Genomic DNA, 72,089 nt, shown 5'->3' on the forward strand with positions numbered 1-72,089 from the left:
TTTCCTCTTTTTTCCTGAGGAAATTTTTCTCAAAGTATATATATCCTGTATTCATATGACTATGTGCTGCATTTTGTAATCTATTACTACTTCATGTCGCCACCTGTCGTGGCCCTTTTTATATTTGATATCTAATAAAGCTATACTGTTTTTATGCCCATATGTACTCTGTTTCTCCTATTATTATATTTAATGCTGAGTAGGCTTGTGGTAATTACTAGCCATGCATCTTTAATTGGCGTTTTTGCCACGATCATTTAAAATGAAGGCCCCCTTATGTATATTAATTAATGTGTGGTTGACTGGCCTGATATTGATGTGAATGGTCCCTGTTCCTCCTGCTCTTTCTCCTTTGCCACCACCTCATCCATCATTTATCACCTGAAGCTTTGTTTTAACGGGAGTCACAGAACTGGGATAGTAGCAGGAAAACATCCAGCAATCCTCGGAGGAGGTAGGATATGCACCAAAACGTTGACCACCTCAGGCCTAGCCACTACTACATACATGCGCTTGCATTCCAAGATAACAAAGAGAATGCTAACTTCTATCATCATCATCATGCTCCTCACCTTGGCACTCTCAACTCCCCTGATGGAGAAGCCAGGGCCCACCGGAGGAGTCTGGTTCTTTGGTGGGCTTGTCCAGTGCTGCCCTATAGCAGGCCAGGCTAAGAAAAGTGTGTGAGAAGGTGACAGGAGAAATAGGGGCGGCCGGGGACCGTTTATGGACACCCGGCCGCCGGGCAGCAGGGGACTGAGTATGTATACCAGGCCGCCGAAGCAGCCATGAGGTAGTGGCCAGCTTCGGCCTCCTCCAAACTAAAAGGCCCCATTTCAATTGCAAGCTAGCAGTATGGCATTGCAGCCTGGGGGTGGGTGGGTGGCAGGCTGCACACTTACGCTTGCATTAAAAGAAAACAAAGCAGATGCTAACTTCTATCATCATCATCATGCTCCTCACCTTTGCACTCTCAACTCCCCTGATGGAGAAACCAGGGCCCACCGGAGGAGTCTGGTTCTCTGGTGGGCTCGTCCAATGCTTCCCTAAAGCAGGCCAGGCTAAGAAAAGTGTGTGGGAAGGTGACAGGAGAAATAAGGGCGGCTGGTGACCACTTATGGACACCCGGCCGCCCCCAGGAGGCTGGGGACCGTGTGTGGACACCCGGCTGCGGGGCGGCTGGGGACCGAGTATGGACACCCGGCCACCCCCTGGCAGCTGGGGACCGAGTCTGGACACCCAGCCGCCGGGCGGCTGTGGACTGAGTATGGATACCAGGCCGCCGAAGCAGCCATGAGGTAGTGGCCAGCTTCGGCCTACTCCAAATTAAAAGGCCCCATTTCAAGTGCAAGCTAGCAGTATGGCATTGCAGCCTGGGGGTGGGTGGTATTATGATCTTCAACAAGAAGTAAGGAAAGATAGGGGAAAGCTGTCCCTACAGTAAAGAGACAAGAGACAAGATACTGTAATCTCCCTCTATGCCATCTAGAATTTAAGATACGCGAAATGTCATATTCCCCGTCTTCCACAACAGGAGGAACTGTGACAGTGACGACCCTATCAGATATGTCAGCCTTTTTCAACAAGGAAACTTTAAACACGGGATTAATCTTCCAGGAAGTAGGGACATCCAACCTAACAGCAGACTGGTTAACAACCTGAAGCACTTTAAATGGACCTACAAACTTAGGACCCAGTTTTTTAGAGGGAATCCTCAACCGCAAGTTCTTCGAGGACAACCAAACTATGTCACCCACAGTAAACAAAACATCTTTACGTTTCCTGTCAAAATGCTTCTTGGACTTTTTGTTAACCTCTTGAAGGTTACAACGTACATTATTCCAAACTCTCTCCAAATCACCAGAAAAATTCTCCAACTCCGGCACCACCGACCCCAATTTGGAGAACGAACCAAAAGACGGATGTCTCCCAGTACAACAAAAAAAAGGAGAACACCCAGCAGAGGAGGATGTATGACTGTTAAGAGCAAATTCTGCGTGAGGCATAAACTCCGACCACACCTCTTGATTGTCCGCCACAAAACAACGCAAAAACTGTTCAACATCCTGGTTACATAGTTACATAGTTACATAGTTTAAAAGGCCGAAAAAAGACAAGCGTCCATCCAGTTCAGCCTATTTCTTGTGCACTGCAGCTATTCCGCAGCGTTGATCCAGGGGAAGGCAACAAAAAACCATGCGGTATAGGCCAATTTACATCAATGAGGAAAAATTCACTTCCCGACACCAATCTGGCAGTCAGATTAAATCCCTGGATTAATTAACTAAGCATAAGATGTAATTTTATTGTTCTCAAGAAAGGTGTCCAGGCCTCTCTTGAACTCTTTAAGTGAGTTGGACATCACCACTTCCTCTCCCAGAGAGTTCCAGAGTCTCACTGCTCTGATCGTAAAGAATCCCCTTCTATACTGGTGCAGGAACCTCCTTTCCTCCAGACGCATAGTGTTCCCCCTCATCTTTGTCACCATCCTTAGTATAAACAGGTCATGGGAGAGATCTCTGTACTGCCCCCTGATGTATTTATACATGTTTATGAGGTTCTTTCTTTCAGTCTGTTCATTAGACTCAGGATGATAACCAGACGAAAATGACAAATGGACTCCCAACCTGTCACAAAAAGCACGACAAAAGCGAGGCACAAACTGAGGTCCTCTATCAGAATCAATATCCGTGGGAACGCCATGGAGCTTGACAATCTCCTTAACAAACGCCTTAGCGAGTGTCTTGGCGCAGGGCAACTTAATGAATGGAACCAAATGACACATCTTACTAAAACGGTCCACGACCACCCAGATGACAGTAAAACCCTCGGACACAGGAAGATCAGTAATAAAATCCATAGTGAGATGCATCCAAGGCGCACTAGGAACCTCCAGAGGGCAAAGCAACCCCGCAGCAGGAGTATGTGAAGCCTTTGACCTAGCGCACACAGTACACTGACGCACCCACTTGATGACTTCCTTCTGCCATCCAGGCCACCAAAAACTGCGACTGATCAGTCTCTTAGTCTCCGAAATTCCTGGATGACCTGCCAACAGCGACTCATGACACTCCACAAACAAATCTTTCCTAAAGGCTCTAGGCACGAACAACCTCCAATGGGGAGTGTTAGATGGAGCATCATCTTGAGCTTTTAGAATCCCATTCTCCAAAACGGAGTCAAAAGCCACCACCACAACTCCTTTCTGTAAAATGCTCTTCTCCTCCTCGGCACCGACCGTAGGAGAGAAGCAGCGAGATAAAGCATCGGCTTTAACATTCTTAGTACCAGGGATATAGGTAGCAGAAAAATGAAACCGAGAAAAAATGTGCCCACCTAGCTTGACGGGCATTCAAGCGCTTGGCAGCATCCAGATAGATCAAATTCTTATGATCTGTGAAAACCTGAATAGGAAATCTAGCGCCTTCCAAAAAATGACGCCAATGTTCAAACGCGAGTTTAATAGCCATCAACTCCTGATTTCCAACATCATAATTCAGTTCGGATTCCGAAAAAATTTTCGAAAAGAAGGCACAAGGATGTACTCCACCCTAGTTCTCCTGAGACAAAACTGCTCCGACCCCCACCGATGAAGCATCGACCTCGACCAAAAGAGGCTTGGTCTCATCAGGCTGCATAAGGATAGGGGAAGAACTGAACCTCTCTTTGAGATACTCAAATGCTTCAATGGCCTCAGTAGTCCACTGGGCCGTATTCGCACCTTTCCTGGTGAGATCGGTTAGAGGTTTAACAATTACAGAAAAATTCTTAATGAATTTCCTGTAATAATTGGCAAAACCCAAAAATCTCTGTATAGATTTCAAACCAATAGGCCTAGGCCATTCCTTCACAGGGTCCATCTCAAAGCCCTCGCTGGAGACAATGTAGCCCAAAAAACTAATTTTCTGCACAGCGAACTCACATTTCTCCAGCTTAGCAAAGAGTGAATTATCACCCAATAACTGCAAAACTTCACGTACACTCTGCCAATGGGACTCCAGATCTGGTGAATAAATCAAAATGTGATCCAAATACACAACCACATTCTTACCAATCAGAGGTCTCAGGATGTCATTAATAAGGTTCTGAAAAAAATGCAGGTGCATTGGTAAGACCAAAAGGCATCACCAGATTCTCAAAATGACCTACCGGAGTGTTAAAAGCTGTTTTCCATTCATCACCCTCCTTCACACGTAATAAATTGTATGCCCCCCGGAGATCAATTTTGGAGAACCACTTGGCTCCCACTAACTGGTTAAACAAGTCAGGAATTAACGGCAATGGGTAGGAATTGCGTACGGTAATCTTATTAATTTCACGAAAATCCAGACATGGACGTAAATCGCGGTCCTTTTTTTTAACAAAGAAGAATCCAACTGCCACAGGAGACTTAGAAGGTTTAATGTGACCAGCAGCCAGACTAGTCTGTATGTACTCCTCCAAGGTCTTTCTTTCAGGGATAGTCAGATTAAACAAGCGACTTTTGGGAAGAGTAGCACCCGGAACAAACTCAATGGCGCAATCATAATCCCTATGAGAAGGTAAAACTTGCGACTCCTCCTCCGAAAAACCCCTCCAAAAATCTTGAATAGCTACCAGTAATTCCCCTTTTTCCACAGCCGCAATGCGACCATTACAACATTTATCATAGCACTTCGGACTCCAAGACTTAATCACATTAGTAGACCAGTCCAGCAAAGGATTGTGCAGTTTTAAACAAGGCAATCCTAAAACAAATGGATAGGGTAAATTATCCAAAACAGCCAAGTCAAAAATTTCTTGGTGAACTCCATTGATAGTGAGAGGAAATGCAGCAGTCTTGTGAGTAATACATTTCAAAGGAGTGTTATCAATTGCAATCACAGAAATAGGTGATGACAAAGGTTTGGATTTCAATTTAAGGTTTTCCAAAAACCCTTTTATCAATCACATTAAGTGTTGAACCACAATCCACAAATACATGAAATTCAATCAAATCTCCCTGCAGAGTAGTACTCCCAGAAAGAAATACTCCTGCAGAGTGTAAACAAGCTATACGGGTGTAACTGACCTTTTTTTTTTCTTTACTTAAATGAAGCTCACAGTACTTAATCAAATGGTCAGCTTTACAACAATAAAGACATAAACCCTGGGCGAATCTCGGGTCTTTTTCCTGAGAGCGGAGTGACATCCCCCCAACCTCCATTGGTTCCCCACCGTCAGAGCAGATTTTCTCGGGACTAGGACCTGATGGTACAAGAGTTTTTACTTCATTGAGCCTCCACCTCAGTTTCCTGTCCACACGAACAGCTAACTGCATAGCTTCCTGCAGAGTCTCAGGTGCAGGGAATGCAATTAGCAAATCCTTAACCCTTCACTCAGACCAGCAAGAAATAAACATCTCAGCGCCGAATCATTCCACTTAACTACTGAAGCCCATCTCCTGAAGTGTGTGCAATAATTTTCAACATCATCATACCCCAGATTCAAACGTCTAAGTTCTGATTCAGCAGATGAGATTCGATCAGGATCGTCATATAATAGCCCCATAGCAGAAAAAAAATTCTTCAACTGAACTTAAACACGGATCATTAGGCTGGAGAGAAAAGACCCAACCCTGTGGTTTTTTGCGCAAAAGTGACATAATAAAACCAATGCACTGTAATTCATTCCCAGAGGATCTTGGTCTCAAATGAAAATATAACAAACAAGCCTTTTTAAAGGAAAAAAATCTTGCTGTTTACCATAAAAACATCAGACAGACCTACCTTGGGTTCGACAAAATGCGCTCCAGGACAGCTACTCACGTGTTGCTGAAGCTCGGCCACCTCCAGAGACAATCCTTGCAGGCGTTGAGCCAACTCCTGGACGGAAACCATACTGATCCCCGAATTTCTTTCCTTTTATTTTTTTTGGGCTGGACTTACTGTTATGATCTGCAAAAAGAACGAAGGAAAGATAGGGGAAAGCTGTCCCTACAGTAACACTAAGCTGAATCCCTACGATGTAGCGGGCTGCCTGTTCCTAGTGAACAGACCCGCCTTCGTCCTCGGCTAGTCTGAACGAAGACCTATAGAATTAAGGGAGGGGTCCCTAAAAGAACTAAGGACTGGGACAAAAAATGGGACACCTCCTGAACAGAAATTGTTGTAGAACACAAAAGACAAACTGACAAAATGTACTAGAGGTCCCAGAGGACCAAGCAAACTGACAGAGTTAGGCACCGAAGCACCAGGCTAGCAAAACAGTCAAACAACACTGAAGTCCAGCAAAGCCAGAAGGGCGGAGCTGGAATATATAGGCAGATGGTCACGTGTCCGCAAAACACAAGATAGAAAAAACTAACAGGAGACTCCGGAGGAGTCTGGGTCTCTGGTGGGCTCGTTCAATGCTGCCCTAAAGCAGGCCAGGCTAAGAAAAGTGTGTGGGAAGGTGACAGGAGAAATAGGGGTGGCTGGGGACCGTTTATGGACACCTGGCTGCCCCCAGGCGGCTGGGGACCGTGTGTGGACACCCGGCCGCGGGGCGGCTGGGGACCGAGTATGGACACCAGTCCGCCGGGCGGCTGGGGTCTGAATATGGATACCTCGCTGCCAAAGCAGCCATGAGGTAGTGGCTAGCTTCAGCCTCCTCCAAACTAAAAGGTCCCATTTCAAGAGAAAGCTAGCAGTATGGTATTGCAGCCTGCGGGTGGTTGGGTGGTTGGCTGCATATTTGCGCTTGCATTGCAAGGAATGGGGGAGGTACAATTGAACACTGCCATGGGACAAGGAATTACATGGGGATAGTTGCTTGTCTGCATCTTCTGATGCGGGAAGGATCACTTCTGATGGGCACACTTTTAGGCAGTGACCTGGGAGTCAGAGTTGCTTCCAGGGGTCTTCCCCATGCTGTTCCCATGTCTTTTCAGCACTGTATGCATGTGTGACACAGCACATGGCCAGATAAGGTTGTAAATTGTTAAAATGACATTTCCCAGTGAATGCATTTGTCACGGTTGAAAGCAATACAAAAGTGCAAAAACGCATGAAAAATCCTACTTGTGAACATAGCCCAAAGTGTGGAGGCTTATTTTTGTTTTTGGTTATTTATTTTACCTTATGCACAAGTCTTTACCCTGGAAAGGATATTCCTTAACATATTTCACAGGAAAAGCGTTTCAGTTTCGTTTTTGAACGTTTTATTGTGAGCCCGTAAAAGGGGCTTAATACCTCTGACCACGTTGTTGACAGCAGTGACCTGGGGGTCAGAAAAGCTTCCAGGGGCGATCCCCATGCTCCCCCCATGTCTTTTGAGCACAGTCACTATCGTTTTGGGCACTTTTTAGGCTTTCTACAGACTGCCGGGGGTGCCGCCGCAAAAATGTTCGGGTCTCCCATAGACTAACATTGGGCTTGTAGCTCTGGTCGAGCACCCGAGTATCACAGTGAGCTCGGCCCGAGCTTCGAGCACCCGAGCATTTTAGTGCTCGCTCAACACTAGATAGGATCCTTCCTAGTACACATCATTCTATAGGTAATATACCTTCAATTGATATGGCTTAGTTTGGTGATAGTTTGGTCTTAAATGTGCATGTACACAGGTACTGGTGCACCCGTGTTTGGTGACTCAATTTATATATGTGGGCGGAAAACAGATAATGTCATCGTTTAGAGAGAGTTTTTGGTAGCCACATACAGTACAGACCAAAAGTTTGGACACACCTTCTCATTTAAAGATTTTTCTGTATTTTCATGACTTTGAAAATTGAACATTCACACTGAAGGCATCAAAACTATGAATTAACACATGTGGAATTATATGCTTAACAAAAAAGTGTGAATCAACTGAAAATATGTCTTATATTCTAGGTTCTTCAAAGTAGCCACCTTTTGCTTTGATGACTGCATTGCACACTCTTGGCATTCTCTTGATGAGCTTCAAGAGGTAGTCACTGGAAATGGTCTTCCAACAATCTTGAAAGAGTTCCCAGAGATGCTTAGCACTTGTTGGCCCTTTTGCTTCCCTTTGAATACCTTTTCTGACCGGGATCCTGACCAGGACTGATCCTATATGTGTCTAATGTGGCTGAAAGTACTAATTGATAGCTATGCATTCTTCAAAATATTATGGTCTTATGAATAATAATCTATGCCAATTAGGTTGTTAAATTTAGACAGTAGGAAATGCAGTTACCAGATATTTTGGTATCTGTTCTTCTTTTTGTTCTCTTTCTCTCTTATCCATCTATTCCTTCTTCTTTCCTTTTAGCCCATGTTCTGTGATTAGCAGAAAAGCTTTTGCATAAGACAATAAAGTAGTGACCGTTCCTGTAAAAAAATCATGTCAGATGTATACTCACCGCTATGATCGATGTATGCGTGCCCTCTTCTCCGCCACGTGTGGGCACTGTGGACCGGCGTCTTCATGCTGGTCCATGCATGCTCAGAAGTCTGCTGATTCCCTTGCTTGCCTGGGCTGGCTTGACAGCCAGGGGCGGGCTCTTCGTGGTCGTGGCGATCTGCGCATGCGCCGAGCCCTCTCTTGTGGTGGTGACTTAGAAATCATGTGACTTGGTCGCGAGATAAAAGGTCCTGAAAGTAATTCTGCAATGCTTCCCCTTCAGAAAGTGTGCGGCTAGCACACGAAACGTACGTTGGGGACTCACTCCTTCTGCATGCACTCTCTGGAGGGGCCTCTGCGATAAGGGTAAGGTTCTCTGATTGTAAAGGGCATATTTGTGGTGGGTTTCTCTGGGCAGCTGTATACAACTTATAAGTTGCTATTAGGTTATATCTTCCGTATTCCATCTTTCTGATTCTGTAATTGATGAGGCTTCTCAGTAATGTTAAAATAGACTCTATAGTTGGATTTATGGTGATATTTGTTTGAAGCATAAGTACCAAATAGCTGGCTTTCTACATTCTTCATCTGAACCCCACCTGCCTTTAATAATACATGATGTAATTACCAGCTCATGTGCTCAGTTTTCCATTTTCCCCTCTATGTATCGCCACTGTCCATTTTTATTATATTTTAAATATAACAAATATAGATATAATATTTTAATTAAACACTCCCCCTTTTGCTCTCCTTTATATACTTGTGAGTGAGTAGGTAGTGACTAAGTGTCACATTTGTGACTCAGCATCACATTATGACTGGCCATATACCTTTTTTCCCAACTAGTATAAATCCAATTCATACACTTTGCAATCAGGTGACAAATTTGACCCAGAGGATTCAGGATGTAGCCAAGGAGCACCAGAATCTTAGAATCATAGCAGTCCCAGCTGCAGAGTCAATTTTCTAGCGTGATGAATGCTTTCCAGGTCCTCTCCACTGCCAGCAGTAACAATGACCTTCTAACATGCATTTAGTCTCTCCTGAACCAGTAGTAGCACTTTCTGACACATTTTCGAGGGAGAAAAAACAGTTTTGGGTGTTCAGAAAGAGCTGTAGGCTATTCTTTACTCTGCGATCCGGTCTTCAGGGGATGAGTCCCAGTGGGTAGAAATAATCATGTCCTAACTGCGAGGGGGCCCTCAGACTTGGGCATTTTCTTTGTCTCCACAAGCCCCAGAATGGTCTTCTGTTAACACATGTTTTGACACCTTAGTCTTTGATCTTTGATGAACCTGACTGGATCCAGGTCACGGAGGCAAGGATTATGAGCATGACACAGGGGGGCCACACCACTGAGAACTATAACTGAAGTTCTGTGGAATGATCCAGCTCTCAAGTGCCAGTTCCATAAAGGACTTTCTGAAAGAATTAAGGATGATCTGACTTGACATACTCCACCTTGTTCCTTAGTGGAGGTCATGACCCAGGCAATTAGGATGAATTGTGTAACTTGGGAGAGGTGGGGTAAGTTGCAGGGTGTTTCAGTCATTCCCCTCAAATCTGTCCACTTACCTGCAGCGAAACCGATGGAAGTTGAAGCTGCCAGCTCTTGGGCCATTGAGAGGAAATTTCAGCGCAATCTACTGTGGTCGTGCTGGGTATTTTCTCAATACATCCTCAAGCAAGCAAGTCATTGGAAAACACATAAGCCTGGGTGATTGTCAAGGAGGTCACTCACACGTCCAGGTACCTTTTTACTCCTCAGATAAAGTCCTACTTAATATGAGCTTTCCCTTCAAAAGCCAGGTATTGCCAGCATTAGCTTTCATTGACTGTGGGCCTGCAGCTAACTTTATTGATTCAGGATTTTTTCTGAAATTAGGATTAGAGAAAATAGTCTGAAAAAAACAAACATTTTTGCTATTGACAAATTGGAAGAGTGTTTCATGTCTGCTCCAGTATTAATCCAAACCAGTCTTCAGGTACCGTTCATTGTGGAGGTCAATGCTTCGGAGGTCGGGTTAGCGTCTGTATTATCTCAAGGTATCTCAACTTGCGGTCATGTGCATTTTTTTTAGGATTTTTTTCTCTGCTGAAAGAAACTATAATATTGGGAATCACAAGGTTCTCACTGTCAACTTAGCTTATGAACAATGGAGATATTTTTTGAGAGGGCAGTTCATCAAGCCACTGTGGTGACAGATCATAACAATTTAGCCTTTATTGATTCAGCTAAACAGTTAACCCCAAGATAGGATGGATGGTCCTTATTTTTTTCTAGATTCAATTTTTCTATCACATTCAGACAAGAGTCCAAGAATGTGTGGGCTGATCCTTTATTACGCAGCCTTGTGTCAGTTTCTCCTCCAGGACCTCCATCCTCCATTCTTTCTCAAAGTATAGTGGCTCCCATGTTATACTTCAGATTTGGAAGATACGTAGAGTCCAGTCTTTGGCTCCTTCCACTACCACAGGATCCAAATTATTTGTACCTGGGTACCTAATATTGCGTCTTTTACAAGAGTTTCATGATTCTGTCTTGAGTGGTCACCCTGGAGTCACAGCTACGCAAAAAGCAATTGTGAGGCTTTTTTAATGGCCATCAATATATAATAATATTAAAGATTTAGTTTCTGTAAAGTTTGCGCATGCACTAAAGTCTTTCATAACCGACCGGCCAGGGAATTGGCTCCATTGCCAATTCCAGAAAGACTGTTGACTCATTTGTTCATGGATTTCATCAAGGATTTGCATTTGTCTGGTGGGAAAATTGTTATTTGGGTGGTGGTTGACCAATTTAGCAAACAGGCTCATTTTATTTCTTTATTGAGGTTACAGAATGCTGAAACACTTTATGGCAGGTCATTTATCAGTCATATGGTGAGATAGCATGGAATTCCTCTTAACATTGTGACTGATAGAGCAGTGTAATTTGTCTCCAAATTCTATAGAGTTTTTTGTAGGAAATTGGGTATTGATGTGTCATTTTTCTCTGCTGACCACCCTGAAACTCTGAAGCCAAATCATTCTTTAGAACAAATTTTAAGGTGTTTCATTGCAGCTCAGCAGGAGGACTAGTCCTCATTTTTTCCTATAGTTGAGATAAGTCAATACGGTTCTGAACTTCAATTCATAGTTCAGAGACAAGGAAGAGAAATACAAATATGCGTAAAAATCAAATCTTTATTAATAAAATTGAAAACACATAATAAATGGTAAATAAAAGGGAACCATTTCACCCGTCCACATATAGACATCAAAATCATGATTGAGAGAGCTATGGCTCCAGTTATCAGCAGTGTCACAAAAACAATAATAGACCCCAGACATGCACCTAACAAATGTATGTTCTATATGAACTTAACCTTTTGCAAGCAAGAAATATTTAAAGCCTGAAAGTTAGGCTATAAGGGAGAAACACCAACTTGTGGACATAACCTATCATCAATAGCCTGGAAGAGCCCATAGAGTAACAGAAAGTAATCTAGATAAGGTGCATGGTATGAATGAACTGGAACTTCTGAGTCCAGAGGTACAATAGAAACAGCACAGTGGCATGGATTAGTGGTAGAAATTTCCTGAGCGTTTTTTCCGCTCCATGGCAGAAAAAAATACATGCAGATTTTACATGTGTTTTTTCTGCCAGGGAGAAGCATTTAAACATTTTTACATGCGTTTATGCATGCGTTTTTTCCAGCGCTTTTCCAAGCGATTTTGAGCATCACTTGGAAAAGAACTTGACAAGTTGGTCACACAATATAAATCCATGCAACTGGCATGGATTTATATTGTGTGACCAAGATTTCTGCTTAAAATACTGCACCTATAGTAAAAAAAAAAAAGAATTATAAAGTAAAAAATAAAAAAATATTCATACACACCTCTCGGGCAGCCCCCGGTCTGCTCCAGGTGGCATTCTTTCTCCTCGGCGGCCCGCGGTGTTCTGCCAGGACCTGCGGTGACGTTATTTAGTCAGCTGATGGTTATGCGACCATCACCTGACCACTGACATCAGCAGTCGCATGATCATGAGGTGACTAAATGACGTCACCGCATGTCCTGCCAGTACACCGCGAGCCGCTGAGGAGAGAGGATGCCACTGGGAGCAGACCGGGGGCCGCCGGAGAGGTGTGTATGAATATTTTTTTTTATTTTTTACTTTATAATTCTTTCTTTTTTAACTTGCAGGTACCATGGTACCCGGGTTGAAGGAGAGTCTCCTCTTCTCCAGACCCGGGTACCATCCATGCATTGAACCACATAACATCCGCATGTATACATGTATACATGCGGATGTTATGCAGTTCGATTCAAGTCAATTTTATTATTATTATTATTATTATTCATTATTAAAGCGCCATTTATTTCATGGCGCTTTTCATGTGAAAAAGGGGTATAATGCAAGAACAATTACAATAATCTTGAACACAATGTGACAGCAACTGGTACAGGAGGAGTGAGGACCCTGCCAGCGAGGGCTCACAATCTACAAGGGATGGGTGAGGATACAGTAGGTGAGGGTAGAGCTGGTCGTGCAGCGGTATGGTGGAGCAGTGGCTACTGCAGGTTGTAGGCTTGTCGGAAGAGGTGGGTCTTCAGGTTCCTTTTGAAGGTTTCCACGGTAGGCGAGAGTCTGATACGTTGGGGTAGAGAGTTCCAGATTAGGGGGGAAGCACGGGAGAAATCTTGTATGCGATTGTGGGAGGAGGAGATAAGAGGGGAGTAGAGAAGGAGATTTTGTGAGGATCGGAGGATGCGTGCGGGTATGTAACGGGAGACTAGGTGAGAGATATATGGAGGAGACAGGTTGTGAATGGCTTTGTATGTCATGGTTAGGGTTTTGAACTGGAGTCTCTGAGCAATGGGGAGCCAGTGGAGAGATTGACAGAGAGGAGAGGCCGGGGAATAGCGGGGGGACAGGTTGATTAGTCGAGCAGCAGAGTTTAGGATAGATTGGAGGAGTGCGAGAGTGTTAGAGGAGAGGCCACAGAGCAGGAGGTTGCAGTAGTCAAGGCGGGAGATGATGAGGGCGTGCACTAGTGTTTTTGCAGATTCATGGTTGAGGAATGTGCGGATCCGGGAGATATTTCTGAATTGGAGTCGGCAGGAAATGGAAAGGGCTTGGATATGTGGTTTGAAGGAGAGTTCAGCGTCCAGGGTTACCCCAAGGCAGCGAGCTTGAGGGACTGGGGAGAGAGGGCAGCCATTGACGTTGATAGATACGTCAGTTGGGGGGGGTTGAATGAGATGGCGGAAAGATGATGAATTCTGTTTTGTCCATGTTAAGTTTTAGAAATCTGGCAGAGAAGAAGGATGAAATAGCAGACAGACATTGTGGGATTTTGGTTAGTAAGGAGGTGATATCGGGTCCAGAGAGGTAGATCTGTGTGTCATCAGCATAGAGGTGATGATGAAAGCCGTGAGACTCTATGAGCTGTCCCAGGCCGAAGGTGTAGATGGAGAAGAGCAGAGGTCCTAGAACTGAACCTTGGGGGACACCGACAGATAGGGGGCGAGATGAGGAGGTGGTGTGTGAGTGGGAGACACTGAATGTCCGGTCTGTTAGGTATGAGGAGATCTAGGATAGGGCCAAGTCTGTGATGCCGATAGATGAGAGAGTCTGTAGTAAGAGGGAATGGTCCACTGTGTCAAAGGCAGATGACAGGTCTAGGAGGAGGAGGACAGAGTAGTGTCGCTTAGATTTGGCGGTTAGTAGGTCGTTGGTGACTTTAGTCAGTGCAGTTTCAGTAGAATGGTGCGGTCGTAAACCAGATTGTAGGCGGTCAAAGGGGGAGCAGGAGGAGAGGTGGGAGGACAGTTCAGAATGGACATGTTGTTCCAGTAGTTTTGAGGCATAGGGGAGAAGTGATATGGGGCGATAGCTAGACACAGAGGATGGGTCAATGGAGGGCTTTTTGAGGATGGGTGTGATTGAGGCATGTTTGAAGCATGAGGGGAAGACACCAGTTGTTAGTGACAGGCTGAAGAGGTGGGCTAGTGCTGGGATGAAGATAGTGGTAAGGTTTGGGATGAGGTGGGATGGGATTGGGTCAAGTTTACAGGTAGTTAGGTGTGATTTGGAGAGTAAGGAGGAAAGTTGATCTTCAGAAATGGTGGAGAATGTGGTTTTGGAGGAGGAGGGTTGAGTAGGTGTGGGGAGGGGCTGTGGGGGCATTAGGCAAAAGCTTTGTCTGATGGTGTCAATCTTCTGCTTGAAGAATGAGGCAAAGTCTTGGGCTGAAATAAGAGGAGAGGGAGGAGGCACTGGGGGATGGAGGAGAGAATTGAAGGTGTTGAATAGTTGTTTGGGGTTGTGAGACACGGAGGATATGAGAGATGTGAAGTATGTTTGTTTTGCTGCAGTGAGTGTGGACTTGTCAATGGCAGCGATTTCACGGCAAAATCGCACAATAAATAGTTGCGCTGCAGAATTTTCCGCAATGATAATCCACAGCGGAAATTTCCGCAGCATGTGCACAGCACATGTGGATTATCATTGGGAAACATGGCAGACATCTTGACAAGCAATTTTAATGCTTTTCTGAGGCGGAAATACCACCGCAGAAACGCATTATAGGTGTGGATAGGTTTCCATTTATTAATTACCATTTATTATGTGTTTTTTAATTTTTTAATAAAGATTCGATTTTTAAGTATATTTTGCTTTCTCTTCCTTGTCTCTGAACTAAGAATTGAGGTTCAGAACCGTGTTTACTTATTTATTTGCTGAAGAGTATTGAATCACTGGTCTTTTGGACATTGGTGTTTAACTGCTATTGCTGAGTTAGGATGAGTTGTGGGTGTATTGGAGTGGTAGTTGCCATACAGAAATTTGGGGATCTTTGGAAGGAATTTCAAAAAATATCAGGGTGGCTCAGCGTCGCCAAAAACGGAAAGCCGATACCAAACGTTCCGAGGGTCGTGTCTTTAAAGTAGGTGATAAGATTTGGTTGTCATCTAAAAATATGAATCTGAAAGCACTATATGCGAAGTTGGGTCCTAAATTTATTAGCTCTTATGAGATTCTGGAGGTTGTCAATCCAGTGGCCTTTAGATTAAAACTTCCTCCATCTCTATGCATTCCGAATGTTTTACACAGATCCCTGTTAAAAGAGTTTGTCCCTTCAGTGTTTTCTCCCTCATTCCCGCCATTTTCTGTTTATGGAGGTTTGGAGTAGAAGGAGCAGAGGATCGTGGATTCACGCAGGGTCAGAAATTCCTTCCATTGGAGGGGATATGGACCCGTGGAGAGATCGTGGGTTCTAGCTTGTTCTGTGAAGGCCAATCATTTGGTCAGGGCCCTCCATCACAGGTTTCCTGGGAAACCTGTGGGACCTGTGGTCCCCCCTAGAAGTGGGGGTATTGTCATGTTTCCACCACTCATTGTGTCCTGAATGCAGTGAGTAACAGCTCAGCCGCCCTCAAGAATCAATGCTCTGCAGAGCTTCCAGTATTGTGATTGACAGCTCAGCCTTCCAATCTGAGGCTGGGATGTGCGAGCAGTTAGTATTGTGAGCGATAGTCTAGCCGCCAACAAATAGTCTAGCTTTTCAACAAACATTTTATTTATAAAGCTCCAGGGCACCCCTGAATTATATAGAGCCTTTAGCTACACCTCTAATGAAGAAAATCTCAGTAATCCCAAGAGCCTGTATGGATTTATTTTATTTCACCAAAATATAATTTTATTTTTCCATCCCATCATTATTCCTAAGAGATGCAATGTAACAATATCCCAGTTGCCAACCTACAATGTTCAACAAACATTCAAGGGTAACTCATATAAAAATAAAGTGATGACATTTTAAATCCCAACCTTTTTAATAATGTATGGCATTATGCACATATACTATATTTGGATGTGAAAGTTTATAGTCAGAAAGGAAATAAATAATTTATTATCAACCTACATGAAACTCTAGATGATCAGTTTTATGCTGCTTTTGTTCAAACACAAACAATCCCATTTGAGAGTTATTTTCTTTTTTTTCTTTAATAAAGGTAATGTTTCTGCAAAGAAGTCGAACTATTACACAAAATACAATGTTTTATATATAGTTAAACTGAACATATTTTCTTAAAATATGTGCAGTTTAAATATATATATATACATATATACTGTATGCATATATACTTTTGCATGGATACATATATATTGTATATATTAATATGCACAATCATATATTATTCTATGATGAGCAGTGAGCTGTCTACAGCAAATAAATATTCAGAGTTGTTAAAAATTAACACATACATCTGATTCTGCAAAAACTGAGATGTCATACAAGTATTTTAATATGCCACATGCAAAACTATAGCATTAGAATTAAAATAACTAAGAAATTCAAAATGACTCAAAGAAAAATGTGTAATTTTAGATTGCATATTTTATTTTTGAGGCATTCTTCTACAGTTGATTCTAGTGAAGATTATGATGGGACATGGAATGTAGAATTCATACTGGTCCCCAAAGTAGATCCCTAGAATTTTTTTTGCTAGTCACAATCTCAGTCACAATAACAGAAACCACAGGAATTAAACAGCAAGCTGAATCTTATCATTATGTCTCCAAATGAAGGACCCAATCAAATAATGAAGAGTTTAAATACTTTAAATATTTTGACATTAAGCTTTCATGTGAGTGAAATTACAATATTTCTGACCATTATATATACTCTATCTATTCAGCCATTTTCCATTCTGCAGGCTCTATTTTTTTTATTTCAATTGACTTTGGGCTAGTGGGTTTAAACTAACCCCTACACAGCACTACACATAAAGACTTATTCCTGCTCTTTGTTCTATAGCACACAGATGGAAGCAGGAGCAGCATGGAGGACATTATACAGCAATACTAAACAGTGTAGATGTGAAACCATTACTGTATTGAGGTAAAAGATGTGCTATAAAGTTCATCACTCTCTTTTTTGAGTCTCCCTCTGCCATTTTTCACACTCTGCTCCTTACTTCTCTTTCCCCTCTTCTCTATATAAAGTATAATGCGAGGTGCAACCGGACACATCACTGTGCTGGCAGTTCATCTTGAAGACAGATTCGAGCTGATTTTTATAAGTGAATGGTGAGGTCAGGAGAAGTAGCTAGGAAGGGTGAGAAAAATGCAGATTTATCTCATAAGATACATTACAACTTTTTATATTTGTTTGTACTATTGATTTATGCAGAGATTTTGAAAGTACAGTTTTTACATAAATATTTTCATCTGTGAAATTGTTGAGAGTGGTTGCTAAAGAGTCTATGTAGTATTGTACATTCAATAGCTTTGGACTCTTGTATATATTCTCATGCTGGATTACAACCATACTTGTGTAAAAGAAAAAATGTATATCCTGCGTAGCACCATCTTGTCTTAAGCAAGACAGAGTTGAGCAGTTTTTTCAAAGTGGATTGCAGGGGACAGGAGGTGGGGAAGAATTGGCTCATAATTGGAGAAAGAAGCAGAATTCTCTGATAAGAAATAGTACAAAGTTTACTTATTTTTGCTTGCACTATTGGCTTACAAACATTATGTAATGAAGTAAATGAAATAAAAGCAATGTTTCCGAAATATTTTGTTACATGCTGTGAGGAAGTGACTGGGATCGTATATGAGGGATGTTATATATCCCCCAGAATGTGTACAGAGTCCTATTAAATCCATTGGAGTGCATTGCAGTCACAAACTCACCTGCGGCTGCAATGCAGGAATGAAGGTGAGCATTGACCTGATCAGGCTATCTGGCTTAGGGAGATTAGTAAAACCCAGCAGGGCCTTCATTTTTTGGATTAGGTAACAGGAAGGTAGTGGGGCGGCATCCTCCCTCCAACCCGGGTTTTCCAGTGGCTCTTGCCACAGGTCCTTTAAAAACGCTGCGGTAAGGATTAGTGTGTTTCAGTGTTGGGACCTGCAAGGAGTATAGCAGGACAGCATGGTGGGCCTGTATGTAGCTGAAATCACGCCTGGAAAGGCTCTGCACCCATCAGGCTCTGAGCGGCCTGGCATGGCCGTTGCCCCCGGCAACCGTTGTTTATGGACTTGTGTTAACCCGGCTGCGAACCGGAGGACTTTCTATTTTATCTGTGAGTTTGCTGAATAAAAGCTGCTTATGTTGGACTTGCTTGGATCACTGCCTCAGTTACTGCACGGTGTGAACACAGCCGCCTTACAATGAATATGACTGATCATGTACTGTAGCTTTGTTTGGTTAACAAAAATACTGACTTTGCAGACAATGAATTGTGCAAAAACCTACTTCATGTTTTTTGTTGTTTTTTATATATACCTTAGATCTATTATGTAGGGTGAAATAATCATGTGTCATGATGAATAATAAGAATCTACAATCCACTTATAATGAAATGTAAAGAATGAAAGGTATTTTCAAGTGCCGTTGAGTGATCTTTGCACATTGTCCCTGGGTTTCAGACCAAGTGTAAGCTCTTTTATTTCCAAAATAAAAATAGAACCTTCACTTTGTAAGATATGTTGTTATTTATAAGTATACAGAGCTCACTTAAAATGTGACAATATTTTGCAAATAAATAAACGGCAAGTATTACCCAAGGTGTCTTATTTTCAAAATTTCAGTAAAGATTTTATCAATATGGGGAGTAGTGATGGGCAGGCACTAATATGCTCGGGTCGAGCAAATTGGAATGCTCGGGTGCTCGACCCGATCAACGAGCCCAATGTAACTCTATGGGAAAATCAAGCATTTTTCAGGCAGCTCTTTCCATCGGTCTGCAGAGAGCCTAAAAATTGCCCAAATCAATGGGAACAGTGCTCAAATGACATGGGAACAGCATGGGGAAGACCCCTGGAAGCATTTCTGACTCCCATGTCACTGCTGTCAACAACGTTGTCAGAGGTATTACGCCACTTTTACTAACTCACAATAAAGCATACAAAAACCAAACCAAAATGGATTATCCTGGGAAATATGTTAAGGAGCATCCTTTCCAGGGTAATGATTTGTATATAAGGCAAAATAAGTAAACAAAGACAAAAATGCTCCTACACACCTTGGGCTATGTTCACATGTAGCGTTTTTGATGCTTTTTTGCACTTTTGCATTGCTTTCAACAAAGACAAATGCATTCACTGGGAAATGTCATTTTACAACCTTATCTGGCCATGTGGAGTGTGACACATGATCAGATACATGCATACAATGCTGAAAATACATGGGAACAGCATGGGGAAGGCCCCTGGAAGCATCTCTGACTCCTATGTCACTGCCTAAAAGTTTTCCCATCATAAGTGATCCTTGGCGCATACAAAGATGCCTCCCGCCATGCACCTGTCATTGCAGACTTGCAATAATCACCGTCCACGTGTTTGTCCCAGTGCAGCGTTCAGTTGTCCCTAACCCATTCCTTGGAATGCAAGCGCAAGTATGCAGCCAACCACCCACCCACAGGCTGCAATACTATACTGCCAAATTTTTAACAGTTGCTTGCACTGGAAATGTGGCTTTTTAGTCTAGTGGAGACGGAAGCTGTCCACAACCTTATGGCAGTGGCGACTGGGTGTCCATACTCGGTCCCCAGTCGCCACTATATGTCCCAGTGTTGTCTCCGCCTTCCACAAGCACGGATTCTACAACATTACTCATGCCCTCCCCAGGTTACTAACAGGGAAGGACCGCCTAACCACTAACACGTGGACAAGTGAATGTGGCCAGGGACGATACGGAGCCAGTCCACAGCTTGCCGGTAAGTTGCATTTCACCACAGCCATATTTTTTAGCTCGGTGAAGGACTGACTTTTGGGAGACCGTATCTACTCCAGCTGTCATTTCTCCCAGGAAGTCCTCTAAAGCTGCTTGCACTTGAAATGTGGCCTTTTAGGCTTGTGGAGGCGGAAGCTTTTTGGAACCTAATGCTGGCAGCGGCCGGGTGTCCATACTCAGTCCCCAGCCGCCACTATTTCTCCCGGTATCGCCTCCGCCTTCCACAAGCAAGGCTCCCTGAACATTACTGCTAGTACTTTTCTGTGGGAATATGCTTGCCTCCTACCAGCCTGCAATATTTCCAGTGAACTATGGTACGACGCCATGGTATTAGCAGTGCTCCCAGTACCAGTAGTGAAGCCATCCCCAATTTCCTTCTCAGGAATTCTATTTGGTAGACTGAGTGGCTGCCCAAATACATTAGTTTATCACAAAGGAGCTGAAGATAGAGTGGCAGTAGGTGCAAGTTTCTCCAGCCTGTTAGATATCAGAGGGTGAACGGCAGCACATTGGCTCAGTGGTTAGCACTGAAGCCTTGCAGCGCTGGGATCCTGGGTTCAAATGCCAGCAAGGACAACATCTGCAAGGATTTTGTATGTTCTTGCCGTGTTTGCGTGGGTTTCCACCTCAGTAAAAAATTAGCCATAGAGTGTCTGGGAACCTTTCCACACAGTTTTCTTAGCCAGGACTGGTTTTCGGCAGGGTTGGACAGTCCCACCAGTGAATCTTCAGGTGGGCTCTGGCTTCTTCATTAGGAGAGTTCATGACAGCGCAAACTTTGTAGCAGCTGTGGGGCTCTTGAGCGGGGGAGAAAGGTGAGCCCTCAGAATCAAATCCTCTGGTGGGCACAATGTTTTTCAGTTTGAAACTGCTACTCAGTGGGATTTCAGTCGGTGAAAGGACTGGCATAGAGGGAAACCATATCTACTCCGGCTGTCATTTCTGCATCACCAGGTCCACCCATTGTCACACACGACCATGCATGGTTGTATGTTCAGCGGTGAGAGCCACAGATCCGACTGTTTTGTTACAGCTTTCAACAACTCTGATGCGCTGGGCGGTTTGTCACCTAAGCATTAAGCATATTATCTTCAGCACAGCCTGTTGCCGCTTGGCCAAGGCAGTGCTGCAGTGCTTTCAGCTTGTGACTGATGTGGTCATTTTGGAGATGGAGGTCGAACAGGAGGAGGAGGTGCAGGAGCTGAACAATGTGATTACATTGAGGTTACATTGGCGACTCTGGTTTTTATACTATAGAAAGATCCTATTTTTTTCACGTTATTTTTTAATACAAATGTATTCACCGGGAAATGTCATTTTAACATTTTACAACCGTAACTGGCCATGTGGTGTGTGACACATCATCAGACACATCCTGATTCATTTATGATGAAGGTACTCTGAAAGTCACAAAGCCTATTTTTATAGGGCCATCAGGTGGCCCTTACTATTCTTAAAGGGCTAGCAGTCGGCCCTCGCTATTGATCGAGAGCCATCAGCCGGCTATGCTTTGTTGTTCCCATTATTAACAAGTGTGTCTCCTATACTGTTATTGCATATGCAGTGACTGCAAGGGTTGCCAAAAATTCGGACGCAACCCAATACCCCTTTGAAGAGACATAGAGGAGAGTCTCAGTAAAAAAAAGTGTTCCCATTACAAAGGAGTGGGTCTCCTACAGTGGTAATACCCATGCTGTGACTGCAAAGGCTGACTAAATTTGGGGAAATAAACACCAACAATTTAAATACACAAAGAGCAGGGCCACAGTAACGACATATTCCCATTAGAAAGGAGAGTGTCTCCCATACTGTTTGCCTATGCAGTGAAACAATGGCTGCCAAAAATTTGGAGACACTCCAATGCCCCTTGGAAAAGACATAGATGTCGTAGAGCCTCCTAAAAACAATGTTCCCATTATTAGTAAGTGGGTCTCCCATAGTCTTTGCCTATGCAGAGAAGCAATGGCTGTCAAAAATTTGGAGGAACTTCAATGCCCCTTGCGAAAGACGTAGAGGTCGGAGGGCCTCCTAAAAACAATGTTCCCATTATTAGGAAGTGGGTCTCTCACAGTGTTTGCCTATGCAGTGAAGCTACGGATGCCAAATATTTGGAGACACTCCAATGCCCCTTGCTAAAGACGTAGATGTCATAGCGCCTCCTAAAAACAATGTTCCCATTATTAGGAAATGGGTATCCCATAGTGTTGGCCTATGCAGTGAAGCAACGGTTGCCAAAAATTTGGAGGAACTCCAATGCCCCTTGCAAGAGACGTATAGGTCAGAGAGCCTCCTAAAAACAATGTTCTCACTATTAGGAAGTGGGTCTTCCATAGTGTTTGCCTATGCAGTGAATGCAAAAGATTCCAAAAATTTGGAGGAACTCCAATGCCCCTTGCAAGACAAACATAGAGGAGATGATATGGTAGATATGGTAGCGAATGATATGGTGATGGAGGATGAGGAAGCGAAGGAGGACAAGAGTCAATAGACAAAATCAGGAAGCGTATACTCATGTGTGGGTGTGAAGACAGGGTGGGAATAGAATTAGACCTCTCAAAAAACACAATTTTTGAGTTTAGGTTACCATGCTATCATTCGGTGGTGTTGAGAAGTCTGGCCAAATCCAGCCCTTGTTCATTTTTATAAGAGTCAGCCTGTCAGCATTTTCAGTTGACAAGCGGATGTGCCTATCGGTTATAATCCACCGGCGACATTAAAAACCCACTTTGATAAAACTCTAGTGGCAGGGCAGGCCAGGATCTCCAAGGCGTAGAGAGCCAGTTCTTTCCATGTATCCAGCTTGGATACCCAATAATTATAAGGCACAGAGGAATCATGAAAGACGTTGGTACAGTCTGCAAGGTAGGGAGGGTCTGAGAAAACTGTCCCATAACTTTGACAGTGTTCCCCTGATTCTGCTGGATTGGAGTTGAGTCTCTCTCGCCTCTATTCCTTGGTTGTCCAATGAACTGTGACCTCTGCCGCCAGTGTTTTCAGATGGGAATTTTTTAATTAATTGTGCAACAAGGACCTTCTCGTACTGCCCCACTTTAGTAGATGTGTCCGTCTCAGGAATAAGAGATATAAAGTTCTCCTTGTAGCATGGCTCTAGAAGTGTCAGCAACCAGAAATGACTGTCACCCAAAATTTGGAGAACGCGAGGGTCACGGGAAAGGCAGCATAACATACACTCAGCCATGCGTGACAGACTGCTAACAGGCAAGACTTCTGTGTCCTCACCAAGAGGACGACTGACCATGCTCTCCTCTTCCTCCTCCCTGTCCTCAGGCCATCCATGCTAAACAGACGGTATGACAGTTGTGTAGGTAGTACCGTCTATAGCGCATAAAACTAGCTCCTCCTCCTCTTCCTCATTGTCACCCAATATACGTTGGGATGAAATGAGGCTGGGCTGTGTGTAATCACCCTGTATGGTTCCTTGCTCCATCTCATCGTGCTCCACCTGCAATGCATCCTCTTTGATTGTGAGGAGAGAGTTTCAGTAGACAGAGAAGTGGGATGGTGATGCTAATTATGGCATCATCGCCGCTCACCATCTTGGTGGAGTCCTCAAAGTTTTGGAGGATGGAACATATGTCTGACATCCATGTCCCCTCCTGAGGTCTTATGTGTGGAGTCTGAACTGAATACTGATGGCCTTGTTGATGCTGGTAGTCAACAACTGCCCTCTTCTGCTCACAAATCCTTCCCAACATCTGCAATTTAGAGTTTCAATGCATGGGGACATCCACAGTTGGTGAGCCGGAAGCTGCAAACGATGCTGAAACACGGCAAGGGCGGCGGAAGCTGTAGGTGACATTCTATAATGGCGGTATACTTTGACAAGCAGGTCTGGCAGTTCCGGGTAGGTTTTAAGAAACCGCTGAACCACGAGGTTAAGCACATGGGCCAGGCATGGTACATGTTTGAGCTCGCCTCGCCTCATAGCCGCCACCAGGTTCTGGCCATTGTCACACACGACCATGCCTGACTGTAGGGTCAGCGGTGTCAGCCACAGATCTACGTGCTCTTTCAAAGCTGTCCACAACTCTTCAGCGTTGTGTGGTTTGTCACCTAAGCATATTAGCTTCAGCACAGCCTGTTGCCGATTAGCCCAGGCTGTGCTGCAGTGCTTCCAACTTGTGACTTATGTGGTTACTTCGGAGATGGATGCTGAAGTAGAGTAGGAGGAGAAGGAGTTCCAGGAGCTGTAGAATGTGGGGGCAACCCTGATTGATCCAGGGCCCACAGTCCTCGGCGTCGGGAGGACGTGTTCCTTCCCAAGGTCCAACTGGGTCCCGGCTTTCACTATGTTAACCCAGTGTGCCGTCAGCGTGATGTACCATCCCTGCCCACAAGCACTTGTCCACGTGTGGTTTGGTGGACTTTCCCAGTAACTGCATTATTGAGGGCACGGCTGTTGTGGGACACGTGCTGGTGTAATGCGGGGACGGCACAACGGGAGAAATAGTGGCGGCTAGGGACTGAATACTGAGGTACAGCCGTCGCCATCATGTTGCGGAAAGCTTCCATCTCCATGAGCCTAAAAGCATTTAAAGCGCAAGCATTCGCGAAATGTGTGAATTTAGTAGTGTGGCCTGTGGGGCGTAAGCTGCGTATTTGCTTTTGCGTTCCAAGGACTGGGGTAGGGACAACTGAACACTGCGCTCGGACAAGGTTGTGGACATGCTTCCTGATGGTGCTAGTTGAGAGTGTTCAATGACAGGTGCAGGGTGGGAGACAATTTCGCATGCGCCACGGACAGGAGAATAGCGTGCACGCATAACAGTGGAACAAGCAGTGATGTCACCCTCAGACACTGTTGCTGGACCCTGAGGTTCATCCCACTTAGTCGGGTACTTTGCTGCCATGTGCTTGATCATGCTGGTGGTGGTCAGGCTGGTAGTTTTGCTACCCCTACTGATGCTGCCCTGGCAGGTGGTGCAAATGGCCTTTTTGGGGTTATCGGCAGAGTCTTTAAAAAACAACTTGACTCGGGAAGACCTAACAGTTGTACTGGCAACTTCCTTTGTGTTGATTTTACAGGGAACAGTTTCCCGCCTTCTGCAGCCACCACACTGCTTGTTCTTGCCTGTTGTGGTGCTCTGCCTCCCTCCCCCTGTGTGCTGCTGTCCTCGCTCTGCATGTCACCTTGCCAGGTTGGGTCAGTGACTTCATTGTCCACCACCTCATCTTCTACTTTCGCACCCTGGTCCTCCTACTGACTTTCTGGCAATTGTGTCCCATCATCAACCACCTCTTGTGACAGTTTTCCAGAGTCGCGATCGTGTGGCCGTGGCTGCTCATATATTTGGGCATAGCTGCATGTGATTTCCTCTTGCCTCGATTCAAGTGGACCGGGCGAGAGGCCTGAATCTATAAATGGAAAAGTGAACAGCTCTTCGGAGTGTCCAAGTGTAGGATCAGATGTCTCCGGGCACTAGGTATGGTGGGAGGAAGGAGGATCAGGATGAGGAATATGCAGTCCAGACTCATGGCTACTGACCTTGTGGAAGACAGGGTGGTGGTGGTGGTGGTGGCTAAGTGACTGGAAGCATTATCTGCTATCCAACCAATAACCTTTTCACACAGCTCTGTGTTCAATAGTGGTGTTCTGCGGTCCCCTATTAATTGGAACAGGAAGGTCAAGCTGTGGAAAATAGAAATAAATGAAAAATCTTAGTGCATAAATTGGCCAATTCATGTGTACCTGACAGCCGCGAAAGACGTCCTGACATCGAGAAATGCCTTATCACGGCTGTCAGGTACACATGAATTGGCCAATTTATGCGCTAAAATTCTCATTTATTTCTATATTCCACAGCAGTAATGCTAGTCATATTTCATACTTCATAATTATATACTAAGTGTTACAGAGTACTACTTTGTTTGTTAATTGTATATGGAGGTAGCTCCCCCTAGTAAGCACCTGTTCACACCTATTTCTTGTATTGGAAGTGCTGTCAGTTTTTTCTTTTTCTATATTTAAGCTTTGACTGAGCACTCCACCCTGATGCCGCAGGTGGTTTTTATTGCAGTAGGATCTTACTTTCCCACACATAAGCAGATAGATGTCCCTTAGAGAGGTATTCTCATTGGTAGGGTCCTGACATCGAGAAATGCCTTATCACGGCTGTCAGGTACATATGAATTGGCCAATTTATGCGCTAAGATTTCTCATTTATTTCTATATTCCACAGCAGTAATGCTATTCATATTTCATACTTCATATTTACATGTGCTAAAATGTCTCATTTATTTCTATTTTCCACAGCAGTAATGCTATTCATATTTCATACTTCATAATTATATACTAAGTGTTACAGAGTGCTACTTTGTTTGTTAATTGTATATGGAGGTACAGTAGCTCCCCCTAGTAAGCACCTGTTCACACCTATTTCTTGTATTAGAAGTGCTGTCAGTTTTTTCTATTTCTATTATTTTTCACAACGACCTGGTGTCAATAATTTCACTGACACACTGCAATGGAGGCCAGAAATGGCTGAATATGGAGCGAACTTATATGTGATATGTGTGACGGAAAAAACAGTTTTAAATAGCTCGCCTGTAGGTTACTATTTTTCATAGTGAACTGGTGTCAATAACTTTACTAATACACTGAAACAAAATTTAAATGGAGGCTAATATTTTCCACGTTCAATACAAATTTCTGGATTTTTATCTCTGTAATATGGAAGGAATCTGGCTGTATTCTGCTGTGACAACAAGCAAATAGAGCATAAAAACAGTGTTCTCTGGATTACTTTTTAACTAAATAATCAGGATTAAGATGAAAAAAATAATTATCCCTGGCTCCTGATACCTGGGGCTAGTTGTAGAAATATCTGTAACAGCAGCAACGGACAGAACTGGAATGGAGCCTCTTGTGCTGTATTATACACTGCAGTCTGCCACATACACTGCCTGCCTGCCTAGTTCTGATATATATATATATATATATATATATATATATATATATATGTTGTGGAATAACTAGACTTATAGGACGTTCAATGGACCCTCTTGCTATATGCACTGCAGTCTGCCACATACACTGCCTGCCTGCCATATTCCTGCTATCACCACTGATTATATGCAGCTGGATTAGTCCTCAGAAGGACTGTTAGTTCTGATGGATATTATAGATATATTTTGTGGAATACCTATACTAACTCTAAACAAGCAAATCTCCCCCTGACGCAACAGCACCTCTCCCTACTCTGCCTGATTCCAAGGTAGACTGTGACGAGCATGGCGGCGCCAGGTCTTATATAAACCAAATGAGGCTGTGTGGCCAGCCAATCACTGTAATGCCACAACAAACATGGCTATGACATATCCAGATAGAATTGAACGGGTATTTGTATCCATCTACAAAAAGCTCAAAGTTTGCGTTAGCAATGGGCTTCTCTGAGTATTCAAACCCTGACACTTCCGCCTCTTTCCCACCTTTCAAATCCAGTGGCGAAAGCATAGCTGGGTTCAAAACTGTATTTCTCTTGTTTTCTATATTTGGAGACATGAGAAGTGAACATTGTGGTCAAAGCTGCAGTGCCATTGAAATTTGTCTAGGTCATATTTTACTGAGAACACCATGAATATTATGTTGAGTGTAAAGTATAATGTTCTAATCAAGAATAAATTCAGTGGCCTTTTCAAGCATGGCTTGAACTGCAAAAATAGGTCTGACACAAGAGGGTGCACGTGCACCCCTGGTGACAGAGTTCAGTCTGGCTGAATACTAAGACGTTCTTCTGTTATCTGTGTTTTTAGTAAGTACTGAAGTAGCATAGCTATTCATCTCAGTGCAGAACAAAGAAAATGGTTTAGTATAATTAGGAAAACCAAGGACTGGTGCGGAAGTAATTAATAGTTTTAGGGAGTACGTATTTATGGGGATGTGTAGCCAGGCTGCAGCATGAGCTGTAATGCAGATTGTATACATGGCCTGCAGCATGACAACAGACCCATAAAGGTCCTGAGTTGTGCAATGTTTTGGAGTCAAGTTAAGCTGCCTTATCGCAAACTGTTACTCTATGAGATGTTTGGTACCTTTTGACAGGCAGTGGCTTTAGAAGACAACCTGCAATTTGTTCTTAGAGGCCTTAAATCCATGTTCTGCTAGTAGATAGATGACTTTTGACATGAGATTTGATCAGGACAGAGAAGCAGTAAATCATCCACATACTGGAGAAACACAACCTCTGGATACAGATGAGTCCATTTTTGCAAAATGGAGGACATTTTGGCAATATACACTGTCAGTGAATTTTTGGCATCTTGTGCTAACACCGTCCATGTCTTTTGTTTATGGCCATGGGTAAAAGCATATAATCTGAGTGCATAGGCAAAGAAAATAAAATGTTTACCAAGTCAATCACCGTAAAATATGTGGAATTATATGGAATTTAAGTAATTAGGGAATGAGAGTTTGGCATTACAGACAAGTGTTGAGCCACCCCCGTAGTGTTCGAGTTCGGTTCAGTTCGTCGAACACCCATTTGATCGCCGAACTGTTCGTCGAACTGTTCGTTGAACACCTTCGAACACCGTTAAAACCAATGGCAGGCAAACAAAAACACATAGAAACACATAGAAAACACCTTCAAAGGTGTCCAAAAGCTGACAAACTGCTCAGAAGACACAACTAACACATGGAAAAGTGACAAGTACATATAGTCATGCGAAAAGAAAAGAGGTGGAGGAGTAAAAGGAGGGGGAGACACAGATATAGGCATGTCATGCCCTTCTAAAATCCAAAAAGTGAGAAGCCGACACGCTCAGTCCGCTCCTGCCCGTGCCACCTCCGTGTCGCCGGGTTTGTGCCAGAGCCGCGGTGAACCCTGACGGCCAGCCCCCCTCTCCCAATACTGGTGACTGTAAGCTGGTGGGTCGAGTGAGCCCCCCTGTGGTGGAGGCAGCTCTAAGCTTTTTAATTTAAATTGTCTCTCTAATTTGAATAAATACACTTTAAATCCATTTACAAGGATCTATTGGAGGGCAAGTCTCATGCCAGCAGCCGCGTAATTCCAGCTCCAGTAGCGTCCACTAAAGCTGCTGCAGTTAAAAAGCTTTTATAAGGATCGAGCTCGGCTGTCCACCGCAAGGCATCCTACTGCCAGTCCCAGCCCCTATGCCTTGGGGTGCCTCCTGATGCTCTTCACTGAGTATCCCGTGGTCCCGAAGCATTTCCTTTGAAAAAATTAAGTGTCCAAACTACAGGTGGTGTAGCTTGCTTAACAGCCGGGATAATCCGCTGACTAGCAGACCCTGCTACTAGGCACAAAGTATTTCCTGGGCTAGATGCAGTTAAAAATTTGAAATTAGATACTCTCGTTGAATGCTGAGAAAGCATTCCATAGAGTCTCCTGGCACGCCATATATGATTCTCTTAAAAAGCTTGGGGTAGGGGTCTAGGGGACCCTTTTATAGCCAAAATCACGGCCCTGTATCGCAATACGTCACCTAGGCTGAAGATAAATGGAACTGTAGCACCCTGAGGGCTTGGTTGCTACAGAGGTATTGCACCTCACCCAGAGGTGTGATATCTCACTCTCAGGTAAGGATGTAGTGTGGATCAGGACCCGACACCTGCATGCATTACACCACATTGCCGTGGGGCAGGGCGACCAATATGCCCCTGAGATGGGCACGACAGTCCCTGTCCCTGGCTGGAGTGGGGGGAGGGAACACTGAGGAAGGGGAACCCTGTAGTGCAGGAGCAGGGAGGAAGCAGTTCCTGGGTGCATTGAGAAGGGAGTATAAAAGGTGGGCACCATCTTAGTTCAGTGCAGAGAAGTCTGAGCAGAAGTGGCAGGGAGCAGGGGCTCTGCATGAGGTCTGCTCTGGAGGCGGGCCTAGTAACAGAGGCCCAGGCCTGGAAGAGGGAGAAGGAAGGAAGAGGAGCGGAGAAGGCTTCAGGAACGAGGAACGAAGGGATCTCAGGGGTGCGGACGGGCGAGTCGCCACCGCACGCCCGAATCCACCTACGTGGAGGGGTCAGGCCAAAGGGGGAGACCGGTCCCCGAAACTAGTGGAGGCAGGAATCGACCCTCAGCTAGAAACAGGAGGCTGTGACATTTTATGTGGAACAGCACTCCAAAGTTATCTGGGAGTTGTCTGAGCCCCTCACCTGGTGAGCACAGTATGACGTGGGCACCCATTACCTGCAGACGTGGTCTGGATAATAAGAACTGTGAGTAAAGGCCCTGGACTGCATCACTGACTCCGTATCATTACTGCTGCTGCCCTGCACCATCACCCCCATCCTCCGCATACACTGCCCTGAGGCTATACTCCTCCCGTGGGGAGTTATGCTACGTTCTGCTGCACCCACAACACCAGCCTCAGCGGTCTGCCCTGGAGCGGCAGTTCACTCTGACCGCAATCCACGGGTGGCGTAGTCGGACATTTAAACATCAAAACCACATAAATAGTTCCGCCACTGGTTTGACTGCCCTGAGCCACGGAACCGGGTTGCCGCCACGGAGACTACAACCACCAGCATCCACCAAAAAGGGTCCGGCTCCGGGTGTCCCAAGGCCCAGGGGGCGCGTCAGAACATTTTCATCACCTTTCACAATCACCAATGGGACAAGGCAGGGATGTTCTCTGTCCCCTCTCTTATACATCCTAGTGACGGAGCACCTGCTCTCATCAATTCGCCATAACCCCAATATTAGGTGGATTGAGGTGGGAGGCACCGAGTACAAGTGCTCTCTATTTGCTGATGATGTCCTAGTTTATATCACTCAATCACATATATCCATCCATGCTGTTATGGCTGAAATAGATCACTTTGTTACATGGTCAAATTTTAAAATCAATGCAGCGAAGTCTGAGGCCCTCGATGTCTCCCTCCCCAAATCCATATAGGATTCCATCCAGTCCAACTTTCCCTTTGCCTGGCCCTCACAGGGTATCAAATACTTAGGAATTCCTATTCATAGAGACCTCTCCCATCTATGTTATCTTAATTTTGGGCCCTTTATTGAACAACTCCATATAGACCACGGTTGGCAAGTTAGAACTGTAAGATTCACTACGTGAACCACTGGTGTTTTGTGGAAAAGCACATGTACACTGTGTTCCAAATTATTATGCAAAAAGTGTTTAGGAGTGATAAGGGAAGAATTTGTTTGTTTGTCAGTTAAACTCATTGATGGTGATGTGTGTCAGGGCTCTTTATATCACTGTAAGCAGTTGCAGACACCTGTGCTAATTAGTTTGGCAGGTGTGTCCAATGAAAGGCAAGACTACTTAAGAAGGCTGTCTCACATTATTAAGCAGCCTACATTTTCTGCCAAAATGGGAAAGAAAAAGGATGTGTCGGCTGCTGAGAAGCAACAAATTGTGGAGTGTTTAGGTCAAGGCATGACTACAATCAACATTGTTCGATGATCAGGATGAAGCGTCTTGGCAATCAAGAAGTATGTAGCTGATTCACAGTACACACGTGTGCGTGCTGATAAGGGCAAATTGAGGACTCTTTCCTATAGGCAATTACGTCAGGTTGAAAGAGCAGCGGCAAAAAAGCCTTGTCATAGCAGCAGACAAGTTTTTGAAGCTGCTTGTGCCTCCAACGTCCCCCGAACAACAAGATGCAGGGTCCTTCAGAGGTTTGCAGCTGTGCATACGCCATCCTGTCGACCTCCTCTATCCACTTCACACAAGCAGAAACGGCTCCAGTGGGCCAAACATTACATGAAGACTGATTTCAAAACTGTTTTGTTCACGGATGAGTGCCGTGCAGCGCTCGATGGTCCAGATGGATGGAGTGGAGGATGGCTGGTTGATGGACACCCCACGCAAACACGGCTACAGCGCCAACAAGGAGGAGGTGGAGTAATGTTTTGGGCTGGAATCATGGGGAGAGAGATTGTCGGCCCCTTTAGGATCCCTGAAGGCGCTAAAGATGAACTCCATAATGTATGTGGATTTTCTCAAACAGCACTTCCTGCCATGGTTCAAGAAGAAGAACCGTGTATTTCACAGCAAGATCATTTTTCTGCATGATAATGCACCATCTCATGCTGCACATAAAACATCTGCATCTCTGGCTGATATGGGCATAAAAGGGGACAAACTTATGGTGTGACCCCCATGCTCCCCTGACCTCTACCCCATTCAGAACCTTTGGAGCATCATTAAAAGGAGTGTCTATGATGGCGGGAGGCAGTTCACATCTAAGCAACAGCTCTGGGAGGGTATTCTGTCCTCATGCAAAACAATTGAAGCAGAAACCATCCAAAACCTGACAAATTCAATGGACGAGAGAGTTCAGAAGCTCCTTTCGAACAAGGGGTCCTATGTGAAAATGTAACATCACCTAGAATAAAGTTTTGAGTTGAAAACTGTTTGATTTCAGTTTCTAACAACCTGCTAATGCTTATAATTTCAAAAATGACCATTTTTTTGGTCTTTATTAAAATGAAAAGGTTGATCGAAAAGTTTGGGGGATCTAAGAGTGTGGCAACCCAGTAGTCATGATTACTTCAAATTCTGACAATATGAGGGTCATGCTGCAGGTAGTGCAGCAAGAAGGCACTTATGTGTCTTGCGCATCTCGGAGCCCCAAAATTATTTTCCGGGCTAGATGCAGCTAAAAATTATTATTAATTTTAAATCTGGTGAAGCTTTAGAATAGATGGCCTAAAAGGATCAGTGCTGCACACTGCTACAAAGCCCAAATTATTTTCCAGTCAAGATACAGATAAACATGATTAGTAATTTGAAAGCTTAAAACGGTTGGTGGGGTGATTTTAACCAATCATCAAGCTTTTACTCTCCCCAGGATGACACAGGGGTAGAAAAGTCGTTTCGGATCCATGATTTGTTCATCTTTATGAACGTGAGTCTGTCTACATTATCAGTGGAGAGCCGCGTGCGCTTATCTGTCAGCACACCACCAGCAGCGCTGAGCACACGTTCAGACAGAACGCTGGCTGCGGGGCATGACAAGATCTCCAAGGCGTAAGTGGCTAGCTCCGGCCATTTATCCAGATTGGAAGCCCAAAAAGAGCAAGGGTCCAGTGACACAGTCGTGGCTTCAATGTTTACTTGGAGATACTCCTGTACCATCGTCTCTAGGCGTTGACTATGTGTCAGACTTCTTGTCTCCTGTGGCCTTGCAAAGGATGGGCTAAAAAAGTGGTGAAATGATTCCGCAAAATTGATGTTACCAGCAGATACTGTGGTTCTGTTACGGTTTGAGTGCTGAACACTTGACGGTCCCATGGTTGGCAAGTTGGAACTGTGAGATTCACTACGTGCACCACTGGTATTTTGTGGAAAAGCACATGTAAGATTCTGCAACAGTCTCTGCTGATACTCCTGCATGCATGCATCCCTTTCTATGGCAGGAATAATTTCTGCAAATTTACTTTTGTACCGGGGATCTAACAGTGTGGCAACCCAGTAGTCAGGATTATTTCTAATTCTCACAATTCGAGGGTCATGTTGCAGGTAGTGCAGCAAGAAGGCACTCATGTGTGTTGCGCATCCAGGAGCACCAAGTCCCTGTTGTGTTGGTGGCGAGGTAACAATCATGCTTCCTTCCTCTGTCCTCTCCCCCCAACCTCGCACAACAGAAATGTGATCAAGGTCTCCCTCATCTGATGAGTCTTCCATCAGTTCGTCCTCCACTTCTTCCTGGGCTCCTGCACAATCCTCACTAGTTTGGCTGCTACCATGCGCCCTGGTAAAACCATCTCCCCCACCCTCACATGCCTGCCGCCTTGGTGCTGCCGACCGTCTGGACCTTGCAGATGTTAGCCCTTCCGCATACAACTTCTCCTTCTCTACTTCCTCCACCTCCTCTTGTGCCACCATCTGACTCCGAATTCTGTTTAACATGTGCTCCAGCATGTAAATCACCGGAATAGTCATGCTGATAATGGCATCGTCAGCACTAAACATCTTCGTCGCCATTTCAAAACTGTGCAGAAGGGTGCATAGGTCCCTGATCTGAGACCACTCCTCCAGCGTGATTTGCCCCACCTCTGGATCTCGTTGGCCCAGGCTATACGTCAGAACGTATTGCACCAGGGCTTGTCGGTGCTGCCACAGTCGCTGCAACATGTGCAGAGTTGAATTCCACCGGGAAGGCACATCGCATTTTAGCCGGTGAAGTGGCAGGCCCAACGACTTCTGTAGAGATGTAAGTCGCTGAGCTGCGGGATGCAAACGGCGAAAGTGAGCACACAGCGACCGTGCCCTCTTCAGAAGGCCATCTAGTCTGGGATAGTGGGCTAAAAATTGCTGGACAACCAGGTTCAACACGTGAGCCATACAAGGCACGTGTGTGACATTGCCCCGGCGAAGGGCCGCACCCAAGTTTGCAGCATTGTCGCACACGGCCTTCCCTGGTTTCAGGTCCAGTGTAGACAACCATTCATGAAATTGGTTCTCCAGAGCTGACCACAACTCCTCAGCTGTGTGACTCACATTTCCCAGACATTTCAATGTAAAAACCGCCTGATGACGTTGAGCCCTACTGCCAGCATAGTAAGGAGGTGTGCAGGATCCCTTCTGCGCAGTTAGAAAGCTTGTGGCATGACCAGACAGGCTTTGGGTGCAGGTGGAAGACTGAGATTAGGTTGAGGAGGCAGAAGCAGTGGAGGAACTTTGACATAAAGAGGATTGACGCACAACTCGTGGGGACGGCAAGACTTGGACAGCAGCCCCTTGTCCTGCTGTCACCATAGTTACCCAGTGCCCAGTCAGCGACATGTAACGCCCCTGTCCATGCCTACTCGTCCAAGTGTCTGTGGTGAAATGCACCCTGTCACACACAGAATTTCTCAAAGAAGCGGTGATGTTGTGTGCGACATGCTGGTGGAGCGCAGGCACACCTTTCTTTGAGAAGTAGTGCCGATTGGGCATCTGGTACTGGGGCACTGCGAAGGACATAAGGTCTCGAAAATCTTCTGTGTCCACCAGGCGGAAAGGCAGCATTTCTGTAGCCAAGAACTTGCAGATGGTGAAATTCAACCTCTTAGCTTTCTCATGGCTAGGAGGAAATGGTCTTTTACTTGTCCACATCTGAGGGACCGAGGGCTGGCTATTGTGCTTAGACAGGGTTGATAAGGGTGTCCCCGGCAAACTCCCAGTCTGTGAGGAAGATGCAGGCGGACATGTTAGGTTGCCTTGATCCAAAGGTGGTGCTATCGATGTCGGACAGCGCTCAACACCAGCTGGTGTTACCACCTCCAAAGAAAATGATGACCTGCCAATCACGCTGGCTGTTGCGGGTAAAGAGGTGGCAGGTCTGCGCCCCAAAACAGGTGTGACTGCTGTCCCCCCAGTCACAGAGGATGAAGAGGCCGCGGATGCACAAGATATGGCAGACGGTGGTTGGCCCGGCCGGCTAGGCCGCATTGTAGCACACTGAGCTTCCCACTGCAACTTATGCTTCATGTCCATGTGCCGGTTCATGCATGAAGTACTCAAACTATGTATTTTTTGGCCTCTACTTAGCTTTTGCTGACAAATGTTACAGATAACACGAGTTGGGTCATCTTTATCGATCTGAAAAAATGCCCAGGCTATTCAAGGCTTAGCACCCATGCGACCTGAAGAGCCACCACGACTTGTGGTGAGAGGCAGAGTTGTGTTTGAGGATGCAGTTGTTGACGTGCTTCCAGTACTACGTCTCTGTCCAGGAAGGCGCAACCTGACCTCGTCGTCACTAGCATCTTCCTCCACCTCCTCTGCTGACCTCATCTCTTGGCTGACTGTGGGTTGACAGTAAGTGGGATCTCCAACCTCATCATCATCACCCTGTGCGTTATCACACCCGTCGTCCTCAGAGCCAACCTGTTCCTGCCCTGACAAAAAACTAAAGTTGTCGCTCCAATCAGGTATTTGAGTCTTATCATCGTCTTCCTCATTGTATCCACCAACAGGAGTTACAGTTTGGGAATGAGGGTCTACATTATGGTCAGAACCTTCTGCGTCTGGTCCTGGATCCGACTCATAAAGATTCTGGGCATCAGTGCAGATCATTTCCTCGTCTGGATTCACAGAAGTGCTGGAGTCGACTTCTGATTCCCAGGCTATAGTATGAGTAAACAGCTCTGCAGACTCAACCATCTGTTCTACCTCATACTCAGACGGGCAGCTGGAGATTTGGGAGCTGTGAGGAAGCAAGTGCGATTAGGGTGACACCTTTGAGGACTGGAGTATTTGTGATGTTGAAGTTGATGTGGAGGAGAGCCCACTTAAAGGAGCACTTGATATCCGTTGAAGCACCTGCTGTTTTTGTGCCTCATCTGGAATTTGTAGCGATTGGCGTGGCTGTAAGAAAGGGATCTTATCACATTGTCTGCTAAAAGAAGTAGACATTTTAGCTTGGCTGGAAGATGGTCTTTCTTCTGCAGATGTTACTGTTGCTTTATCACCTACCCCACAGACACAACCTTTTTTCCCCTTCCCAACACGCCTATTCCCCTTTCCACCAGCAGCAGGCCTTTTTCCACTCATTTTGGTGGTTAACTAATTAACAACTCTGGAGTTGTTTGCACAAAAAAACAATGGATGGGAACCGAGCAGAGCTGAGTGGCCAAACTGTGGTATTAGGCCAAAACTATTGGCTGGGTTAGATGCAGAAAAAAATTATATTCAATTTGCAACCTGATGGAGGTCAGTATAGATGGACTAATAGAGAAAATCCCACACACTGCTAGAAGGCCAAATATTTTTTCAGAGCTAGATGCAGATAAAAATTATTTTTAATTTGCAACCTGATCGAGGTCAGTATAGATGGACTAATAGAGAAAGTCCCACACACTGCTAGAAGGCCAAATATTTTTTCAAAGGTAGATGCAGAAAAAAATATATTCAGTTTGCAACCTGATGGAGGTCTGTATAGATGGATTAATAGAACAAGTCCCACACACAGCTAGAAGCCCAATATTTTTTCAGAGGTAGATGCAGAAAAAAATATATTCAGTTTGCAACCTGATGGAGGTCAGTATAGATGGACTAATAGAATGATGCTATGCCCAAAAGATTTTACTTCACTAGGTGCAGTAAAAAAATTGGTATTCTATACACAGGTGTTATATCTTGCAACACAGATAGGCTACTCCACTGACTAACACACTCTGCAATAGGCCAAAAAGGATTAGCTTTGCTAGATTCAGCCAAATGCTGTGAAAAAAACTTGCACAGCACTGGCACAGACCTGCCTGGCAAAAACTGATAGGAACTGATGTAACCTAGTCCTGAAAAGGACTCCAATTACAATTAGTCTTTACTCCCACAACCTATCTATTTAACAGCACAGACCTCCCTGATAAAAGTCGTAGGAAATGCTGTAACCTAGTCCTTAAAAGGACTGCAATCACAACTATTCCCTACTCCCAAGCTATCTGTATATTTGTGCGAAAATTGGCTTGAAATTAACAAGGTATAGCGCACACAGCAACAGCGGTGCCGTCTAACATGCAGCTGCAGCAGTGAGAAAATGGTGGCGACGGGGAAAATGGCTTGGTCTTATAGGGCAAGGACATGTGACATACACTGCCAATGACACATGCCCTTGCTTGTGTGAAAAAAGCACTTCGCTCCGTGTGTGCGCTGCTGATAGGCTGACAGATTGCACCTCCCCACTGCAAATGCGGGAAAGAGAAAAAAAAATGGAGATCTTCATTGTTCCTGCAGAGATCCATCCCCTGCCCCTCCCCCCACCCCGCTGTACACTCAAACTGCGTATTAACATTAATTTTCATCATTACTGAGAAAAAATCCAGTTATGATTTTGGTGCACGAACAGTTATCGAACATAACCTCGAACAGCCGAATTTTTCTCAAATTGTTCGTGTTCGCCGAACGGCTCGAACACCGCCCAAAACAGCTCGAATTTGAGATTGGCGAACAGTTCGAGTAGAACAATGCTCATCTCTATTAAAGACATTATGAGTTCAATGACATCAGATTATAGCCATACTATTGTTTTCAGTTGACCCTTTTCAACCTTCTTCTTTACAGAGTACATGAAAGTATTTCAAGTGGAGTTAGTGGAAATTATACTCCCTGACTTGAGCAACTCTTGAATTGGTAGTCCTATAGCTGCCTCCTATGTAGGGCTGAGGGGATACTATTTAACAAGAGCAGTGGGACACCTGGCTTTAGCTTGACCTCCACTGGTGTGACTGGTAGTCTGCTAACATGAGTTTTTCCAGTTGCCTACAGTGCTTCAGGGACCTGAGCCTGTCAGTCATTTCGTAGGTGATTTTTTTCCTTCAGATGTAAACTGGTGAATGTGCAGAAATGCTCCAACTGCACAGGGTTGCTCTTCTGTAAGACTGGAGGTTAATGATACTTTACCATCTGAATTGTATTGGATATTAGCTTGTAGGACATGAAGGACATCCGCCCCTAACATATTTGTTAGTGCCATGTTGCTGATTAAAAATCGGGTGACCAGTCTTTGAAATTGGTGAGGGGTCACTGCAAAGTGTTTAGTAAGCAGTATGTTTCTAGAATCACCATTCATCCCAAACATTCAATGAAATCTTCTGTAATTTCCCAAGGAAATTATTTACATGGATAAGAGACTTGACTGCTCCAATATCTACATTGAAATCTAAAATTCTGTTTCCAGGTAGAGTCAATTTAACCTTTAGGGTTGGACAGGTAGAATTAGAAAGTATTACGAGATGCATACTATCTACAAAGTTGCCAACTTCTTAGGTTGAGAAAGGATCATTCACAGCTATCAGTTGAGTGAGTGGGGGCTGTTGCTTGCAGTCATTATTCATGTGACCTTGCTATCTGCAGTTGTAACACACAATGAGTCCATGCATCCTGCCTTATCCTTTCTCTTTCCCTGTACTCTGGTGAGGCATCAGTCCCTTTGCATTCTAGCCTGAATTAATTCCTGATCCTCCCCGTTAGCTACTTTCAATAGGCCTTTTGGATCCTTCCCTCTCCACTAAAGATGCGCTTTTAAAGTCCCTCCTTAATTGGTTTCATTAGTCTGTCCACAAAATCAGTCACCAATATGTATACATGAAAGGTGGCTCTCCAAGAGTATCCCATGCACGTCCAAATAATCTAAAAATGGGCAAAATACTTTTCCACAGACTCACCTTTTTCCTGAGTTAAGTCATTTAAGATTATGGATTGCCCCCTCAGCTTTGTCAGAGCCCAATGCTGCAGGACTCTATTGTACTTTTTCCCTGAGTCTAATGTCTGCAAAAACGTAATCGGATAAGTTAATCAGATATTTTTTGACGGTCCATTTTCCTGCTTTATAATATGTTCTGTCACGTCTTTCCCTTTTGCATCTACCAACACCTCAAAGTCTTACAATGTACAGTTGTATATAACTTGTATCTGTTGGATTTATCTTAAGAAGGGAACAAGCTTTTTGTTGGGGTTAAACAGCTGTTTTAGCATGACATAGCTAACTGATCTCATAGGCTCAGGGCTTTTACTCAGTGGAAGTCACCCTTTCAGGAGAGGCAGTCACCCATGCCTCAGGAGTACTAGTCGATGCTCCCCCCCCAGCATCGCTGCCATCGGTTGTTGGGTTTGCCCTCCGTCAGTATTATTCCCATCCCCCTTCCCACTCCATGTTGACAGGTGTAGGGAAGGTGGTCGTTGTCTTCTTTGGGTACTATATTCATTTTAGTCACCACTGGGATTATAGGAGCATTTGGGGAAAGGGCATAGGTGTACGCATGCAACAATTTAAACAACTATCTCTCCATCCTGGATTATGCACTCTACATACTGTACATGTCCAACCTCCCACTCCATTATAGGGAGGAGGTTCTGATGGTTCTGTATAATTATGTCCAGCCAGTCCATTGTAAAAACAATAAAAACAGCACTCTATTGCCTATAGTGGATACTTCACACCCCCTACAGTCACCTCCTCAGCTACTTTTTTTCCAATGCTCAGGTTTAGACAATAGACCATTATCTTGTAGCCAACCACGCTGCTCTCTCATGAACAGCTGTTACTTAGACACATTCAGGCTCAACTTTCTGGGCATTCCAGCCTCAGCATCCTTTTTCAATCTTTTATAGTATTCTTTCCTTTACATTACCTGACCACTCTTTTTGCTGTCTTTTTTTCTGGGGTGTACCCTGTCCCTATCTATACAACAAGTTTATCATACTTTCTATCAAGCCTCCTCAGTTCTGGATGAATTGCACCTTAACACCTTGAAAGTTTGTTTCACAGTGCAGGCACACTTTTCTCCACATCATGTGTAGTTCTGTGTCAAAGCCACTCTAACAGTCTACATAATACGATCTTCATTAGATGGGAGATAGGTTGCACTTCTATTACTCCTTCACTATATTCTCAACAACCAACCAAGACACAGCAACATAAGTAATCCTCTAAGTACATTTACCATTATATTTAACACCTGCTCCACAACTCTCTATTACCTTTTGAACTCCAAATATTAAGGTATGAATGTGAGTGCTCAGGAAATCAGTCAGCACAAGCTTAGCATGATGTACTAAGCTTGATTTCATTTTATTTTTGCACAGGCCAGATCTTTTCTGCTGTGACAAAGCAATAAAACTTCACACTGAAAGATGTAGTCCTCCCACTTGCTTCAATTACCATATTCATCCAATAGAAATTTAAGGACTGAATAATGATGTGAAAATTATCTGGACAGCAGTTTTAACTCTTTGATCTCTATGATACACAGAGACAAAATAAAGTATATTCACTCACAACTGCAAAAGATGTACTGCAAGATTTGATGGCAACAGGCTATGAGGTTTCAGTTTCCACATTAGGGTGCAGGTTTTTATACCCAATCTCAAAGACTTACAGCTCTACTGACCTAGAAGCAAGAGAAATGTGAGCTAAAATATTCTCAAAACCATAAAAATGAGCCAAAGAAGTTTTAGGACTCTGTTCTGTGGAGTAAGGAAACAAAACTGGAACTTTTGGGGGACTGTTGATCAGCAATGTGTCTTGAAAAAGAAGAATAAAAAATACACTTAAAAGAATACCCTGCCTACAGTGAAGCATGATGGTGGGTCATTGATCCTTGTTCTGACACTGAAAACCTCCAGTGTTGGGGTAAGATGGATTTTATCAAGTTTCAGGCATTTCTAAAGGAAAACAACATGCCTGCTGTGCGGAAGTTATAGCTTGGGCATCATTGAATCTTCAATGAGCCCAATCATACATCAAAGTCGACCAATGATTGGTTTAAAAAAAGGCCTGGATGATTCTGGAGTTGCAGTAACAGTCATCTGACTTAAACCCCTTAGAAAATCTTTGATGGAATTTGAAAAATGCAGTTGCATCACCCAAACCCGTTGTTAGTCAACTTGAGGCTTTTGTTCATGAGTTATGAGCTAAGATTCTTCAGAAACATGCTAAAGTTTTGTAATTGACTATACATCACATTTGCTGCAGGTAATAACAGCCAAAGGTGCTCAACTAAGTATTAAAGATTTTTGTCATGAACTGGTGGTTTTGATTTTTGTATTTAGTGTAGGGACTCATAAGCATGGGGGCCATTAACGCGGGTGATGAGCTTGCGTATTTTGGCCAAAATATCGACCAATACCGCATATATTATACATATGCTTCTTTGCACTTTTTTATTCCAGGGTGCAGCCAGGCCCATCAGTGTTGGCATTGTAAACAGGTGTGTCTGTTCCCATGGGGTGCACTTGGATAGTACCGGGCAGCCCACCTAATCTAATAGTATGGACGTAACTAATAGGCTGTAAGCTGGATACTGTGCACTACCCAAGTGTGAACAGCACTCTATACAAGCCTTTTTATGTGCAATTCAAATACTAAGCAGTCACCCCCTCCATGAAATGGTAGGTTGTGAGTGATTGTCTCATCAGTATTTTGCACCTGTGCAGCCGCCATCTTTATATGGGTTGCCACACCCTGCTGGTGCATTTAGGTCTGAAGATCTGAGCAGGTAAATACTGCTGCTTTTTTTTGCTGTTTTTTTCTTGAATCTTGGGGGAATTTTAATTCTTCTTATTGTGGCTTTGCTTTTTGCATTATTGTATAAGTATTAAAGATGTTTGTCATGAACTGGTTGCATAATTGTGAGTCTGCAGTAGCCATTTAAAGTGGCACTTCATATTGAATTGTATTTGGAGAATCCACTTGTTATATTAGTTGTTTAGAAGTATTTAAATGGTTCTTGTTTGATTGGTTTGTTGAAAACAGAAGAAATGTAGCACATTTTGCTAATAAACCTAATTTGTAATGGAGATTCAATAATTTTATTTGCACCTGTAATTATTAGCAACGGAGCAACTAAAATCTAGCTAGTTACTGTATCAGTAACACAGCCGTGATTGGTACTATGAAGTGGAATAAAAATGTTTTATGCATATTCATTAATAGTATTAATAGTGTTGAGCGAGTATTTGGCTAGCACGCTCAGGTGCTTGACAAGTATTTGCGGCGTGCTCGGAATCTATGTTAGTGCTTCTGCAGCTGCATGTGTCACGGCTGTTAAACAGCTGTGACACATGCAGGGATTGCCTATTTTTTAGGCAATCCCTGCATGTGTCAAAGCTGTTTAACAGCCGTGACACATGCAGCAGCAACCGCACTAACATAGATGCCGAGCACGCTGCAAAAACTCGGAAAGTACCTAGCGTGCTCGCCAAAAGGGTTAACAACATACTAATGTTGCTCAACACTACTAATAAAGCCTCTGCTGATAAAAATAATTTATTAATAAAACTACAGTATCTGCTACATTTACAATATTGCTTCCTAATACAACTTAGTTGTCTGAACAAGATTTCAGAGATTGTTATTCTTTTACATACTTGCTTGGAAGTTTTTACAATATGTGATTATTTAACAAAAGGTCAGGGACAAGTCACCCTCAACCATCCAAACTGCATAAATGTTCATGCAGGTTTTTGAAAGCTAATTTAATTGACAAATACATATCTTCTTTCTTTGGCTGCATTCCCAAGAAATCAGTATTTAATACATAAGCAAATGAGTTATCACCTGCTTTGGACATAGCAAAACATTTGCTAAGTCTCTGCCTCCCGAAGTTGTTTCAGCACCCAGTACAAATCTCTTTAGCTTCATTGACAGGTGATTATCTAAGTGGCATCAGGCGTCAGGGAAGAAAACCAGGTTAGGATGAAAATTGCTAATAGCTAGTGTTGCCGCCATAATATAGGTAATTCTATGGCACACATAGGGCTCTTATTAGGTTAAGAATTGAGTACCAGCTGGGTTTCTGAGAATAGCAAAATGGATGTACATTCTATGGATACTCCACCTAATTGTCCCATCAGTCTGTCCTTGACTCTTACAGTGGCAGCTGCTGACAGAAAAGTACAGTGCGGGAATGAGGCGGAGTCATTACTTTATCTAAGATATGGAGTTACTGGGAAAGAAAACCATATAACTGTTTAGTGTCCAATGTTCATACAAAAAAAAATGTGAAGGATGGAACATGTTGTAAAATCTTCTTTGATAATATACTGTACTACAGTGCACAAAATGCAAACGATATGGTATGAGTAAGTGTACACTTATTCTACATTTTAGAGCATTATTTTGGCTATTTGTATTTATCCAGCCATTCTAAAGGTAGTAAGAACCACTCTTTTATTGATGTATTTTGCCCCAATATCTAACGTCGATATCTTTTATTATTTTTTTGCTTTTCTTTCAAACATATGCTGAGAAGTACTGCACTTTTGATTACCATAAATAAACACTTTTAAGCTATATATATTCCAAAGGTCCTCTCCAGATTGCAAATAATTTTCTAAGTGGATGATTCATCAAACACTTTTAAGTGTCAAGGCAGTTTTACAAAAATTAGCTCACAGTGCCTAAAAGAGTTTGATAAATTGCTAACAGCATGCTGGCAAATGTATCATTTTCTTTATTCAAGAAAAAAAGTGCCAATGAATGGAATTATCTAATGTTACAGTGAAATTGTGGTGCAGGGAAAGCTTTAAATGAATTCATGTGGCCATTGAACAAAAGAAAGCAAACAAGATAGATGGTACATACGCAAATGTTAATATGTCTATTACTTCAATTACTGTTAAAAAAAATATATACTTTTTATTGTATTTATGTAAAGTTTGCTAGATGAGTCACATTCCTAATTGCTTATTTCATTATTTGTACTGTTGTTTGAGACAATATATTGCACAAACCATAAAACATCTAGCAAATGATTCAAATTTAATTTACTCAAGTATTGTTTACTCACTATATACTTTATGCAATATATTGCTGAACAGTGTGATAAATTCAATTGCAGTTACATATTTTACAAGAAAAAATCCCATTTTGAAATACTTCATAATTTATTTCAACACATCAAAGACCAAATAATTATATTCTAATCATTACATAAATAACAGATAGAGCAATATAGTGCATTGAATATAACTAAGCTCAAAGTTGTAGACTAAGGCTTTAATGGAAAATCTCACTATATGCTTTACCAAGACACAGCAATGTAACAAAGTGAAGCAAGGCCTAGGATACAGGTCTCTGCAGGGGCCAACGTTCCAGGGGAACTAAGGACACAAGTAACAACAAGCTCAAAATTACGCCAATCCCCCTGGTTGTGAACAGCTCATCAAAAAATGTGGATTCTAATTAACTGTCACTTTTACAAAAAGTTTTATAATTTTGTCCCTGTTATAACTATTATTAACTACACAAATAGAGCTGTATATTGCATTAAATATAACTGAGCTCAAAGTTGTACACTAAGGTTTTAGCAGAAAATCTCACCATATGTTTTTCCAAGACACAGCGATGTAAATAAGTGGAGCAAGGCTCAGGATACAGATCTCTGCCTTCCCCCTTCTTCTTTTGTATATGCTGCTAACACTGACAACAGCTGGAGAGATATACTGGCTGTTGTAACTTGATTCAAACATCAGCTCTATTAGACCTTGTAGACTCTAAGCCCGCAAGGGAAAGGCCCTCTCCCCCTCTGTTCCAGTCTGTTATTGTTAGTTTGTTCAAAGGAACTTATATTTGTATTTTGTATGTTACTCCTACTCATATACAGCACCATGGAATAAATGATGCTTTAAAAATAAACAATAATAATAATAAATAATATTGAGAGAGACTTAATAGTCAGAGGAGACGGAGTGCAGAGCACAGCTTAAGGATGAAGCAAAGGCTATTAATAAAATCTCCTCTCCACTGCATTGAGGTCACAACAATCTTCAAGAAATGTAAGTATGTATAATATGGATAACCCTATCTGTGTGTTATATACTTATATTTGTATAATGAATGTCTAAATATATATCTATAATGTGTATGTATGCTGTACAGCGAGAATCTAATTAAAACAGGTTAGCCTTTTGACACCACTAATCAATAGCTATAACCCCTGGCTACTGCATAAGTTAGAAAAATAAATATACTTAACTTTTTTAACTGCATATTGTTCAACTGTGTTATTGCTACTCATATTCCATATTGATCAGAATAACTTATTAAATTTGGGTCATGCAGTAAAAAATTCACTGTCATTGCTTGTCTGTGCAATAAGTGTATAGGTTTACCACGTGCAGTTTATAACTGCATAGCCACTGTGCCATCTGACTTTACCCTCAAGCTGAATGGTCTTCATGACTGTCTCAATAAAGATCGATCATCCAGTGCATTGCTAATCTGTGGACATGAGGGAAGCTTAGCGGGAAAGAAGTATATGTCAAGTGGGGAAAGTAAATATATTAAAAGTTTACTTTCCACAAGATCAAACCTCAAGAGTTGATTAGAGTGTGAATTATTAATAAACTTATGTCATTTTCTGTGTTTTAAAACACTGACACTTGTTTACTAAGCTGACTGGCAGCAATAAAAGAGATCATACTTCTAAAAGAGTACAATATCACAACACAAGGTAAGAAGCTTTGATATTTGAAAAAGTTGATTTCTAAGAATAGCTATTACCATATTTTCAGGTGCCAATCATCATGGAAAGTCGTGTTCACTCTGTTGATCTATAAATATATTCAAATAATAATGTTTTTTCATGGTTATGTGTAATATTTTAATTTTATGCTTAAGATTGACAAAGTGTTACAATATAATATTTGCTGGACTAATTAATAGAAGTACATGAAATCTAGCAATAAATCCTAATATAGCACAGACCTAAAAGACATAATATGTGGGCCCTTGCATTTGGGCTTTAAAACTGCAGAGCTATACCAAAACAGTAAAAATTTCTAACTTTACTGAATCCTGATGATATAAATGGATATAAATGGAATCCTGATTATATAAATCCTGATGATATAAATGATATAAATGAATGATATACAGTATTCTGTATATGATAGTGAGTAAAACACATTTCCATTATATTGCTACCAAGTGCATGGTGCCTTCATTGTAACTCCATAATGTTACACAGAGGTGCACAGTTTTTCATTTGGATTCTGTATGTGACGGGCCCCCTGGGCCTGTGTTTGCAGGGGAACCCGGAACCGGGCCTGTTGTAGAATGCTGGGGGTTGTAGTCTCCGTGTGACGGTGACCCGGTCCGTGCCCAGGGTGGTCAAACCAGTGGCAGTCTTAATGTATAGCAAATGTCCGACTACGCCACCCGTGGATTGCGGTCAGTGGGGACCGCCGCTGCGCTGCCGACCGCTGAGGCTAATGTTGTTTGCGCAGCCGAGTATGGGATAACTCCCCACGGGAGAAGTATTGCCTCAGGGCAGCTAATGTGAGAGATGATGGGAGTGATGGTGTGAGGGTCCCAGTGCTAATGGTGCTGGTGCGGCAAGGAATCACAGAGACGTGAGGTGCAGTTCAGGGTCTTTACTGAAGGTACAAGGCAGACCCTCCCGGGAGTACTGGCTAGTATAAGGCGCCTGGTCAGTCTGCGAGCAAGCAGGAGTTCCCCTGGCCAGGTGGAGTTGTAGGCCTCCCCGTTTATCTGCACTCTTCCTGGCTACCTTGCTGTCAGCGGTTACAAGTAGCCCACGTCCCTGAGTATACCGTGTGGTGCTCACCCGTATGGCTGGTGACTTGGGGCCTTCTGTTAGCCTCCGCTCCTGGATGGCGGTGCTGGTCCCTTCTTTGTGACTGAGCCTCCGGGCTTCTATGGCCAGAGGACCTGGAATCCCCTGCCGGCTGGTTTCTGCTGCTGGGTATATATCAGTCCCCACAGCCTCGGACTCCTGTGTCCGGTTTTAGTAACTTCAGCCAGGGCGAGCTATATCTCTGCTCACAGCACCTGGCCTTCTGCCTCTTCTCCTACAGAGCTCCTGATGTATCTTTTCCTGTGTCTGCAGCTTTACTCCAGGCTCTGACTGCTCTGCTTGTTCTGCAGGCTCTGTCTCACCTAATCCCGCCCCAGACCCAGTTTATAAGGGCAGATTCCTCCCCTCCCAGGTCTGGGCGGGCAGTGTTGCATGCTTAGGGCTCCTGACCAGAGAAACCTCCCACTTGCTCTCAGACATAATATCTCTATTATTGTGGCAACCAGACCCCTGGGGTGTCACATTCCCCCCTAGTAAATGTTAGTACTCCGGGACTAAACACATTTTTAAGGAAACATAAATACAGGGTATAAACAATAATACGATAACATATTTACAAGAAGCTTTAGTTCTTTAAAGGTCACAGCGTGTCCGCAACCGGGTGTCCATATCACCCAAGGTGAAGCTTTTGAAACAAGAGGGTGTCCATGTCACCCAAGGTGAAACTTTAAGCAAAGTAGGGGACCTGTCCAAAGCAAACCCCTTGCGTTGGCCTTTGGCGTGGCTGCAAGGGTAGACTAACTACTTTGGGCCGCAAGGAGGCCACGCCAGACAGGTTTTCTCTTCCGCGGCAGTCTTCGCAAGAGGCACCAAGGTGCAACTATCTACAAAACTGTTCCGGTTATCCAGCGTCCATAACCTGTTAGTCCATAAAAATCTGCAGGGTAACTGAGAAACATAATTAATAACAGGCAACAAACATAAACCATAAACAGTTAACAGTTAAATTCACAGTGCCTTAGTTTAGATTCTCCAGCGAGCGGTCATCTGACCTCTAGTGACTCTAGTGGACCTACGGAGCTCACTAACTGGTTCTGCACTACAGGGTGTAGGAGGTGTTATGGGTAAGCTGGGCAGCTGTCTGCGCACTCTTTGGCTCACTAGGGGCACGGCAGGCTCACTACTAGCAGAGGGTTGATCCTCCTGTACTGCTGGTGTGGACGCTTCTGCCTCTTGGGCCGGCTGCTCTTCCAGCTCTACCGGTTCCTCTGTAGGCACTTGCAGGGCTGGCTGGAGAAAGGTGAGGACGGGTACCACGACAGCGCCGTTTACTTGTGTCCAAGATCGGGGGAAGTCTCCGAGTACGGTACTGATCATTTCTTCCCTTTCCTCTGCGAGTTGAGGGTTTCCTTGATCTTCTTCAGGGCTTTGCAGCTGCTCGGGACACTTCTTCAGGTGGTCTCTGGAGACAATGGCTGTGGTTTCTCCTCCATCCTTACTGATTACGCAGATTTTTGGGTTCTCATGGCTTGATGGCAGTACGGTGTACGGGTCCTTCTCCCACTGGTCGTCCAACTTGTGGAGCCGCCTCTTCCTCTTCAAGACCTGCTCTCCAGGTACCAGGGGAACAGCGGGAGCATACTGGTTATAAGCCTTCTCTTGCCTTTCTATAGCTTGAGACAGACTTCGCTCGACGCTCTCCTTTACTTTCCGATACTGCTGCTGCCGTTCTGTATCCCAGTCTGCCTCTGGCGAGGTGTCCTCAGGCGTCAGGACTCCCATATCCAGGTCAATAGGCAGCTTACCAGGTCTTGCTCTCATTAGGTAAGCCGGGGTACAGTTGGTGGAACCTACAGGGATGTGGTTATACAGGTCCACCAGATCGGGCAGTTTCTCAGGCCACAGTCTGCGTTCTTCCAGGGGCAATGTTTTTAGCAGATCTATCACCACCTGGTTCATCTTCTCGCAGAGTCCATTGGTTTGAGGGTGATAGGGCGTTGTTCTTATCTTCTTGCAGCCATACAGGTTGCAGAACTCCTGGAAGACCTCTGCTTCGAAGGCTGGTCCTTGGTCTGTCAACAGTTGGTCCGGGTACCCGTGTGGACGGCATAAGTGCTGCTGGAAGGCTCTAGCTGCTGTTTGAGCCGTTAAGTCCTTGACCGGGACCACCACCAGGAACCGGGAGTAATGATCTACGATTGTGAGGGCGTAGACATACCCAGATCTGCTTGGAGCCAGTTTCACATGGTCCAGGGCTACCAGTTCCAGTGGCTGTCTGGTGATGATGGGCTGCAAGGGAGTCTTATGGCTGGCTCGGTCTTTTCTTCCCAGGTGGCACGGGCCACAGTCTCTGCACCACCTCTCGATGGCTCCTCTCATGCCTACCCAGAAGAACCGTTCACGCAACAAGAACTCCAGCTTCTTCCATCCGAAATGCCCTGCTCCATTGTGGTATGCCTCCAGAACCATAGCCGCGTCTCGTCTTGGGACCACTACCTGCCAAGTCAACTCATGTGTTCGAGAGTTAACCATTCTCCGGCACAGCTTCTCCCTGTAGAGGAACAGCTTACTTTTCTCCTTCCACAGTTGCTTGGTCTCCTCCGGAGCATCTGGGTCAAGATGGGCATCGGCCTGGGTCAGCATTTCCTTCACCAAATGGACTGCGGGATCACTGTCTTGCGTCTCCGCCCAGTTGTAGTGGGGCAAGGGATTGAACGTCACGGAGCGCCTGTCCTTCACACGGTGGGAATACAGGGTAATTCCATGACGGTGGAGCGCAGGGAGCTCAACTTCTTCCAGATCTTCTGGATCTTCCCCTACGTCCGGTAAGTTCGGCATTCTAGACAGGGCATCCGCGTTGGCATTTGAGCGTCCTGCCCCGTATTTGATGGTGAATTCAAAGTTGGACAGGCGGGCCATCCATCTCTGTTCCAGGGCACCGAGCCTTGCAGTGTCCAGGTGTGTCAACGGGTTGTTATCCGTGTACACGGTGAATTTGGAGGAGGCAAGGTAATGCTTGAAACGTTCGGTCACTGCCCACACTACTGCCAGGAACTCCAGCTTGAATGAGCTATAATTCTCAGGGTTCCTCTCCGTGGGCCGTAGCTTTCGGCTGGCGTAAGCGATTACCCGTTCTTTCCCTTGCTGGATCTGGGACAGTACGGCTCCTAGCCCGATGTTGCTTGTGTCCATGTGGAGGATAAAGGTCTGGCTGTAGTCTGGATATGCCAGGATTTCATCCCCCGTGAGGGCCATCTTCAGCTGACAGAAGGACTCCTCTTCCAGCTTTTCCCACCTAAAGGGCGGCTTCTGGTTTTTGGCTTTCCGAGATTGACCAATCAGGAGGTCCTGCATAGGGGCTGCCATTTTGGTGAAACCGGGAATGAATCTTCGGTAGTAGCCTACCAACCCGAGGAACTGCCGCACTTCCTTTATGCTGGAGGGTCTTGGCCAGTCCTTAATCACGGTGATCTTATCAGGGTCAGGAGCCACTCCGTCAGCACTCACCACGTGTCCCAGGTATTGCACCTTTGGTTTCAGGAGGTGACACTTGGAGGGTTTCACCTTTAGGCAGTAGTTTGCCAGAGCTTCGAACACTTCTGCCAGGTGTTTCAGGTGGTCCTCGTAGGTCTTGGAATAGACGATGGCATCGTCCAGGTATAACAGGACCGTCTCGAAGTTCCGGTGTCCCAGACAGCATTCCATCAACCGTTGGAAGGTTCCTGGTGCGTTGCAGAGCCCGAACGGCATACAGTTAAATTCGCTGAGACCCATCGGGGTGGTGAATGCGGTCTTCTCCCGGTCCGCCTCTGCTACAGGAACCTGCCAGTACCCGCTAGTGAGATCCAAAGTAGAGAAGAAGTTAGCAGATTTTAATGCAGCTAAGGACTCTTCTATCCTTTGGTAACGGGTACGCATCTTTGTGTGTGATACGGTTGACCTTCCTGTAGTCTACACACATTCTCATGGTGGTGTCTTTCTTTTTCACTAAGACTAGTGGAGCTGCCCAGGGGCTACAGCTGTCCCTGATTACCCCAGCCTCCTTCATGTCTCTAAGCATCCCCTTGGAGTGTTGGTAGTGTGCCGGGGGTACGGGTCGGTATCTCTCCTTTATGGGAGGATGGTCTCACGTGGGGATGTGGTGTTCTACCCCCTTTACTCGCCCGAAGTCTAACGGGTGTTTACTAAACACTCTCTCGTACTCTCGAACCACTCGATAGACTCCCTGTTTCTGGTGTGAGGGAGTGGAGTCAGTACCCAAATGCAGTTGCTGACACCAGTCCTCCATTGGTTTCTTAGAGCCGTTACCTTCCTCTGGTTGAGATGGAGGCAAGGGTTCCACGGCCTGTACAGAGTTCTGGTTGATGGTGAACAATTTGGCTAGCATGGCATACTGGGGCAGGTGTACTTCTCTCTCCCCGATATTTATGATGCGAACGGGCACCCTCCCATGGCGTACATCAACCACCCCCCGTGCCGTCAAAATGGTGGGCCTACTGTCTGAGTAGACGGGTTCTACCATTGCTTGGTAGTCTCTACCTCTTAGACCAATAGTTGCCCGGCACCAAATCATCATCTCACTTTTTGGGGGCAAGGCAGTAGGGAACGGGTCACACATTCTCACGCTACCTATCTCACCACCAGATAGTTCCACCTGTTGCCGCTTCATCAGTGCCCGGATCTCTTTTTGGAGCACACGCTGCTGGCTGGAACCGGCGTTCTTGGCAACCTGCTGTAAAATGAGAATCACCTCTGCAAGACAATTTTCAATCACATTAGTTCCCAAGGTTATTCTAGGGTGACTCTCATGACAGTCTATGTCCACTATAATCAATCCTTGTGCCGCCAGTTCGACTTTACCGATCTTAATGGTCACCTCTTTGAATCCCACCTGCGGCACAGGCTGACCATTGCTGGCGATGATACTCAGGTCGTCATCTGGGTAGCGGGTTATGTCCGAGTCATTCCAGTACTGTTTAAAGAGCACGTACGGGATGGTGGTCACCTGTAACCCAGTGCCTAGTAGGGCACTCATAGGAATGCCATCCAGTACCACAGGCAAGATTGGACGTCCCCCTACGTATTTATCATGCCAGTTTGATGGGCCTGATGGTCTTATGCCTGGGGGTTGGCCCTCTACCCCAGGTTGTGCCCGTTTAAATGACAGGACCTTGCCACATGTCCGGGTTGATTGCAGCGGCGGCAGATGGGTCGTCCGTCCTCGTTGTATCTGTCGCTGGGTCTTCCTCTGGCCGGTGGGGTCCTCCTCAGTCGGCGCCACGGGACGTCCTCCGGTCCGGATGCCAGCTGGATCTTTCCTGGAGAAGAGACCTGTAAAGACTGCACAGTTCTGGTTAGCGCGGCAACGCTCTTAGTCAGCTCTTGGACTTGATGGTGAAGGTCTGTAGCCGGGTCACTGTTTAAAGCCTGCGCATCAGCTCCCACAGGCCCTGCAGACAAGGGCGCCATCTCCTGGTGGTAAGTGATAGCAGGGCGCCTGTGGGTCACAGCGCCACCTGGAGCCGGTTCTCGGAGCACCCGGATGGCTCTGTCCTTGAACTGTGCAAAGTCCAGGTCAGCGTCCTGTAAGGCCATTGCCCGCAACTGGGTTCGGTGGGCATTGCACAGTAGACCCTCAATAAATTGTTCAGTCAACAGCTTATCTTCATTTCCCACGCTGTCAGGGTCTGCCTGCTTAATGGCTCTCAGGGCCTCTTGTAGGTTTAGAGCATAGTCTCTTATACTCTCATGTGCCCGCTGTTTACACCCGTAAAATCTGAGCTTTATTTCGGCTGAGGTGCGGGTATCAAATGTGTCTTTCAGCCGGGCTAGTATTTCTCTGACAGTCCTCTTCCTCCCAGGTGGCCAGGACTTTACCTCCCTTTGGGCTGCTCCGATTAATTGGGCCACCAGGATGCTCACTTTTTGCTCTTCTGTGACGGGGTACACCTGGAAGAGGCTATCCAGTCTTTCTCTAAAGTCATTTAGAGTATGTGACTCCCCTGAGTACTGGGGTAGCCAGGTTGCCCCCGGGATATAGGGCATGGTGAATGGCATGACTGCTGCAGCGGTTGCGCTGGCGGTGGCTGTGGCAGTGGAGCTCCCCTCGGTATCCGGCATCCTCCTCCCCCCTAGTGGACCGTGGCCTACCTTGCGATGCTCTTCTTCCGTAGGCCGCGGCTCCGCAGTCGATCGTCGGGGTTGAGGACCTGGCGTCGCGCTCCGATGACGTCAGCGTCGCTCTTCCTCCCTTCCAGGACCTTGCGCAGCGTCAAAGCGTGGGGCGGAGCTTCGGATCTCGCGCGCTTTCGGCGTCCACGCCCCTCTTCTTCCCGTGCGGCGTCCCAAAGATGGCGTCCGAAGGCGGGAAGCAGCTGCGGATGGCGGGAAGAAGGCAAAAGATGGCGGGAAACGGTCCAAGATGGCGTCTGATGGCGGGAATCGGCTCCAGATGGCGGGAAACGACTTCGGACGGCGGGAAACTTCACCACAGGTAAGTATAAAAGTCTCTTTTTCAGGCACGCAGTACCCGGTGATTGCGGGCACGAAATCCTGCCGACTACGCCAAAGTTGACGCGCCCCCTGGGCCTGTGTTTGCAGGGGAACCCGGAACCGGGCCTCTTGTAGAATGCTGGGGGTTGTAGTCTCCGTGTGGCGGTGACCCGGTCCGTGCCCAAGGTGGTCAAACCAGTGGCAGTCTTAATGTATAGCAAATGTCCGACTACGCCACCCGTGGATTGCGGTCAGTGGGGACCGCCGCTGCGCTGAGGCTGATGTTGTTTGCGCAGCCGAATATGGGATAACTCCCCACGGGAGAAGTATTGCCTCAGGGCAGCTAATGTGAGAGATGATGGGAGTGATGGTGTGAGGATCCCAGTGCTAATGGTGCTGGTGCGGCAAGGAATCACAGAGACGTGAGGTGCAGTTCAGGGTCTTTACTGATGGTACAAGGCAGACCCACCCGGGAGTACTGGCTAGTATAAGGGGCCTGGTCAGTCTGCGAGCAAGCAGGAGTTCCCCTGGCCAGGTGGAGTTGTAGGCCTCCCCGTTTATCTGCACTCTTCCTGGCTACCTTGCTGTCAGCGGTTACAAGTAGCCCACGTCCCTGAGTATACCGTGTGGTACTCACCCGTATGGCTGGTGACTTGGGGCCTTCTGTTAGCCTCCGCTCATGGATGGCGGCGCTGGTCCCTTCTTTGTGACTGAGCCTCCGGGCTTCTATGGCCAGAGGACCTGGAATCCCCTGCCGGCTGGTTTCTGCTGCTGGGTATATATCAGTCCCCACAGCCTCGGACTCCTGTGTCCGGTTTTAGTAACTTCAGCCAGGGCGAGCTATATCTCTGCTCACAGCCCCTGGCCTTCTGCCTCTGCTCCTACAGAGCTCCTGATGTATCTTTTCCTGTGTCTGCAGTAGTGTTGAGCCACCCCCGTAGTGTTCGGGTTCGGTTCGGTTCGTCGAACACCGGGATGTTCGAGGAACTGTTCATCGAACTGTTCGTTGAACACCTTAGAACACCATCGAACACCGTTAAAACCAATGGCAGGAAAACAAAAACACATAGAAACACATAGAAAACACCTTCAAAGGTGTCCAAAAGCTGACAAACTGCTCAGAAGACGCTCTCTTTAAAAAAGCCGGCCGGCAATTCAGCAGCGGCATACACCGGTACCCGACAATTTAGAAAAGAAGGAATAGAGCATCACACATAGATTAGATAGATATAAACATGCCAATCACATACATAATAAGTACAGTGACAGTGTTGGTTACTGTACTTGTCATTTAGTGTAAAGGATTTATTTAAAAAAAATAATAGTGTTTTCATGCACCGTCTCTTTAAAAAAGCCGGCCGGCAATTCAGCCTCGGTACCTGACAATTTAGAACAGAAAGATAGAGCATCACACATAGATTAGATAGATAGAAACATGTCAGTCACATATATAAGATGTACAGTGATAGTGTTGATCACTGTACTTGTCATTTAGTGTTAAAATAAAGGATTTATTAAAAAAAAAATTGGCGTGGGGTTCCCCGTAATTTTAGTCTCTAGCGCAGGTTAAGCAGACGGCTGGCGCAGATGTTTGAAGCCTGGGAAGGGGGTAATACACACGGAGCTTCCCAGGCTACTAATATCAGCCCCCAGCTGAATACCTAGCCTTTACTAGCTATTAAAATGGGGGACCCCCCCAAAAAAATGACGTGGGGTCCCCCCTATTTAAATAGCTAGCAAAGGCTAAGAAGACAGCTGGGGGCTGATATTAATAGCCCAGGAAGGGTGCCATGAATATTGGCCCCCTCCCAGGCTAGAAACACCAGTCGTCAGCTGTCCCAGAAATGGCGCATCCGTAGGATGCGCCAAATCTGGCACTTAGCCTCGCTCTTCCCACTGACCTGTAGCGGTGGCAGTGGGGTAATAGGGCTGGGGTTGATGTCTGCTTATAATGCCAGCTGACATCAAGCCCAGGTTAGTAATGGAGAGGCGTCTATAAGACACCCCCATTACTAACCCCATAGTAAAAGTTAAAAGAAAACACAAACACCCAGAATAAAGTTCTTTAATTGAAATAAACACACAATTCTTTATTGTTCTAAATTAAACCATACTTACCATCACTCCCATTCCAGCTGAAGCCAACGATCTCCTGCAATAAAAGTAAAATAATAAACCAACATCATCCTTACCTTTCCATGGTTCCCACGACAGCTTCAGCTCTGCTACATCGAGATGACAGGCTGGACCGCAGTAGAACGCTGCCATCCAGCCTGTCATCCCGCAGACACTGAGAAGCGCAGGCTTGCTTGCGCTCCTCAGTGTCTGGCTGTGACAGCATAAAGATGAGCCGAGGTCATGTCCAATGAGCTCGGTTCACCTCACGCACGTCACTGACAGCGTGGGAGAATTCTCACGCTGAAGCGCTGAGTGCAGGAGAATTTTCCCACGCTGTCAGTGACGTGCATGAGGCTGATATTTAAATTTGGCGCACAAATCTGTGATTGGTCGCGGGCAGCGTCCGCGACCAATCAGCACAGTAGTGTTTAACTTTGGCGTCAAGATCAGTGATTGGTCGCGGTCAAGACGGCGACCAATCACCGATTTGTGCGGCACATTTAAATAGCGGCCGCGACCAATTGGATGTCAGCGCCGCTCCCCGGTCCTCCCTTCACGCCCTAGCCGCATGGATGTCAGCGGCGCTGCCTGTGCAGATACTTCCGATGCGAGAACCCGGGACATGAGCGGGCGCTAGGAGCAGAAGTATCCCGACCCGCAGCGCCGCTCCCCGGTCCTCCCTTCACACCCTAGCCGCTGATGTCCCCACAGTATCCGCATGGTGTTACAAAGGTCCGGACATTTGTGTTAAAAATCGCTGATTGGTCGCTGGCGCTGCCCGCGACCAATCACCGATTTGGGCACCAAATTTAAATATCGGCCGCGACCAATCACCCATCTTGGCTCCACATTTAAACACCGCTGTACTGATTGGTCGCGGACGCTATTTAAATGTGGCGCCAAAATCGGTGATTTGTCGCGCCCAGCGTCGGCGACCAATCAGCACAGCGGTGTTTAAATGTGGAGCCAAGATCGGTGATTGGTTGCGGCCGATATTTAAATTTGGCGCCCAAATCGGTGATTGGTCGCGGGCAGCGCCCGCTTCCAATCAGCAATTTTTAACACAAATGTCCGGATCTTTGTAACACCATGCGGATACTGTGGGGAGATCAGCGGCTAGGGTGTCAAGGGAGGACCGGGGAGCGGAGCTGCGGGTCGGGATACATCTGCTGCGAGCAGTCGCTCATCTCCCGGCTTCTCACAGCGGAAGTATCCGACCAGGCAGCGGCGCTCCCCGGTCCTCACCAATACGATTCGCTGATTGATCGCGCTCTCTGCAGAGATCAGTGATCTTGGCGCTAAAGTTAAACACCGCTCTGCTGATTGGTCGCGGAAACTGCCCACGACCAATCACCGATTTGGGCGCCACATTTAAATAGCGGCCGCGACCAATCAGTGAGATTGGCGCCAAATTTAAACCCCGCTCTGCTAATTGGTCGCGGATGCCGGCCGCGACTAATCAGCATTATTGGCGCCAAATTTAAACACCGCTCTGCTGATTGATCGCGGTCGCCATCCGCAACCAATCAGCAGTATTGGCGCCAAATTTAAACCCTGCTCGGCTGATTGGTCACGGTTGCCGGCCGCGACCAATCAGCAGTATTGGCGCCAAATTTAAACCCCGCTGTGCTGATGGGTCACGGTTGCCGGCCGCAACCAATCAGCGATTTTGGCGCCAAATTGAAACACCGCTCTGCTGATTGGTCGCGGCCGGCGATTGCGACCAATCAGCATTATTGGCGCCAAATTTAAACCCCGCTCTGCTGATTGGTCGCGACCGCCGGCCGCGACTAATCAACATTGTTGCCGCCAAATTTAAACACCGCCCTGCTGAATGGTCGTGGTCGTGACCAATCACCGTTATTGGCGCCAAATTTAAACACCGCTTTGCTGATTGGTCGCAACCGCAACCAATCAGCATTATTGGCGCAAAATTTAAACACCGCTTTGCTGATTGGTTGCGACCGCGACCAATCAGCATTATTGGCGCAAAATTTAAACCCCGCTCTGCTGATTAGTCGCAACCGCCGGCCGTGACCAATCAGCGATATAGTCGCCAAATTTCAACACCGCTTTGCTGATTGGTCGCGGTTGCTGGCCGCGACCAGTCAGCGATTTTGGCGCCAAATTTAAACTCCGCTCTGCTGATTGCGCCGGGTCTGCACATACATATTCTAGAATACCCGATGCGTTAGAATCGGGCCACCATCTAGTTTCATGAAATAATTTTAAAAAAAATTGACGTGGGGCTTCGCACTATATTTGTGTCCAGCCAGGTACAGCAGGCAGGAACGGGCTGCCCCCAACCACCAGCTGCCTATTTGTACCTGGTTGGACACAACAATATAGGGAAGCCCTTTTTTTCTTAATTATTTCATGAATTTCATGAAATAATTTAAAAAAAAAATACGTGGGGCTTCGCCCTATTTTTGTGTCCAGCCAGGTACAACTAGGTAGCTGGGGGCTGGAATCTGCAGCGCAGGGAGGCCCAAGCTTTCTGGGTCCCCCCCGCTGCAAATTGCAGTCCGCAGCCACCCCGGAAAATGGCGCGTTCATAGAAGCGCCATCTTCTGGCGCTGTACCCAACTCATCCAGGGCCCTGGTGCGGTGGCTCACTGGGTAATAAAGAGGTTAGGGCCAGCTTGGCATTATCAGATGGCCCTAAGCCCGAAATTCATGGGGTCACACCAATATTAGACATGACCGCCATGAATTTCTAGTAAAGTATTTAAAAAAAACACAAGACCCAGAATAAAGTCCTTTAATTGAAATAAACACACAATTCTTTATTGTTCTAAATTAAACCATACTTACCGTCACGCCCATTCCAGCTGAAGCCAATGTCTTCTGCAATAAAAGTAAAATAATAAAGCAACCTCATCCTTACCTTTCCATGGTTCCCACGACAGCTTCAGCTCTGCTACATCGAGATGACAGGCTGGACCGCAGCAGAACGCTGCCATCCAGCCAGTCATCCCGCAGACACTGAGAAGGGCAGGCATGCTTGCGCTCCTCAGTGTCTCGCTGTGACGGCATAAAGATGAGACGAGTTCATGTCCAATGATCTCAGCTCACCTCATGCACGTCACTGACAGCGTGGGAAAATTCTCCTGCACTCAGCGCTACAGCGTGAGAATTCTCCCACGCTGTCAGTGACGTGCATGAGGTGAGCTGAGATTATTGGACATGAATGAGCTCACCTCATGCACGTCACTGACAGCGTGGGAAAATTCTCACGCTGTAGCGCTGAGTGCAGGAGAATTCTCCCACGCTGTCAGTGACGTGCATGAGGTGAGCTGAGTTCATTGTCGGCTCATCTTTATGCCGTCACAGCGAGACATTGAGGAGCGCAAGCATGCCTGCGCTTCTCAGTGTCCGCGGCATGGCAAGCTGGATGGCAGCGTTCTGCTGCGGTCCAGCCTGTCATCTCGATGTATCAGAGCTGAAGCTGTCGTGGGAACCATGGAAAGGTAAGGATGATGTTGCTTTATTATTTTACTTTTATTGCAGGAGATCGTTGGCTTCAGCTGGAATGGGCGTGGTGGTAAGTATGGTTTAATTTAGAACAATAAAGGAATGTGTCTTTATTTCAATTAAAGGAGTTTATTCTGGGTGTTTGTGTTTTCTTTTAACTTTGACTATGGGATTAGTAATGGGGGTGTCTTATAGACGCCTCTCCATTACTAACCTGGGCTTGATGTCAGCTGGCATTATAAGCTGACATCAACCCCAGCCCTATTACCCCTCTGCCACCGCTACAGTGCAGTGGGAAGAGCGAGGCTAAGTGCCAGAATTAGCGCATCCTATGGATGCGCCAGTTCTGGGGCTGCTGACGGCTGGTGTTTCTAGCCTGGGAGGGGGCCAATATTCATGGCACCCTTCCTGGGCTATTAATATCAGCCCCCAGCTGTCTGCCTAGCCTTTGCTAGCTATTAAAATAGGGGGGACCCCACGTCATTTTTTTTGGGGGGGCCCCCATTTTAATAGCTAGTAAAGGCTAGGTATTCAGCTGGGGGTTGATATTAGTAGCCTGGGAAGCTCCATGGGTATTACCCCCTCCCAGGCTTCAAACATCTGCCCCAGCCGTCTGCTTAACCTCCGCTAGAGCCTAAAATTATGGGGACCCCCACGCCAATATTTTTTTAAATAAATCCTTTATTTTAACACTAAATGACAAGTACAGTAAGCAACACTGTCACTGTACTTCATATATATGTAACTGACATGTTTCTATCTATCTAATCTATGTGTGATTCTCTATTCCTTCTATTCTAAATTGTCGGGTACCGCTGCTGAATTGCCGGCCGGCTTTTTTAAAGAGATGGTGCATGAAAACACTATTATTTTTTTTGATAAATCCTTTACACTAAATGACAAGTACAGTAAGCAACACTGTCACTGTACTTCGTATATATGTGGCTGACTTGTTTCTATCTATCTAATCTATGTGTGATGCTCTATTCTTTCTGTTCTAAATTGTTGGGTACCGGTCTATGCCGCTGCTGAATTGCCGCTTTTCATGTTTCACTGTTGGCACTGTTCCCATCGATTTGGGCAATCACTGTAATGCCACAACCACCATGGCTGTGGCATTACAGTGAGTGGCAGGCAATCCCTGCATGATTGGTGCTCAAAATAGCGCCTGACATGCAGGACACGCTTTTGGTGCACGAACAGTTATCGAACATAACCTCGAACAGCCGAATTTTTTGCAAATCGTTCGGGTTCGTCGAACAACTCGAACACCGCCAAAGACAGCTCGAATTTGAGATTGGCGAACAGTTCTATTCGAACACCGCTCATCTCTAGTCTGCAGCTTTACTCCAGGCTCTGACTGCTCTGCTTGTTCTGCAGGCTCTGTCTCACCTAATCCCGCCCCAGACCCAGTTTATAAGGGCAGATTCCTCCCCTCCCAGGTCTGGGCGGGCAGTGTTGCATGCTTAGGGCTCCTGACCAGAGAAACCTCCCACTTGCTCTCAGACATAATATCTCTATTATTGTGGCAACCAGACCCCTGGGGTGTCACATATGCATCTGTCAAAAAACATGATGGCATGATGCTACATTGCATAGCATATACACCCCATATTTCAAAATAGTCAGGACTATGTGTAATTTTTAAAGAAAACAAGCATGCAATAATTTGAAAATGTATTATACCCATATTTTATTCACAGCAGAACATAAAATACATTTCAGAAGTTGAAAATTAGATAGTTTTCCATTTCATTTGAGAAAATTCACTATTAGCAATGTGTCAGAAATTGACACAGTTTCTCTTTATATATAGGATATCCATAAATCATGGTGGACTGAAGATAAGAAACACTGGTATTGAGTGCTGTTCATATGACCGAGTTTTTTTGCAGACTGGATATTTTCCAAACAAATCATGGAGATATGTCCATTTTTGAACTAAATCAATTATTAAAATAGCCCATATAAGTCTATAGTTTCATGAAAATTACAGGAAGCACATACAGTATCTCACAAAAGTGAGTACACCCCTCATATTTTTGTAAATATTTTATTACATCTTTTTATGGGACAACATTGAAGATATGACACTTTGATACAACGTAATGTAGTCTGTGTACATCTTTTATAACAGCGTAAATCTGGTGTGCCCGCTATATAACTCTACACACAGCCATCAATGTATAAACAACTGGCAACAAAAGTGAGTACACCCCTTAGTGAAAATGACCAAATTGTGCCCAATTAGTCATTTTTTTCTCGATGTCATGTGACTCATTATTGTTACAAGGTCTCAGGTGTGAATGGGAAGCAAGTGTGGTAAATTTGGTGTTATTGCTCTCATACTCTCTAAATACTGGTCACTGGAAGTTCAACATGGCTCCTCATATAGAGCTCTTTGAGGATCTGAAAAAAAAAATGTTTCCATACATAAAGATAGCCTTGGCTATAAGAAGATTGCCAACACTCTGACACTAAGCTGCAGCACATTGGCCAAGATCATCAAGCGATTTAACAAGATAGGTTTCACTGAGAACTGGCCTCGCCAGTGCACATGCTCAGTGTCATATCCACAGGTTGTATTTTCAGAATAGACATTTGAGTGCTGCCAGTATTTCTGCAGAGGTTACAGGGGCGGAGGGTCAGCCTGTCAATGCTCAGATCATATGCCGCACACGGCATCAAATTGGTCTGCATGGCCGTCATCCCAGAAAGAGGTCTATTTTAAATATGATGCACAAAAAAGCCACTAAACACTTTGCTGAAAAGAAGCAGACTGAGGACAAGGATTACTGGAACCATGTCCTGTGGTCTGATGAGACCATGATAAACTTACTTGGTTTAGATGGTGTCAAGCGTGTGTGGGGGTAACTAGGTGAATAGCACAAAGACAAGTGTGTCTTGCCTACAGTCAAGCTTGGTGGTGGGAGTGTAATGGTTTTGGGCTGTATGAGTGCTGCTGGCTGTGGAGAGCTACTGTCCATTGAGGGAACTGTGAATACCAACATGTACTGTGACATACTGAAGCAGAGCATGATCCCCTCCCTTCAGAATCTGCGCTGCAGGGCAGTATTCCAACATGTTAAAAAGTCCAGACACACCTCCAAGGCTACCACCACCTTGCTAAAGAAACCGAGGGTAAAGGTGATGGGCTGGCCAAGCATGCTTCCAGACCTAAACCCTATTGAGCATCTGTGGGGCATCCTCAAATGGAAGGTGGAGGAGTGCAAGGTCTCTAACATCCACCAGTTCAGTGATGTCGTCATGGAGGAGGATTTCAATGGCAGCCTGTGAAGCTCTAGTGAACTCCATGCCCAAGAGAGTTAAGGCAGTGCTTGAAAGTAATGGTGGCCACACAAAATATTCACACTTTGAGCACAATTTGGCCATTTTCACTCAGTGTTGTACTCACTTTTGTTGCTAGCGGTTTAGGCATTAATAGCTGTATGTTGAGTTATTTAAAGGGCACAACAAATTTACATTGTTATAGAAGCTGTACACTGACTACTTTACAGTGTATCAAAGTGTCATATCTTCAGTGTTCTGCCATGAAAAGATATAATAAAAAATTTACAAAAATGTCAGGGCTGTATTCACTTTTGTTATCCATATGTAATACAGTTGAAACCAGAAGTTTACATACACTATTAGTGATGAGCGAACGTGCTCGCCACTGCTCGATACTCGCCCGAGCATCACTGTGCTCGACATGCTCAGCGAGTATTTCCGGGTTGCTCGAGTGGGAGCTCAGGTCCCAGCCCTGCATGTTTGGCACTCTTTAGAGAGACAATGAACATGCAGGGATTGTCTGACACACACTGTAATTCTGTAACCATGTTAGTTGTGGCATTACAGTGATTGGCTGGCCACATATTGTCATCGGGTCTATATAAGACCTGGTGCCCAAATGCTCATCACAGTCTTAAGCAGAAACAGGCAGAGTAGAGAGAGCTGCTGCTGAGTGAGGGAGAAATTTGCTTGTTTATTAGTTAGTATAGGTATTCCACAACATATCTATATATCCATCTGAACTAACAGTTTGTCTGAGGACTAATCCAGCTGCATAAATTCATTGGTGAAGGTGAGAGCAGTATTTAGGCAGGCAGGGTTTTTGGCAGTGTTTACAGCACAAGAGTGTCCATTGCACGTTCTGTCTGCTCCTGCTGTTACAGATATCCGAAGACATAGCCGCAGATATCAGGGGCCAGGGCTAATTTTTTTTTATCTTAATCCTGATTATTTGCTTAAAAGGCAATCCAGAGTACACCATTTTACTGCTCCATTGGCTCCATTTGCTTGTTAGTACAGCAGAATACAGCCAGATCTTTTCCATCATTAGATGTGATCCCATATTACAGCGATAAAAATCCAGAAATTTGTAGTGAACGTGGAAAATAGTGTCCTCCATTTAGAATTTGTAGCAGCATGTCAGTGAAGCTACTCACACGTGGTCGCTGTGAAGAATAATAAACTACAATCCCACTATTTAAATCCGTGGGAGTCCATCAGATGTATGATATATAACTGCGGTACAAATCTAGCCATTTGTAGTGAACGTGGAATATCTTATCCTCCATTTAGAGTTTGTAGCAGTGTGTCAGTGAAGTTATTCACACGTGGTCACTGCCAAGAATAGTAAACTAAAGGGCCGCTATTTAAAACCGTGGGTGTCCGTCAGACGTATCACATATAACTGCGGTACAAATCCAGCCATTTGTAGTGAACGTGGAAAATAGCATCCTCCATTTAGAGTTTGCAGCAGTTTGTCAGTAAAGCTATTCACACGTGGTTCCCACCGAGAATAGTAAACTGCAGGGTCGCTATTTAAAACCCTGGGTGTCCATCAGATATATCACATATAACTGCGGTACAAATCCAGCCATTTGTTGTGGAAAATATTATCTTCCATTTATAATGGGCAAGGCACATGGCAAGGGGGCGGGGAAGTGGACGTGATGGTGATGGTGCATGCAGAGGCCAAGGCCGTGGGCATATTGAAATTTTGCCACAAAAAAACACCAACATCTTGTCGCTTGACCTTCCTGTCCCAATTGCTAGGGGACCGCAGCACACCACTTTTGAACCCAGAGCAGTGTCAAAAGATTGTTGGTTGGATAGCAGATAATGCTTCCAGTAACTTTGCCACCATCACTACCTCCACCCTGTATTCCACACCTTCAAGTCTCAGTAGCCGTGAGTCTGGACTGCACATTTCTCATCCTAATCTTCCTTCCTCCTACCATGCCGAGTGCACAGAGACAACTGATCCCACACTTGGACACTCCAAAGAGCTGTTTACTTTTTCATTTATAGATTCAGGCCTCTCACCCAAACAGCTTCAAATGGGGCAAGAGGAGAACGCGTGTAGTGATGCTCAAATATTTGAGCAGCCAAGGTTACATGAAGGCAATGGTGGAAAATTGCAATTACTGTTGCAAGAGGTGGTTGATGATGAGACACAATTGCCAGAAAGTCAGGAGGAGGACCAGGGTGAGGAAATGGAAGATGAGGTGTAGCACCACAACAGGCAGGAACAAGCAGTGTGGTGGCCACAGACACAAGGCGGGCAACTGTTCCCGGAACACCAATCCGACGGAAGTTGCCAGTGCAACTGTTAGGTCTTCCCGAGTCTGGTTATTTTTAAAAGACTCTATAGATAATTCAAAAAAAGCCATTTGCAACATCTGCCAGGCCAGCATCAGCAAGGGAAGCAAAACTATCAGCCTGACCACTACCAGCATGATCAGGCACATGAAAGCAAAGCACCCAACTAAGTGGGCCGAACGCCAGTTGCCAGAAACAGTGTCTGCGGATGACACCACGGCTTGTTCCGCTGTTGTGCGTGCACGCCAATCCTCTGTCCATGGCTCATGCAAAGATGTCTCTCGCCCTGCACCTGTCTTTGCAAACTCTCAACTAGCACCATCAGCAACCACATCCTTGTCCCAGTGCAGTGTTCAGAGGTCCCTACCTCAGTCCTCTATGCAAGCACAAATACGCAGCCAATGCCCCACAGGCAACATTATTAAACTCACACATTTTGCTAATGCTTGCGCTCGAAATGTTGCCTTTTAGGCACGTGGAGATGGAAGATTTCCGCAACCTGATGGCAGTGACCGTCCCTCGGTACTCGTCCCCAGAAGCCACTATTTCTCCTGGTGTGCCATCCCCGCATTACACAAGCACGTGTCCCAGAACATTAGCCATGCCCTCAACAATGCAGTTACTGTGAAGGTGCACGTAACCACAGACACGTGGACAAGTGCTTGTGGGCTGAGACGGTACATCTTGCTGATGGCACAATGGTTTAATATAGTGGAAGCCGGGACCCAGACGGACCTTGGGACGGAACTCGTCCTCCCGACGCCAAGGATTGCAGGCCCCAGGTCAATCAGGCTTGCCACCACATTCTACAGCTCCTGCACCTTCTTCTCCTCTTCAGTCTCCATCTCTAAAATGACCACATCAGTCGCAAGCACTGCAGCACTGCCTCAGCCAAGCGGCAACAGGCTGTGCTGAAGCTAATATGCTTGGGTGACAAGCCGCACATCACTGAAGAGTAGTGATGAGTGAGCACTAAAATGCTCGGGTACTCATTGCTCGGGTCGAGCAAATTGGAATACTCGGGTGCTCGACCCGAGCAACGAGCCCAATGTCTATGGGAAACTTGAGCATTTTTCAGGTGGCTCCCCCAAGCGGTCTGCAGAGGGCCTAAAAATTGCCCAAATCAATGGAAACAGTGCTCAAATGACTTGGGAACAGCATGGGGAAACCCTTGGAAGCATTTCTGACTCCCAGGTCACTGCTGTTAACAACGTTGTCAGAGTATTACGCCACTTTTACGGACTCACAATAAAAAATACAAAAACAAAACCAAAATGGATTTTCCTGGGAAATATGTTACGGAACATCCTTTCCAGGGTAATGACTTGTATAGAAGGCAAAATAAATAACTAAAACAAAAAATACTCCTACACACCTTGGGCTATGTTCACACGTTGCGTTTTTGATGCGTTTTTGCACTTTTGCATTGCTTTCTACAAAGACAAATGCATTCACCAGGAAATGTAATTTTAACATTTTACAGCCTTATCTGGCCATTTGGTGTGTGACACATCATCAGACACATGCATTCAGTGCTGAAAAGACAAGGGAACAGCATGGGGAAGACCTCTGGAAGCATCTCTGACTAGCAGGTCACTGCCTAAAAGTGCGCCCATCATAAGTGATCCTTGGCGCATGCGAAGAAGCCTCCTGCCATGCACCTGTCGTTGCAGACTTGCAGCAATCACCGTCCACGTCCTTGTCACACTGCAGTGTTCAGTTGTCCCTACCCCATTTCTTGGAATGCAAGCGCAAGTATGCAGGCAGCCAGCCATACTATACTGCCAAAATTTTGACAGCTGCTTGCACTTGAAATGTGGCCTATTAAGCTCATGGAGGTGGAAGCTTTTCACAACCTCATGCCGGCGGCGGCCGAGTGTCCATACTAGGTCCCCAGCCGCCACTATATTTCCAGGTATTGCCTCCGCCTTCCACAAGCACGGGTCCCACAATATTACCCGTGCCCTCCCCAGTGCACTTACTGGGAAGGACCGCCTAACCACAAACACGTGGACAGCTGAATGTGGCCAGGGATTGTACGGAGCCAGTCCACAACTTTTTTTTGATGACAGTTGTATTTAGCTCGGTGAAAGGACTGGCATAGAGGGAAACCCTATCTAGCCTGCATGTCACTTCTCACAGGAAGTCCTGTAATGCAGCTTGTTGCAGAAGCAATGGAAGCCCGTCCAATATCAACTCATCCTTGTCTGTGGTGCTTTGACTCACACACATCTTTCTTTGCGCATTTAATTTCTTGAATACAGAGTTGGACAATGGCCTGATCTGTAATGCGGTTTGAGAAATAACATGCATAAGCATGGCCGATCCACATTAAAAAAGCAGCCATAGAGTGTCCGAGAACCTTCCCCCACACTTTTCTTAGCCAGGGCTGCTTTTCGGCAGGGCATGACGGGCCCACCAGAGAACCGGAGACTACTTCGGCAGGCCCGGGCTTCTCCTTCAGGAGAGTTCATAGTGCCAAGGTGAGGCCATAATGATGATAGAGGCCACTATCTGCTTAGTTTTCTGTTACTTGGAATGCAAGTGCAAGTATGCAGCCAGCCATCCACCCACCCACAGGCCGCAACACTAAACTGCCAGATTTCTGGGTAGCTTTTTGCACTTGAAATATGGCCTATTAAGCTCGTGGAGGCAGAAGCTTTTCACAACCTCATGCTGGCGGCGGATGAGTGTCCATACTCGGTCCCCAGCCTCCACTATATTTCCCGGTATCGCCTCCGCCTTCAACAAGCATGGGTCCCACAACATTACCCGTGCCCTCCCCAGTGCACTTACTGGGAAGGACCGCCTAACCACAAACATGTGGACAGGTGAATGTGGCCAGGGACGGTACGGAGCCAGTCCACAACTTTTTTTTGCTGACAGTTGTATTTAGCTCGTTGAAAGGACTGGCGTAGAGGGAAACCCTATCTAGCCTGCATGTCATTTCTCACAGGAAGTCCTGTAAAGCTGCTTGCACTTGAAATGTGGCTGTTTAGGCTCGTGGAGGCGGAAGCTTTTCACAACCACATGCCTCATGCCTCGTGTCCATACTCGGTCCCCAGCCGTCACTATTTCTCCCGGTGTTGTCTCCATCTTCTACAAGCGCGGGTCCCTGAACATTAATGCTGGTACTTTTCTGGGGGAATTTTCTTGCCTCCTACCAGCCTGGAATATTTCCAGCAAACTATGGTACGACGCCATGGTATTAGCACTGCCCCCAGTACCAGTAGTGAAGCCATCCCCAATTTCCTTCTCAGGAATTTCATTTGTTAGACTGAGTGGCTGCCCAAATATATATTCTCACAAAGGAGCTGAAGATAGAGTGGCAGCAGGTGCAAGTTTCTCCAGCCTGTTAGATATTAGAGGGTGAACGGCAGCACATTTAATCAGTGGTTAGCACTGAAGACTTGCAGCACTGGGATCCTGGGTTCAAATCCCAGAAAGGACAACATCTGCAATGACTTTGTATGCTTTCCCCATGTTTGCATGGGTTTCCACCTCAGTAAAAAAGCAGCCATAGAGTGTCCAGGAACCTTTCCACACACTTTTCTTAGCCAGGACTGTTTCTCGGCATGGTTGGACGGTCCCACCAGAGAATCCTCTGGTGTGCCTTGGCTTCTACCTCAGGAAAGTTCATGATAGCGCTAACTTTGCAGCTGCTATTGGGTTCTTGAGCAGGGGAGAAAGGTGAGCCCTCAGAATCAAATCCTCTGGTGGGCACAATGTTTTTCAATCTGAAATCTCAGTGGGAGTTGTATTTCACCACAGCCATATTCTTTAGCTCGGTGAAAGGACTGGCATAGAGGGAAACCATATCTACCCGGGCTGTCATTTCTCTGTCACCAGGTTCCGCCCATTGTCACACACGACCATGCCTGGCTGTATGTTAAGCGGTAAGAGCCGCAGATCAGGCTGCTGTGTTACAGCTTTCAACAACTCTGCAGCGCTGGGCAGTTTCTCAATTAAGCATTAAGCATGATATCTTCAGCACAGCCTGTCGCTGCTTGGCCAAGGCAGGGCTGCAGTGCTGTCAGCTTGTGACTGATATGGTCACTTTGGAGATGGAGGAGGAGGTGCATGAGCTGAACAATGTGATTACACTGTTGTTAAATTGGTGACGCTGTTTTTTATATTAAAGAAAGATCCTATTGTTTTGTTTTTTTAAATGTTTTTTTTTTTAAGACAAATGCATTCACCGGGAAATGTCATTTTAACATTTTACAACCTTAGCTGGCAATGTGGTATGTGACACATCATCAGGCACTTCCTGTTTTATTTATGATGGAGGGACTCTGAAAATCATAAAGCCTACTTTATAGGGACATCGGACGGCCCTTACTATTCTTAAAAGGCCAGCAGTCGGCCCTAGCTATTGTTAGAGAGCCATCAGCCGGCTATGCTTTGTTGTTCCCATTATTAACAAGTGGGTCTCCTATACTGTTATTGCGTATCCAGTGACCTCAAGGGCTGCCAAAAATTTGGACGCAACCCAATACCCCTTTAAAGAGACATAGAGGAAGGTCTCAGTAAAAAAAAAAAAATTCCCATTATAAAGGAGCGGGTGTTAGGCGTCTGTCTGGTGCTGGATTCAAAATGGGTCCAGAACCTTCTGTGATCTCCCATTTAAGTCCAGCCAGGGATGATGCTGCTCAGCATTGCCATCAGCCCCAATGCCTAGCTGGTCCACAAGCACTGTTTGTCTCACAGGTAGTTGTGCCTAGCAATGTTAACCCTAGGTTGCAGAGGCAGACAGGGCTTGCAGAATCTAAGTCCAGGATTTGCCGCACTGAGCATGTCCGTGACCTGGCGGATCATGATTGTTGGGTTGGCACTAGAGATGAGCGTTGTTCGACTCGAACTGTTCGCCAATCTCAAATTCGAGCTGTTTTGGGCGGTGTTCGAGCCGTTCGGAGAACACGAACGATTTGAGAAAAATTCGGCTGTTGGAGGTTATGTTCGATAACTGTTCGTGCACCAAAATCATAACTGGATTTTTTCTCAGTAATGATGAAAATTAATGTTAATACGCAGTTTGAGTGTACAGCGGGGTGGGGGGAGGGGCAGGGGATGGTTCTCTGCAGGAATAATGAAGATCTCCATTTTTTTTTCTCTTTCCCGCATTTACAGTGGGGAGGTGCAATCTGTCAGCCTATCAGCAGTGCACACACGGAGCGAAGTGCTTTTTTTCACACAAGCAAGGGCATGTGTCATTGGCAGTGTATGTCACATGTCCTTGCCCTATAAGACCAAGCCATTTTCCCCGTCGCCACCATTTTCTAACTGCTGCAGCTGCGTGTTAGACGGCACCGCTGTTGCTGTGTGCGCTATACCTTGTTAATTTCAAGCCAATTTTCGCACAAATCTACAGATAGCTTGGGAGTAGGGAATAGTTGTGATTGCAGTCCTTTTAAGGACTAGGTTACAGCATTTCCTACGACTTTTATCAGGCAGGTCTGTGCTCTTAAATAGATAGATTGTGGGAGTAAAGACTAATTGTAATTGCAGTCCTTTTCAGGACTAGGTTACATCAGTTCCTATCAGTTTTTGCCAGGCAGGTCTGTGCCAGTGCTGTGCAAGTTTTTTTCACAGCATTTGGCTGAATCTAGCAAAGCTAATACTTTTTGGCCTATTGCAGAGTGTGTTAGTCAGTGGAGTAGCCTATCTGTGTTGCAAGATATACCACCTGTGTATAGAATACCAATTTTTTTACTGCACCTAGTGAAGTAAAATCTTTTGGGCATAGCATCATTCTATTAGTCCATCTATACTGACCTCCATCAGGTTACAAATTGAATATAATTTTTTTCTGCATCTAGCTCTGAAAAAATATTTATCCATCTAGCAGTGTGTGGGACTTGTTCTATTAGTCCATCTATACTGACCTCCATCACGCTGCAAATTCAAAATAATTTTTTGTCTGCATCTAGCTCTGAAAAAATATTTGGTTTTCTAGCAGTGTGTGGGACTTTCTCTATTAGTCCATCTATACTGACCTCCATCAGGTTGCAAATTAAAAATAATTTTTATCTGCATCTACCTCTGAAAAAATATTTGGGCTTCTAGCTGTGTGTGGGACTTGTTCTATTAGTCCATCTATACTGACCTCCATCAGGTTGCAAACTGAATATAATTTTTTTCTGCATCTAGCTCTGAAAAAATATTTGGCCTTCTAGCAGTGTGTGGGACTTTCTCTATTAGTCCATCTATACTGACCTCCATCAGGTTGCAAATTAAAAATAATTTTTATCTGCATCTAGCTCTGAAAAATATTTGGCCTTCTAGCAGTGTGTGGGACTTTCTCTATTAGTCCATCTATACTGACCTCCATCAGGTTGCAAATTAAAAATAATTTTTTGTCTGCATCTAGCTCTGAAAAAATATTTGGCCTTCTAGCAGTGTGTGGGACTTTCTCTATTAGTCCATCTATACTGACCTCCATCAGGTTGCAAATTCAAAATAATTTTTTGTCTGCATCTAGCTCTGAAAAAATATTTGGCCTTCTAGCAGTGTGTGGGACTTTCTCTATTAGTCCATCTATACTGACCTCCATCAGGCTGCAAATTAAAAATAATTTTTATCTGCATCTACCTCTGAAAAAATATTTGGCCTTCTAGCTGTGTGTGGGACTTGTTCTATTAGTCCATCTATACTGACCTCCATCAGGTTGCAAATTCAAAATAATTTATATCTGCATCTAGCTCTAAAAAAATATTTGGCCTTCTAGCAGTGTGTGGGACTTTCTCTATTAGTCCATCTATACTGACCTCCATCAGGTTGCAAATTAAAAATAATTTTTTGTCTGCATCTAGCTCTGAAAAAATATTTGGCCTTCTAGCAGTGTGTGGGACTTTCTCTATTAGTCCATCTATACTGACCTCCATCAGGTTGCAAAATGAATATATTTTTTTTCTGCATCTACCTCTGAAAAAATATTGGGCTTCTAGCTGTGTGTGGGACTTGTTCTATTAATCCATCTATACAGACCTCCATCAGGTTGCAAACTGAATATAATTTTTTTCTGCATCTAGCTCTGAAAAAATATTTGGGCTTCTAGCTGTGTGTTGGACTTGTTCTATTAGTCCATCTATACTGACCTCCATCAGGTTGCAAACTGAATATAATTTTTTTCTGCATCTAGCTCTGAAAAAATATTTGGCCTTCTAGCAGTGTGTGGGACTTTCTCTATTAGTCCATCTATACTGACCTCCATCATGTTGCAAATTAAAAATAATTTATATCTGCATCTAGCTCTGAAAAAATATTTGGCCTTCTAGCAGTGTGTGGGACTTTCTCTATTAGTCCATCTATACTGACCTCCATCAGGTTGCAAATTAAAAATAATTTTTTGTCTGCATCTAGCTCTGAAAAAACATTTGCCCTTCTAGCAGTGTGT

This window comes from Phyllobates terribilis, unplaced genomic scaffold (genome assembly GCF_046119375.1).
Source record: "Phyllobates terribilis strain yellow unplaced genomic scaffold, ASM4611937v1 Scaffold_1__5_contigs__length_1240528914, whole genome shotgun sequence".
In the NCBI taxonomy this organism is placed as follows: Eukaryota; Metazoa; Chordata; class Amphibia; order Anura; family Dendrobatidae; genus Phyllobates; species Phyllobates terribilis.